At 32.7% G+C, this 68,792-nt stretch overlaps 9 protein-coding genes across 29 annotated transcripts in view; 3 read left to right on the plus strand and 6 right to left on the minus strand.

The window, feature by feature from the left end:
* Positions 1 to 6,059: 6,059 nt before the first annotated feature.
* On the plus strand, positions 6,060 to 8,693 carry LOC103492791 (probable pectinesterase/pectinesterase inhibitor 7). 2 transcript variants are annotated; one of them, XM_008453322.3, is made up of 3 exons: positions 6,060 to 6,663; positions 7,270 to 7,713; positions 7,804 to 8,693. In XM_008453322.3, the coding sequence occupies exons 1-3, from the start codon at positions 6,117 to 6,119 to the stop codon at positions 8,499 to 8,501; spliced, it is 1,689 nt and encodes a 562-aa protein (XP_008451544.2). In that variant the 5' UTR covers positions 6,060 to 6,116; the 3' UTR covers positions 8,502 to 8,693. The 2 variants fall into 2 exon arrangements, with proteins under 2 accessions (XP_008451544.2, XP_050943402.1); XM_051087445.1 differs by lacking the exon at positions 6,060 to 6,663 and adding an exon at positions 7,063 to 7,161.
* An 865-nt stretch (positions 8,694 to 9,558) lies between these two features.
* On the minus strand, positions 9,559 to 14,420 carry LOC103492790 (ethylene response sensor 1). 3 transcript variants are annotated; one of them, NM_001297527.1, is given in 6 exon segments: positions 9,559 to 10,118; positions 10,407 to 10,534; positions 10,705 to 10,971; positions 11,059 to 11,427; positions 12,586 to 13,521; positions 14,357 to 14,420. In NM_001297527.1, coding segments are annotated over 5 exon segments (1,914 nt in total). In that variant the 5' UTR covers positions 13,498 to 13,521; positions 14,357 to 14,420; the 3' UTR covers positions 9,559 to 9,880.
* A 4,289-nt stretch (positions 14,421 to 18,709) lies between these two features.
* LOC103492788 (ATP-dependent RNA helicase DEAH13) lies at positions 18,710 to 26,217 on the minus strand. Of its 12 annotated transcripts, none has more exons than XM_051087464.1 (13): positions 25,964 to 26,217; positions 24,268 to 24,325; positions 24,043 to 24,121; positions 23,898 to 23,972; positions 23,769 to 23,818; positions 23,609 to 23,669; positions 23,300 to 23,513; positions 23,127 to 23,224; positions 22,787 to 23,026; positions 22,432 to 22,662; positions 21,931 to 22,044; positions 20,609 to 21,817; positions 18,710 to 20,495 (listed from the first exon to the last, which is right to left on the minus strand). In XM_051087464.1, exons 2-13 carry the CDS (start codon positions 24,315 to 24,317, stop codon positions 19,014 to 19,016), a joined length of 3,903 nt encoding a protein of 1,300 aa, XP_050943421.1. In that variant the 5' UTR covers positions 24,318 to 24,325; positions 25,964 to 26,217; the 3' UTR covers positions 18,710 to 19,013. The 12 variants fall into 12 exon arrangements, with proteins under 12 accessions (XP_050943421.1, XP_050943406.1, XP_050943419.1 ...); XM_051087449.1 differs by having other exon boundaries at positions 23,276 to 23,513; XM_051087462.1 differs by having other exon boundaries at positions 23,276 to 23,513; positions 24,268 to 24,330.
* Positions 26,218 to 28,152: 1,935 nt separating this feature from the next.
* Positions 28,153 to 29,377, minus strand: LOC103492786 (uncharacterized). The gene is made up of 5 exons (XM_008453304.3): positions 28,986 to 29,377; positions 28,820 to 28,907; positions 28,624 to 28,697; positions 28,481 to 28,537; positions 28,153 to 28,391 (listed from the first exon to the last, which is right to left on the minus strand). Exons 1-5 carry the CDS (start codon positions 29,100 to 29,102, stop codon positions 28,287 to 28,289), a joined length of 441 nt encoding a protein of 146 aa, XP_008451526.2. The 5' UTR covers positions 29,103 to 29,377; the 3' UTR covers positions 28,153 to 28,286.
* A 140-nt stretch (positions 29,378 to 29,517) lies between these two features.
* LOC103492787 (nicotinamide adenine dinucleotide transporter 1, chloroplastic) lies at positions 29,518 to 34,250 on the minus strand. Of its 3 annotated transcripts, XM_051087481.1 has the most exons (10): positions 34,106 to 34,250; positions 33,164 to 33,661; positions 32,875 to 32,958; positions 32,577 to 32,683; positions 32,254 to 32,302; positions 32,051 to 32,160; positions 30,771 to 30,865; positions 30,574 to 30,662; positions 30,389 to 30,483; positions 29,518 to 30,080 (listed from the first exon to the last, which is right to left on the minus strand). In XM_051087481.1, the coding sequence occupies exons 2-10, from the start codon at positions 33,231 to 33,233 to the stop codon at positions 29,844 to 29,846; spliced, it is 936 nt and encodes a 311-aa protein (XP_050943438.1). In that variant the 5' UTR covers positions 33,234 to 33,661; positions 34,106 to 34,250; the 3' UTR covers positions 29,518 to 29,843. The 3 variants fall into 3 exon arrangements, with proteins under 3 accessions (XP_050943438.1, XP_008451527.2, XP_050943440.1); XM_008453305.3 differs by lacking the exon at positions 34,106 to 34,250 and having other exon boundaries at positions 33,164 to 33,774; XM_051087483.1 differs by lacking the exon at positions 34,106 to 34,250 and having other exon boundaries at positions 32,051 to 32,136; positions 33,164 to 33,645.
* Positions 34,251 to 34,852: 602 nt separating this feature from the next.
* Positions 34,853 to 37,942, minus strand: LOC103492784 (L10-interacting MYB domain-containing protein). Of its 4 annotated transcripts, none has more exons than XM_008453301.3 (5): positions 37,765 to 37,942; positions 36,774 to 37,110; positions 36,577 to 36,670; positions 35,953 to 36,455; positions 34,853 to 35,591 (listed from the first exon to the last, which is right to left on the minus strand). In XM_008453301.3, the coding sequence occupies exons 2-5, from the start codon at positions 37,107 to 37,109 to the stop codon at positions 35,037 to 35,039; spliced, it is 1,488 nt and encodes a 495-aa protein (XP_008451523.2). In that variant the 5' UTR covers position 37,110; positions 37,765 to 37,942; the 3' UTR covers positions 34,853 to 35,036. The 4 variants fall into 4 exon arrangements, with proteins under 4 accessions (XP_008451523.2, XP_008451525.2, XP_008451524.2 ...); XM_008453303.3 differs by lacking the exon at positions 37,765 to 37,942 and adding an exon at positions 37,680 to 37,757; XM_008453302.3 differs by lacking the exon at positions 37,765 to 37,942 and adding an exon at positions 37,397 to 37,627.
* Positions 37,943 to 39,802: 1,860 nt separating this feature from the next.
* On the minus strand, positions 39,803 to 43,029 carry LOC103492783 (protein DEHYDRATION-INDUCED 19 homolog 4-like). The gene is made up of 5 exons (XM_051087499.1): positions 42,698 to 43,029; positions 42,448 to 42,590; positions 41,503 to 41,581; positions 41,096 to 41,351; positions 39,803 to 40,137 (listed from the first exon to the last, which is right to left on the minus strand). The coding sequence occupies exons 1-5, from the start codon at positions 42,765 to 42,767 to the stop codon at positions 40,029 to 40,031; spliced, it is 657 nt and encodes a 218-aa protein (XP_050943456.1). The 5' UTR covers positions 42,768 to 43,029; the 3' UTR covers positions 39,803 to 40,028.
* A 4,231-nt stretch (positions 43,030 to 47,260) lies between these two features.
* On the plus strand, positions 47,261 to 51,389 carry LOC103492782 (syntaxin-42). Of its 2 annotated transcripts, none has more exons than XM_008453299.3 (8): positions 47,261 to 47,712; positions 48,745 to 49,018; positions 49,300 to 49,389; positions 49,674 to 49,751; positions 50,119 to 50,190; positions 50,270 to 50,335; positions 50,438 to 50,518; positions 51,108 to 51,389. In XM_008453299.3, the coding sequence occupies exons 1-8, from the start codon at positions 47,522 to 47,524 to the stop codon at positions 51,213 to 51,215; spliced, it is 960 nt and encodes a 319-aa protein (XP_008451521.1). In that variant the 5' UTR covers positions 47,261 to 47,521; the 3' UTR covers positions 51,216 to 51,389. The 2 variants fall into 2 exon arrangements, with proteins under 2 accessions (XP_008451521.1, XP_008451520.1); XM_008453298.3 differs by having other exon boundaries at positions 47,262 to 47,712; positions 48,742 to 49,018.
* A 16,697-nt stretch (positions 51,390 to 68,086) lies between these two features.
* LOC107991159 (uncharacterized) overlaps positions 68,087 to 68,792 on the plus strand; it is a 2,363-nt gene continuing 1,657 nt past the window's right edge. Inside the window, exons 1-3 of the mRNA XM_017045559.2 lie at positions 68,087 to 68,426; positions 68,510 to 68,592; positions 68,676 to 68,792. The exon at positions 68,676 to 68,792 is cut by the window's right edge and continues 612 nt beyond it. Coding sequence (XP_016901048.2) covers positions 68,087 to 68,426; positions 68,510 to 68,592; positions 68,676 to 68,792 — 540 coding nt within the window. The remainder of the gene's footprint in view (positions 68,427 to 68,509; positions 68,593 to 68,675) is intronic.

Genomic DNA, 68,792 nt, shown 5'->3' on the forward strand with positions numbered 1-68,792 from the left:
ATATATGATATAAAAAAAGATAAAAATTTATAGAACAACATTATAGTTTTTTTTTTTTTTTTTTTTCATTCGATATGAGACTTATGTATTATTTTCTCTTGCAATAATAAGAAGGTGAATAAGTAAAAAATTAAGGTGAAAAGACTATGATTTTTAAGTTTAGGGTTGAAATATGATGAAATGAAAAATTTTAGAATATAAATTGATGTATTTATTTTTCTCCTTGGTTATTCTATTTATATTGAAAAATTAGGTCGTCTCGGTTGACTACTAAAGTTCTGGTATCTTTATTTTACAACTAAGAATATGGATTATGGTGTTTACTGTGACTTTTTTCATTTTACAACTAAGAATATAGAATAGTATAAGAAAAAGTTATCATTGTTGACTTCAAACCAATTGAATCTAACTTTTCATAGGTTTGAGTTTATTAAAATTTGAAGATGGGTTTACTATATCTACGTTTTGTTTGGTAATCAATTTGTTTTTAATTTTTTTCAAAAAAGAATTAATTTTTGAAAAACAAAAAACAACTTGGCTCAATTTTTGAAAATAATGATAAAAATTATATACCAAAATAAGTGGATAATTATATGGGTAGCAAATATAGGAATAATAATTAACTATATAGCAATGTTCTAAAAAATTACAAATATAGTAAAGTTTATCAATAATAGACTTCTATCGCATTGCTGATACACTTTTATGGTCTATCGGTGATAGACTTATATATCGTTTGATAAATTTTGACAAATTTTGTTATATTTATAATTTTTAAAAATATTACCATATATTAATATTTTAAATCTAATTGTTATATTCATGACTATTCTAATAAGAAATTAATTTAAAAGTTTAAAGAGTCGTTTACAAGTGTTATTTTCAAAACTAAAACTAAATTAAAAAGTCAACGATAACCAATGAGGCCTACTTAAAATTTATAGAAGGAAACCATTTGATTAATATAAAGAATAATACTTGAGTAGAGTACAAATTAATTTATTAGCTTGATTTATTAATTTTACACTCTAACCATATATTTGGTCTCTAAATTATTGGATTAGAAGAAAATAATTCAAGCATAGTCAATCAAAAGGTGATACTTATTTAGTTATCTCATATATGATCATGATCAAATCATAAGTTTGTTTGATTGAGTTCGGAGATCGATCCTATAGGATCCGTCATAATGTCTAAGTATGGAGGTCGATCGGATCCTATGAAAGTAAAAATTATGTCTAATTAAAATGTTGTACTTGAACTACTAGAGAAATAAACCCGATAATTTACCATGATTAATAAGGATCTTATTTGTTGTATGAGAAGTTGAATAGTGAATAGCGTCGTGAAAATTATTTTTATATAATCGAGAAAGCTCGTGACATTTGAAATGGGTTGAAATACATCCCAACCACGAAATTAGTCACAATCTTAATAATAAATTTATAATTGATATATTTAGAATCAAATTGAAGCAAAAAAAAAAAAAAAAAATAGGTTAGGGAAATTTGTAATAAAATAAAAATCAAACTTCTCAACTTAAACCTTAGGGTGAATGAATTAGATTTTGACAATTCTCCTTTTGTTAGAAAACCAATAATTTGAAAGCTAATTAGAAATGAGTTAGAAAAGTGGTTTGCGTGGATGGACAATACACGTGGCCGGTCCCATCCCATGTTGACTAAGTTACCTATTTGACACGCTATACCCTCCAACTCCCTCTTTTTCCTTTTCTATCTCTAAACAAATATCATTTCTTTTTTTCTTCCTTAAGATTATTTCAAATGGTATGATATTATGAGTTGGAAGTTGTGATTTATGAAGGATGAAAAGTGAGATTAAAAGCACACCCACCATGTGTTTAGTTCAAGAAATTACCTTAGCTTAGCTTAGAGCTGAAATTAATAATAAATAGTTCAACAATATAGTGTGGGGCTTTAATTATTTATTGATTATCAGTAAAAATTAATGGATTTGTTGTCCATTAATCTGAGTTTGGACTATCAATTTTGTATGACAATCAATTAAATTAAAAGAGAACTAAAGAACCCAAATAGGAAAAAGAAAAGAAGAAATTAATAACCTTTTATTAATTATCAAATTGCAAAAATTTGATAATTAATATAGTTGGGAGAAAGTTAAAACCTAATTTCTGTATGTAGCATATATTAATTACAATTTAATCCACCTAATTTGATTTTTTTAAAAAAAAAATTCAAGACTAAAGTTCAAACATTATTTAAATATTTTTATCAAAACATACATCAAATTATAGAAATTAAATTTACACACGCTTCGAGTTTGTAGACCAAGTTTATAATTTTATTTAATTAGGTTAAAATACTTTTTTTTATCAAGCTTGTTAATTATTTTAGTACATATACTTTTAATAAATTAATATATATATATATATACACACACACACATAGGTCATAATAGTTGTTTAAGTTGAATATACTTTGAGGATTTATAATTTGTTTATAGTGTAAGTTTTAGAAACTAATGGTGGGTGTAAAAGGAAGAAGAATGTGACATTATAATTAATAAAAAAGAATAATGTAAAACATTGTTGTTAGTGGTTTTTGGTGTGGCTAACAAAATGAAAAGGTATGAGTTAGTGGTTTATGGTAGGATTTGTTTGAGAATTAGATTTGCTGCCAATGAGTTTGGTACTCTTTTCTTTTTTATTTATTTATTTATTTTGTTTACAATTAGTTACAAAAGAAATTAAACAAATATAATGAAGTATAATTCTTTTTAAATTAAACTTGTATATGATATTAAGATGTTTTTCTTAAATACTAAATAATGAAATAAACGTGATTAATTATTTATATATATTCACATGCAGTTAGTTAGTTAAGATAAATGAATTTAAGTTCGAATGAAATACTCAAAATTTAGAAAAGAGGAAGAAAAAAAAAATGTAAAGCATAAACGTGAGAATACTTAAATATTTCTTTTACTAAAATACAACTATAATATTTAAAAGAAAACCCTAAAAGATTGGGAAAATTTCTATTACACCAAAAATTATTATAATCAACCCATAGAACTACTTTCTCCCAATCCTACGTACTATAAAAATAATTCGAATAATCCGACAATTTGAACTACTCAATTCATATTATATGAGTTGAGTAGGGTTAATGTAAAATATATATGTATGTATGTATGTATATGTGTGTGTGTATATATATATCGTCCACTGATAGAGTTGCTTGAGCTCTTGGAGCTAGTATGAGCATCTTCATCTTGCTAGCAAGCCAGTCCAGGCTGAGGAATTTGGGTCCCCACTCCCGTCCCGGGGTGTTAAGGCTCATCGCTATAAGGAAGAACTTTCCAATCAAGGGCAAGCACCGCTCCGTCTTCCGCGTAGTGGGCTCGATAGAGATGGCCTGCTTTATTTGAACTTCCTACTATATAAATAAGGCATCCCCCAGACCTAAATGGCTATACCTATATCTGACCTTCTAACATGGAGCGGTAGCGGGTCTCGTCTCTTGTCTCACCTTCTTTGATCAAAGCAGACGCCCACTCTCCACTAGCGGACCACGGTCCCGGAGATGCCGGTCTCCGTCCTTAAGAGTATCCTCCGATAGAGAAGAAGAAGTGAGTAGGACCCCACGGGGCCTCTTTCTATCTAGAAAGTTATAGATGTTTTATTATTTATTTAATATTTATGGATAATGTTTGGATTTTTGAACTCCTACAATGCTTAAAACTTTGAATTTATGGATGTGAGTATTTATCAATATTGTACAACAATTTTAAATTGTACAAACCTTAGGAATGAAAAAAAAATACTAACCCTACAATCCAATCCGAATCAACCCAATCAAATCCATATTTTAAGAGTTGGATTGTGAATATAATTAACGTTATTATTCGCGCGGTTAACCCAACTAACCCAAAAATATGGGTTTAGTTAGAAACGTTTCTCCAATCCAACCCAGTCCAATTTGTTTACACTCGTACCAACTACAATAACATTATTTAAAAGCTTTTTGTATTATTTACGGTCTTTGAATCACAATTTCAAACTAGATAGTACAAAGTTGCTATTTTGTTGAAAAATCATAATATTTTCGATTAAGATGGATATTTTAAAATTTGGTAGGATATATAATAATGTAGGGAAGAGAGAGAGGGAGGGAGGGAGGAAGCAGGATCCCACACCGATTGCATTGGATAAGGGAATTTATAATATATAGAAAAATAAAAATTGAAAAAAAAAATGAAAATGTGTTATTGTTAAGAAAACAAAACATCTGCATGACAGCTTGCAAATGTTGTCCCCTTTTTCATCTTAAACCAAACTTTGTCCATTCTTTTCTACTTCTTTCAACTACAACGCGCTTTTCCCATTCCCTTCCTTCTTTTGACCTCTCTCTCTCTCTCTCTCTCTCTCTCTCTCTCTCTTTAATTATTATATTCCTTTATATTAATTACATTTAATTCTTTCTTAACCTTACCCATCTCTCTCATTCCCATTTCTAAAATCTTCTATAAAAATAGTTTAGTTCAGATTTTCACTCATCTGTTGTTAAATTAATCAAAACTATCTGCTTTCACTTTTAGTTATCAAACCTCAATTACATGATAGTTTTGTTTGTCTTTGAATTTCTGTTAAACTTTTAATATGTATTATGATTAATTACTTCAAAGATTCAATTGAGTACAGATGGGATTTTCTTCCCAAAATGGGATGTCATATTTTTTAGTGATGTGAAAATTCAAATCATATGTACATAATTAGTTAGTAGCTACTTACCAATTTATTCTAACCTATAATATGTCAATCAGATAAAATAAGAATATTTGGACAATCAACATATATATATATATATATATATATATATATATATATATATATATATAAAATATATTAATATTTTTCATACACTAAAGATACTCATTACGTCAATTCTGCTACGTTAATAAATATTCAATACTTTTCCAAATTATTAGATGGTATATAATTCAACGGGGTCTTTTCAAAAATATAAAATGGTGAAAATGGAAAAGTACATAGCCCTAACGTGTAAAATACAAAAAATGTCTCATCAACAATGTACCTACTATATTTAGTAACGGATTCGATATATGATCGTTTAGATTTGTTTTTTTTTTTCAATTTTATCGTTTAATTTGTTATACGATTGTTTAATTAATTGGGCTACACGATCATTTAGATTTGGGTATACTATCATTTAGATTTGTTTACCTAATTTAAACGTAAAAAAAGAAAAAGAAAAATAAAGAAAACATGCACACACCTAAAAAAAGAGAGAAACAAGAAAAACAATAAGAAAGAAATAGAGGACTTTGTTATACATGTTGCAAATATTTCACTAATTTGTTATATTTAGGAAAATTTCTATAAGTGTAGTCCTATATATTTCTTTCTATGTAACTTTTAAATATTTCTTTTATTGAAAGTAATCCGAGGAAGTAGATACCAATATGAGTTGAATTTATATCTTAGGAGCTTGGAGAACATGTCTAGGATAACAAATAATCAAATAACCTCACGATCTTAACGAGTGGAATTCACAAATTCTTTAAGCTTATAAAATTAAATTTGACTTGTTTTTTAATAAGTGAAATCCACAAACTTTTTGGATAAAGAATGAACTCAATTCACACACTCCAATTTCTTAGTCCAAAAACTTATTATAAGGTATACAAGCAAATTACTATTCTCAATATCAATTGATTTAGAGATTTTCATTTTATCTAATAAGGGTGTATCAAAAAATGTAGATTTTAAAATCTTAAAACTCTTCCTTAAAATTGAGATACAAATCGATCAAGACATGTTTGCTTCTTTTTTTTTTTTTTTTAATCTCATGTATCCAATGATATATAAAACTATCCGTTAAAGTGTGACGAAATAAGCCATAATTAACAATATGTCACAATCTAACCTTTAAATCTATAGGATTTTAGTGAATTGAAAGACTAAAGAAAAAAATAATAAACAAACTCATTTACAATGGGTCCCAAACAAAAAGAAATAAGAAAGAAAAACCCACCACCACCCTCCTCCTATAAATACCAACAAATCCCCATCCCTATCTTCTCAAAATCCTCAAACCTCCATTGTCTCTCCAATGGCTGCCGGAACCACCGCCACCGCCACCGCCGCCGCATTCTACGTTCTAATCCTCATTTCCCTTTACATCACCACTTCCGCCTCCCCCACCGGTTCCGTTTGCAGCTCAACTCCAGACCCGTCGTATTGCAAATCGGCCCTCCCGAACCAAACCGGAAATGTCTACTCGTACGGACGGTCGTCATTCAGAAAGTCACTGTCGTCGTCACAGAAGTTCCTCCGGCTAGTGGTGAAGCACCTCCGGTCCCGATCGTCGCTGACGGTGGCGGCGGTGAGGGCGTTGGAGGACTGCCAGCTGCTAGCGGGACTGAACATTGATTACTTGAGGACGTCGTTCCAGGCAGTGAACGCGACGAGCAGAGCATTGACGGAGATGAAGGCGGACGATGTGCAGAGTCTGCTGAGTGCGATATTGACGAATCAACAGACTTGTTTGGACGGAATTAAGGCGACGGCGGGTTCTTGGTCGCTTAAAAATGGCCTTTCTCAACCACTTGCTTCTGACACCAAGCTGTACTCTCTGTCTTTGGCCTTCTTCACAAAAGGTTTGTCATTTTTTTTTTAAATTAAATTAAAGGAGGAGGAAGATAAATTTTCAAATAAAAATAAGAACTATTTTTTAAAATTATTTTTATTAATTATTTTAAGGTTTAAAATAAAATGAGGGATTTTCTCAATTTATCAATTAATTAAGTTAGGTAACTACTTTGAGTTTAATCAAATGGAGGGTTAGATTTAGTTTTCTTTCTTTTTCCTATATTTGGTTTTTTTAATTAAATGTAATAGTAAATCAAATTATTCTATATAGAAAAAAAAATGTTAGACACAAGTTTATAAGAGATTTGGATTGAATTCTTTTGATGTGACGTTTCTTTTGTGCCTCTTTTAGAAAGTGATTTGGCAGTCTATTAGAATGCCATATGACAATAGAAAGCAATTGAATAAACAAATATACATATTTAGACCCTCTTTCCTATTTCTTTTTCTTTTTTTTTTTTCTTTGAGAAGATATTGTAAATGATATTTGATAGAGAATGATAAAGGTAGAATTAGAATCTACAATTTTGTTGTATCTTTGTAAATATTATTACCTTTACTAATTAAGCTTGAAAACATGTTTATTTGAAATTGTTGATTTCTTTTTCCGACAGGTTGGGTTCCGAAGAAGAAGAAAAAGCCGACATGGAAAGCCGCGGGAAGACGAGGCGGGTTTAGAAACGGACGAATGTCACTCAAAATGTCCAGCAGAACCCAGGCCATTTACGAGACGGCCACCCGCCGGAATCTGCTGCAGACTGACGACGACGGCGGCGATGACGACCAGATTGCGGTCAGGGACATCGTCGTTGTCAGTCAAGACGGCACCGGAAATTTCACGACCATCAACGAGGCCATTGCGGCAGCGCCCAACAACTCTGCTCCTACGGACGGGTATTTCTTGATCTTCGTGTCCGCGGGAGTTTATGAAGAGTATGTGTCAATTGCTAAGAACAAGAGATACTTGATGATGATCGGAGATGGCATTAATCAGACCATCGTCACCGGTAATCGGAGCGTCGTTGACGGCTGGACCACTTTCAATTCCGCCACTTTTGGTAACTTCCTCCACTTTTTAAACATATCAAAATAGAAGATAGATTAAAGAAGTGGCCAAATTAATCCTCTGTTTTCGTTTTCATCACCAGCGGTGGTCGGACCTGGATTCGTAGCAGTAAACATGACATTCCGAAACACCGCCGGAGCCATAAAGCACCAAGCAGTCGCCCTCCGTAACGGCGCCGACTTATCAACATTCTACCTCTGTAGCTTCGAAGCATATCAAGACACCTTATACACTCATTCCCTCCGCCAATTCTATCGCGACTGTGACATCTACGGCACCGTCGACTTCATCTTCGGCAATGCCGCCGTCGTCTTCCAGAACTGCAACATTTACCCACGCCTTCCAATGTCCAACCAGTTCAACGCCATCACCGCCCAAGGCCGGACCGACCCAAATCAGAACACCGGCACCTCGATCTACAATTGCCGAATCACGGCCGCCGACGATCTGGCGAACAACAGCGGCGCCGGCGTGAAGACTTTCCTGGGACGGCCGTGGAAGGAGTACTCGAGGACGGTTTATATGCAGAGCTTTATGGATGATTTGATTAATCCGGCGGGATGGAGAGCTTGGGATGGGGATTTTGCATTGAATACTTCGTATTATGCGGAATTTGGGAATTTTGGGCCGGGATCTAACACGTCGGAGAGGGTTAATTGGCCGGGATTTCATTTGATCAATGATACCGATGCTGGGAATTTCACGGCCGGGAATTTCGTGTTGGCGGATGATTGGCTGCCGCAGACCGGCGTTCCATATACTAGCGGCCTGACGGAGTAGAAAGAGGGCAACCAATCAACATTGTAATTTCGTATTTACTCTCTTTTTTTTTTAGTTTCTTTTATTGTAATTCCTAAGCCAAAGTGTATAGCTATGGGATGAATATGATTGATTCTTTTGTACGGTTAGATTTATTTTCAAATACCTACAAATATATATACGTATAATCCAGTAACAAAAGATTAATTGAAATGAATCTTACATTTTCATACTTCTCATTCACAAAGTAAGACCTTTTATCTTATTACAATTATGAAAAATTGGTAAACAACATCAAACATAATCAAATATGACTTCGCTTCTTATAATATGTTTTATGTAGAGTAAATGTAGCAAGTGTTTAGTTAAATGCTAGAATAAGTATGGTTGGATTTATCTAATGCATGTGTTATTAATAGGAAGGTAATTCCTCTACTCTATTTTTCTTCTTTTAATGTAAATTTTGTTATTCAATATTAATTTTAAATATGTTATTAAAAAGTTAAATAGTGTATATTTGAAAATCATGAGATTAAATGCATATATAGCTAAAAATTGAAATGAAAGACAAAAATTAGTTTTTGTAGGATTGAACATTCATGCTAAAGATGCAATTTTTTTTATTTTTTTTATTTTTTTTTATTTTTTTTAGTTTTGTAAGATTTTTCAAATGGCCATCTTGTCAATAGTCTAACCTAAGACTTGAATATTTTGTTAAAATCTATGAATTTCTAGTACTATATCACTAATTCATGTGTAGTAAGAAAATGAACCATGATAGGTTAATAAATTTTCATACTATTACATTCATTATTTGTCATAAAATAACTATTTCAACCACCTAATCAACATTTTCTAAATTTTCTTAGTCTTTCATTATTTTCTAAATTTTGAAATCACAAGACTATCTTGAAAGTGTTCTATAAAACATAAAAAAGTGCATTCATAATATATCAAATAGCTTCTATGCTCTAAATAAAATTTGGAAACAAATAAATGATATAGTAAAAAAATTAAGTACCTCCTCCCCATCTATCTTGTCTGTTGATAAAATTCAGCAATAACTAAACATGGATCATGATTGATAAATTTGACTAATTTGATTGATATCGACATTGACATCGATAAGGCGCTCTGTTAAGCAGTAAGGAAAATGATTTCGATGGAGTAAACTGACATTTGTATAGTACAATCCAAAATGCTACAAAATGTTTTATCTTGAACAATTGAAGGATAGATTTCTTATACTATATGGTGGCTGCACATTTGGCATCCTTGTGATTTTTCTAATTAATAACATGTAATATGCCGCGGTAATGGAAGTGTATTTCTTTCAACTTCATGGTTTCCCTGAGAAAAAAAAATCCCAAAAGGAACTTCTAACTCCGACCGCATCAAGTTTAAAGACTTCGTTGATACCGGGAATTGGAGAAGGCAACTTGACCAGTTTCTCTGAAGATTGGTCTTTGTCCATGGAGATCTGCACTTCTGTGATTTACAATGGGTGCAACTTGTTTGACTGATAAATCATTTGGATTAGCATTGCAGATCCCAAGTTTCACGATGAACATGGCTGTCGTTCCTTTATCGGGGCCTTCACTCTCGATCCAAATGTGACCTCCCATGAGATTTATAAACCTGGACCAACAACCCATGTGAGAAGTTTCAAGGAAAACTAGACAAGGGATTGAAGAGATGGAAGTCAACTCAGACCAATTATTTCATTCTTGGAACATGATCCAAGAAAATGAATAGCTTTTATCAACAAAATGGTATTTTCAAGTCACTGTAAGTTGGATTGTAGAAAAATTATTGAATAAGGCGGTTAACAGTTAGATATAAATTTGAAATACTTTTCTCGCGTATATCTAATGGTGAAGAATTGTCAGCCTCATCGAATAATTTCTCATTATAAAGAAACAATACCGTTTACAAAGGGCCAAGCCAAGTCCCACGCCACTATTTGTTTTGTTTGATCGTGTTTGTAACTGAGTGAATCTTGTAAACAAATGAGGAATGTCTTGGGGTGGAATACCACATCCTGAATCTTTAACCTGCAAAAGAAGAAGTTAGAAGGCATAGTATGAAAATAAATGAACACAGAACCGAATGAGTTAGAACATTGACAAAACATGTTTCATTCACTGCCACCTATTTTTATTATCTATGTTCTCATTGGTCTTAAAACAAACAATCTATTTCAACCATATGGGATGATACCAACCTGTACTCGCAGGTAAAACTGGCCTTCAGATTGCATTGGATAGAATTCAGTAGGGCGCCAATCTCTGAGAGAATCCAGTTTTGCAATGGATGCTATGATAGAAACGTGGCCTTCTTTAGTAAACTTCACCCCATTACCGACGATATTCAAGATGATTTGCATAAGCCGCTTCTCATCACCAACAGCACAGATCGGTAGATCTGATGCCAAAATCAATGCCATCGACAACTTCTTAACTGAAGCAATGGGCTTAATAAGATCTAATGCCTGCCATTAAAAGCTTGAGGATGTTAGGATGATGTCTGATGGTTGAGTGACATCCGAGGAAAAGTTAGCTTAGATTATATAATTCACCTCTTTGAAAATCGCATGGAGATTGAATGATCCCATGTCCAAAACCAAACTGCCATCTTCAAGTCTTGAAAGATCCAAGACATCATTAATCAGAGTGGCTAGAAGATTACTACTTTTGAGTATTGTCTCTATCATCACTCTTTGTTCTGGATTCAGTTCAGTCTCCAAAAGCAGGGATGAAAGGGCAATAATTGCATGCATCGGCGTCCTCATTTCATGGTTCATGACAGCCAGGAAATCATTACGAGCGTGAATCGCCGTCTCTGCTTCTCTTCGGGCTAAGTCCAAAGCCACATTTTGGTCCACGAGCTGATCACGCGCCCGCATAGACTCCTCAAGAATTGCAGCATGTGAAAGTGCAACAGCTACCTGTATGGATTTCAAAATTTTCGTGACTTAACAACAAAGTCCTGATGGGTGATTAATACAAGGAATAATGAAGACAGGTAAGAAAAGGCATAGATGTGAGTACATGCATCAAAATTTCCCAACAGTGAAGAAGTCTCCCGATTGCAATTACAAAAACTTGTGGTAAAAACTAAGTTTCCAGTTGATAACCATTTGGTTTTTGAACATCAAACATATAAACACTACTTGCACCCTATGTTTTGTGATCTACTTTCAAGAATATTTTAAAATTTTTCATCAAGAGCTTAGATCAACTGGCACTTGTATGTGCTTGAAAACCGAGGTCTTGGGTTCAAATCCCCACCCTCTTTATACTTAAAAAGAAAAATTCAATAATCAAAATTTGAAAAATAAAAAAAGTACTTATCAAAAAATTGTTTTGGCTCATACTGTTTGACTAGGAGTTCAAATGCTTCTTTAACAAAGATGAAAATTATAATTGAAAAGCTGAGAAGAAATTTAAAAGAGAATAAAAAAACGATCAATCGAGACCTATAAGATTTTATCCTTGTGGACACATAACAAATACCACTCTAAACAACATGACTAACAAAGTAAGAATTTTTACAAAGTGGAGCATGTTCAATTGGCAAAATCAAAATGTAAGAACCTGCCCCGATCAATTCTTGTTTGGATTGAAGAAAAACCAACAAAAGTGACAGTCTTCATACCCCATTTCAGAATGTACGAAACAGTTTAGAAATCCTCCATAACATCTCATATAACTAAGGGAAACTACAAATCTTCTCTGCGTTATAGATGGATAAGACCTTCCTTCTTTAATTTCAATTAAAAAACTAGAAAAACTAGACAACCTAATAACTCAAAGGAACTCTTCTAAATCTCCTACAATTGCCAACCTTTTTTGGTTCAAATCACTGAGCTAACTTTATAACAAACCCAACAGTGTCTTTCTCTGATGAGCATATAGATGAGAGGCATCACTTGTCCTAAGCACCACACAGGTATTAGGCGCTAACATCCTAACTTAAAATGTAACCTAAGTTATATTGTTTATTAGAACTTCAGATATCAATTACTAATGTACCTTAACTAACATTAGTTGTGCAAAATATGCGGCAGTGTACAGGTGCAGCAGAACAAGAAATTACACAAAACCTGGTCTGCGACTACATCGACAAGTTCCAATTCATGATCTCGCCATTTCCTAGCGCTATCTGTAGGAAGAATTAGAACCATAATTGCATAGCTTCTGGAAGAGCCATCAGGCCAATTGTTCATTTGGAAATTTGAAAGGTTTAAGAGAGGAACTCGCACTGCAACAACTTCTGGTGGCAAGTATCTTCCTCCAACAGGAGTTCTGACCCTAGCCAATTGACAAGTATAGGGAACGCATATTGCTCGATTACTATTGAAAACATCATTGACAACAGGAAGATTTATTGGAATATTAGTTCCCACTGGTATCTGGTAGTTCAAGGCATGCGAAAGCTGTAGACTTAGTCCATTCCGTGATGGCATCCACAGGGCACATTCCTCAAGTCCTAAGGTCTTCCCTAGCTCAACAAGTGTTGTTTTTAATATCGTATCCCGGTCGAGCGTGCTTCTTATTTCATGAGTTAGCATTCTAACATGCCTTCCAGTTTCTTCCTGAGTGAGAATAAGGCCCATCTCCCTGTCAAGTTGCTCAGCCTTATTTTTAAGAATCAATTCTCGAGTTTTGACACTCAAAAGATCAGGAATAATGTGAACAAGCATTAATGCAGTTGCGCACGAGACAATGGCACAAGCAACTTTTGCAACAGTCATAACCATGGCCACAGCCTTCGAGTGCATCGAGAAGGTCCAAAGGTTTATGAAGTGTGTTGCTCCACAGAGAACAATAAAAGCACCAAATTGCATAAGCACCCATCTATAAGGAAAGAATGCAGACTTCTGCACAAAATATATAAGCTCCAACGGGATGGAAAAATAAGCAAGAGCAATTAGCACATCTGATATATACTGATATTTCACTAGAAGTTCATCGGGGGGCCATTGGGCGTCAATGCAATCACAGGACTCCATCATAAGATAATCTTCTCCAGGATATATCTGAAAACAAAGAAAAGAATAGAAGACATTTCTAAGCAGTAAGAAACATCAAATCAGATTATATCAACTAGCACCTAAGCAAAAGGAATATAGCAAACAAAAATTAATGGCAACGTTCCACTGAAAGAAAAAACTCTAATGCAATTAATCCTCGAATGCAAATTTAGTAAAATACAGAACTAATAGAGTATAGGCAACAAAATTCGCATCTAAAAGCAGTTAAGCAGCAACTGATTTTTCATCTCCAACTTACAAACAACTCTAGTATTCCATAAATATGAGCAGCACCAATCTCTAGTGTTCTGAAAGCCATAGATCCTCAATCTCAAGTCTCAAAACCAAAACTGAGTGAAATAATTCCAATCACCCCCAAAAATTAACAAGAAAAACAAACGAAAAACAGTTCACAAGACTCCTAAACTAAAGTCCAACTAGATCTCAGGAAGTAGATTTTGTACATATATTACACTACAGATCCATCAGAAGCAATGGGATCAAAAAGCCTTTAAACCCTCAGCTAATGAACAGAGAAATCCTCACAGTAAAATGAATCAAGGGCTTCCTCTGCCACTACCCTCACTATATGAACTGAAGTAGTACAAGTTGTAACGCCCAAATCAAATGGCAATCACTAATCTCACACATATAAGAACCAAACAACAACTTCTTTAATGACCCATTTGCAAAAAGGAAACAAAAACAATGAAAGCAAGCATAAAACCAAAGAAAAAGGGGAATGGGTAGGGAAAGTCTCGTGGAATCCATTAAAAAGAAGATATATGAAAAGGGAGAGAAAAATGAAGAAGAAGAAGAAGGGGAAATGAAATGGGCGTACCAAGTTAAAGAAGGAAGAAGGTGAGAAGGGCTAAGCTTGCATGTGAAGAAGCAGAAGCAGGGAGATTTTAATGGAGAGAAATGGTTAAAAGCTTAGAGGGAAGTGAAAGGCAAAAGAAAGAAAGAAAGAAAGAAAGAAAGGAAGGAAGAAAGGCGAGTGGACATCACGGACGAAAAGGAGATACGGACAGCCGCACGTGCGGCACCTCACCGAGAACGTATGATATTGCCTTTCCCTTTTCTTCCATTGGTTTACAAATATGAATTTATACTTCTAATTTTTTCATCTTTTACCATTCAATTTCAATTTCTTTTTCCTTTTCTTTTTTGTAAAATAGGATCAAAATTGTTCATTGTGTTAGAGACCCAAAGATTTGTACGTAATTTATACTAAAACAATACTAGTTGGTGTATACAAATTCTGTAAATTGTTTTAATAGTATAGTTTGGGATGAAATAAATGGTAAAAACCACCTCATCTTCATAGTTGTAAATAATATCTTGCATATTCTAATCTTTAAACATGAGGTATTACGCCAATTGTTGTCCTCTATGTTAACATAGCAAATTATTTCTTTGAAGTTCAATGTTATCTTTTTGGAACATATCACAAAGTTGTTAAATAAACATTCCAAATGAATAAGATACAGATTTTAAAGGTTGGTTTCAATTTACAATCATTTGGAGATTATATTCTTAAATTTATTTTAGAATGTTATATCACAAGTGGAGTTGGTCTTCTATCCATCATTGTGCACAACAAAAGTTATATTAGAGAGTGGAGTGGGGGAATTTGAATCTATGCTCCTTTAAGAGCTAATAAATATTTGTATTGATAATGATAGGAATTTGATTGCCACAATTTCATGAGTTTATAGAGAAGTTGACACTTAAATAAATATAAGGGAAACTTGCAAAACTAGAACAAAAATTCATGAAAATTGCAACCGAGATACATTATTTATTATTTGAACTTTATCAATGTAGCTAAAATATTCTCACCCCTAAGTAAAAGTTGAAAATCACAGATAATACCAAAAAATATATTACTAAACTATAAGCATTTTCATGTTTAGGTCTTTTGTGGGCTTGAGTGTCCTCTACTTTTCCTAGTATGGTTTTACTTTCCGAGCTGACTTTCATGTAAGTTTCTTGCATTGGTGCTATCTACTATACTTTGATGCCTAAATTAGTACATAAAGTTTATAGATCAGCAAAGTACACAGGTAAAATCAAAACTTTTCTTGAGAGATTACTTACTCTTTCTCTTTAACATTCATATGTGGATTATGTATAATTTTGACAATGTTGGGATAATTAGTGATGCTTGATACTATAAAACGTCAAACCAAAGAGGACTCAATTGTTTCTTGATTGATATATATATATATATAGATTTGGTGGGTCAACCCCAAACTTGACGCTTCAAGTTTCTTTTCGAACATGATGTTTTTCCATTTCATCTCCAATTTCTATTATTGTGCTTACGACCATTCATGGACTTTGATCTTGCCTAGAACAACCCTAAACAATTCATATGATACAAGTTGATATAAATTTAACTTTTAACCATTTATAATAAGTAAGATGATTATAATTAAAAATTAAATCAAAACTGTAAAAGTTTATTAGTTACAAAATTGAGAATTTACCGACTTATTGCTATAAAACACATAAATGGCATACAAACACATTAGTTAAATTCTCTTATAACATGTATAGTTTTTTCTTGGATGTACTTTGAAAATGTTTAAGTTTCATGTATTCAAGTTTTTTTTATTCGATGTTTATAAGTACGAAAGGCGATCAATTTGTGAAAATACAAACTCAAATCCAATCCCAACAAAAACTCTTAAATACAAAACAATGGCAACACATTATTCTTCCAAGAAATTTATGTTCTAGAAACATAGTGTGGTGTTGAAATTGTGATAAAAGAAATGATTTGCTTTCTAAAAGTTTATGGATCATAAGTGAACAGAAGAGATTTGATTCCCTTTACATTGAACTCTTTAAATAAAGCAAAAACATAAATGTATATAATAATTTAGATGTGAATTATATTGTAATTTTGTTAATGGTAATAATTATATCACCAATATGGCCTATACACTTCACTATCATCATATATTCAAACACAAAGGAAATAAAATAACATTTTACATATGAAAATGACCAAATAAGATTTTATTTTATTGGTTTAATGATTAAAAAAAAGAAGAAGAATTTTATCTATCCATCCATTGATTCATTCATTAATTATTCTTCTTTCTTCTCCAAACACAAAAGTTGGTTTTCATACATTGAACTTCAAAAGATGAGCAAACATGGTGGACCAACTCATTTCCCTATCAAATCCACAAGATCTTCCATTCATCCTTTCTTTTTCAGGAATTACTAGTCAACGTATCTGACTCTTTACATTATCTCAAAACAAATAATACCAATAACAAAAATCTTTAGGTATTCTCTGATCAAACAAAATAAATCATTTTTAATTAAAAACTTTTCAAGATCGTATTTTGAAAGTTTATGGACCTTTTAAATACTTCAAAAAGAAATAAAAAGACACGTACCAGAAAATTTGCAAACACGAAATGAAATTTCAAGTAAAGAATTTTGGTTCCAACAAACTTGAAAAAATAGATATCAAGTTTGGATGACTTGACTTATAGATTGTTAGAAAGGGATGCCACTTGAGTAGTGATAGTACTAAATGAGTGAAACCCATCAAATCATAGAATATGATTGATCTTAAAAAGCAATGAACCTAAGACATATGGGTCAGGACCATTAAACAGTGTAGATTTGTTATTGAATGAATGAAGACATCTGTGGGGTTATATGGAAACATGTCTCAGTCTTCTCATTATGATTTGTAATGTGCTAATTGTCAACCAACCATTTTGATGATTGGACAAAGTTTTCCATGGCCATTATAGATAGTTTTAATAACTAATATCAATCACCTTTAGCAAATTGAAGTACTAGTAAGAAATTCCTAGGTTAATCAATTAGATTATCATTAAGATTGTTAATTATTATTCACTAACTAAATCATTAATTTATGTTCATTATTACAAAGTTCTCTATGTAGGCTTGTATGTTGTTATTGACCAATAAGTCGGTACCAGAACAAAACTACTTCTTCGCATGAACTAAAAAAGCAAATATAAAAAATGAAACCTAACTAATATAGTACTACTAAACCCAACTTGTTAAAATGACTTAGTTCAGTGATTGACATATAGTCAATTTTTTTAATTTAGAGGATTGATAACTCATCTTGAAATTATTGTGTTAAAAGTTCGACCTACTAATCCATATATATATATATATATATATATATATATATAAAAACTTTTGGTATAAAATTTTATATATAAACTTTTGGTATGAAATTTTGTTAAGAAAATATTTTGAAACAAAGGTATAGTAAGCACAATATTTGTCTAAATTTAAAATGGGGATTACAACACTTAAATGGAAAGATTTTTTTACACACTGAATAACATTTTTTAGGGTTAATGATTAGGTGTATATCAATATTTTTAAAAGAAATGCAAACATAGCAAGAATCTATCAGTATCCGACTTTATTATTGATAGGCTTTTATAACAACTATGAGCATAAGAATCAAATTTCTAACGTCAAAAGAGTATGTCAATGCTCACTAATTGTACTCACTTTGACATTGTAAATTAAAGTTTACAATAAAAGTTGATACGTCGAGGTAAAAGAAGAATATTAACGAGAACGAGAAAAAAGTCAAATAGGAAAAGGCTACATTACTATCGGCCATAGACGTTGGGGTTCATAGTAAAGCTCTATTTTAGGTAAACACAAAATTACGAGAATGGAGATTCAAAGCAAAGAAAAGAATGGAGTTAGATCATAGTCATCATCACTAATATATCAATCCTCTTGATAGTGACAACTGATCCCTCAAATACGTATAAGCAAAGCAAAGAATAATACAAAAATATTGTCTCAAGCCAAAACCCAAAAGCCATCTCTATCAACAAACCACGTGGCAACACTGGAATTAGAATAAATTAGTGCAATGGGCTGCTAAATAATTTTCCATTCACATGCGAAGCAGATCACAGTTAGATACGAAAAATCAAGTTATTTAACTCGAGACTACGTTTAATCTTTTACTGTAGCAAGTTCTACAAGTAAAAGTTAGGAAGATATAAGGGATGAAATAAATAAATATTAGGAGAATCTGGTACTGTGACCTAGTCTTGTATTGCAAATGATGTAATATTGAAGAACAATTCTCAAAGATCGAAATAAAGAGTCAGTTTAATGAAGTGAAGTATGGTATTAAAGTTAAAAACAGAAAGAAATCTAAAAATTAACTTCTCAACTTATATATAAGAGAGGCACAAGTGACCCCATAAAACATTTGTAAATCAAAACTTTAGAACCCCGTTAAATGAGGGTGAATAACTATGGTTAAATAAAAACAATAAGATACAAACAAGTGAAGAACTCACCTCAACTAAAAGGCATACCTGGATCCAAAATTTCGTATGAGCTGAATATCTAACTTATAAAAGATGTCTGCATCTATCTTCATCCGCATATCTTCTACACAAATATATACCAAGTTTCAAGTTCTCTCAACATTTTATCAAAAAGTCTTTCGGTCATCAATTTTTTATTTTCTTTTCCTTGGCCCTTCCCAACTTCTTGATGAGACGTTTTTGGGGCAATTGTACTTCACAAAGCATTTGTGACCAAAGGTCTTCAAAGTGACTGTGATAACTCTTTTGGAACCAATCCAAGATTTCCGAATGGAGTTCGTATGGATTGTCCTTCCAAACCGCTCTCAATGTGGCACGACTGTTTATCTTCTTGGATTTCAATCTTGATAGAAGATTCCCCACTCTTTTTTGGCCTAATGCCTCTGGCCTTAAGATACTACCGGGACGAGCTGCCATGAACTCACGTACAGATGTTAAGCATGGCAACACCTTCCCTTTAAGCAGAGCACATGCAAACACTGCAACTCCCTGAGCGTTATCTTTAATTGGGACATTATGTAAAGGAAGCTCCCAAAGATGCGGGCCAAACGTAGGAGCAACCCATGAATACACTGTGTCATTTTGAGAGTCGTAATATGGTTTAGGATCTGTTAAAGGTGCTGAGAAAGCACACAAGGAACTAGCATATTTCACTAGCCAATCTGGTTGTACACTAGTCAATCCATGCATGTATGGTCGTTTTGTACGTAATAATTCATTGTACACCAAAAATTTTGGGGCTGAACGAGAAACAGATGACCCTCGATTGACGAACACATTTTCTTTTACCATGCAAGCTTGATACTTTCCAGCACGTTCTTTTCTGTCAGCTTCAACTGACTTGGAAATCTCTCTAATACGTTTGGCAACCCTATCTGGCCAACCTGCACAGATTGCTTGGCCAATTATCTCCTTCTCCTTCAATGAAAGAGGATGTTTATTGGATGGGACCCTCCACATAGCTTCTACATCCTCCAAAGCCCCATTAGTCCACGAAAAATCGGACTCAGCAATAGAAGAACGACTATGATTGAAAACAAGTTTTAATAGTTGCTTTCTCAACTTGGACATTTCTTGCATAGTTTTTAGATGTAATGTGTAGTTGTTGCAGAATGCCACAGGAGTTTCAGAAAGTTCAAAACATTGCAAAGCATAAGCTACAGTCAAAGCATCGCTACTATGATCCGAAAATTTTTCACGAGAGAGTTTACCAGCTTCTTTTAACTTCTTTTTCAACGACTTCTCCACTTTTTCTTCAGTTTTTGTGTCACCAAGTTCAAAAGACCTGTCGTTTTGTTCTAACTCATCCTTCATTTGACTTCCTTCAAACATCATTACAAAAGGATTAGACGTGCTCAAAGCTGCAGCTGATGCAACAGAGTATGCAAGAACGAGATTTGCTCGGTCATAATTTTTCAAATTTTTCATAATCTGAATAACTGTAAGTAGCATTCTAGAGTGGCGCGGACTCAAAGGATACTGAGCCATTGCCTTCCCCAAGGCTGTCAATCTTCCACCACTATCAAGGGCTTCAAGAGCCTTCAAGCAACTCTCAGCCTCAAGTACCGCTGATGTCTCAGGAGGAGTAGGAAATGGAAAATTGACCACCTAAAAGAATCAAGCACCTTAAGAGGATTAACCAACTCATGTAGTTAATAAAATAAGATATTCAACTTCTAGTGAAGATAAAAATATAGTGATTCAGAACAGATTACACATACCTTACTGATGCCCATTGATTTCATAAGAAGGACGACGCCATCGACTGGTATTTTAGCTATTTCAGCGAGAGAAAAGTCAGGGAGTGTATTACTAAAAACTGCAGAAGAATAGAGACGATAACAATGCCCCGGCCCTGTCCTTCCAGCTCTTCCAGCCCTTTGAGCAGCTGAAGCCTTACTAATCCATTGCACTTCATAATTTTCAATCCCATTGGAGGAGTTATAAGTTTTAACCTTTTCTCTACCAGTATCCACCACATATTTTATGCCTGGGATAGTCAAGGAAGTTTCAGCAACATTAGTAGCAACAACAACAAGCCGCTCTCCTTCCTTGACTTCTTCAAACACACGCAGTTGAGCTGCTGCAGGTAGCATGGCATAGAGAGGAAGAACATGCAATGCACCAACCGGAAAACCAAATTCCACATTTTCTTTCAACCTTGCACTAACACATTGTTTGCTTGATAAGTCCTCATCTGTAGTGTGATCAACCTGTCTTTTATCCAAGTCCAAAGCATTTTTTCTATCTAAGGCATCAAATGCAGCCTTGAGAGAAGACATACTTGCATCATCCATTATTACATCAGTAAGGTGGCCATCAGTCTCATCTGACATTGCATCTTCATTAAATTCCAACTCACTATCTGATCCTGAATTGTATGAAGCATCAGACACATCATCATTTATATCAAACTCGTCCTTATCAAAAGAGCTAAATCGATCTGTTTGTTCAATTGAAAATTCACGATCTTCAAATGCTTCATTAATTTCATTCATATCCAAATTTTGAATGGAATTCGTCTCAACAATGCCATTGTTATTTTCACCATTTCTTTCGGATGTTTTCTTCATCAGCTTCTTCGAGGCTTCTCGTAGCTTCTTGCATAAATTTTCAACTTCTCTCTGTCCAGTAACAAAGACAAGTATACCTCCAGGTGGAAGCTTTTTGTGAATCGCCAGAACCTTTTTATACGCTTGACCGATATAATCAACTATATCTGTTCTCTTCGAGAAATGTACAGTTACAGGAAATTGTCTAGTGGGAACTTCGATAATGGGAGGTGAAACATGAAACAACCTTCCCCCAGAAATGAAATCTTCCACTCGCAATGTAGCACTCATAAGCACCAACTTCAATGGAAAAATCATATCCTCGAGACTAATTTTTCCTCCTGAAAGTATAATTTGACGTTGCTTCATATGCAAATCCTGAATCGAATAATAAGAAAAGTAGATGAAGTTGGGGAAACAACAACAGTAATAATGAAAGAAATGAAAACAAGATTGGCTTGTACTAACAAATAATAAAGGTTAGGTTTTACCTGACGAAGTTTAACAACACGTGACAACATTCCAATTAATATGTCAGTGTTCATACTCCTCTCATGCGCCTCATCGAGAATTAGAACAGAGTAACGCTTCAATAAAAAATCATGCTGCAGCATAAAATATAACTTGCCTTCAATAGCCATTGCATTGATAAATCATTGTAGAAATTAATTCTAGTTCTAAAACGTAATGTTGATTGCAAATCAACTCACATTTGGAACCAATGGACTTGTCTCATAAAATATTCAAATACAATGGTAAAAACTAGACAATCCACTATGCTATGCTATGCTACGAAAATGTGACAGAAGGAGAAGCTTGTTAGTGGACCAAAACTACCATGTCAATAAATCGACACAAGACCAAATTTAATTGTAAAAATGACAACTGGCTCTATAATATTTAACAATGAAATCAAAATGAAGAAACGTAAAAGATTACTGCATGAGATGTTATTTAACCTACATTAGAGAAAAAAATCTCAAAAGGAGTACCTGAACTTCACGAAGTAAAATTCCATCAGTCATGAACTTGATTGAGCTACTATCTCCAATTTTCTTGTCATATCTTACTTGAAAGCCCACCTCTTTGCCTAGACGAACACCAAGCTCATACGCAACACGTTTAGCAGTGGCTAGAACAGCCACACGCCGAGGTTGAGTCACCCCAATGGCGCCTCTCTGATGACTAGATTGTGACGAACCAAAGCCAGCTTCATATAGAAACTGTGAGATTGTCACAAAAGGAAAATTTGTGAAAATTTAAGCTTGCAAGTAAAAATGACGAATTAAAACTTCTCTAAGAGAAAAGTCGGTAAAAATCAACCCTGAATGAGAAGTATAAAAAAACCTGAGGAACTTGAGTGGTTTTCCCACAACCAGTCTCTCCACATATTATAACTATGGGGTTCTCATTGATAGCTTCCATTATCTCCTGCTCCATCATGACAATCGGGAGATCTTTTCGTTTGTCTTCAACTTCACATGGCCTCGATACTGGCACCACAATTGGCTTAGACAAAAGCCTCATTTCTGGAAGCGGATTGGATGTTGTACAAATTTCTACCTTTGGTATTCCGTCCTCTTTATCCTTCAAACCATTTAGACCCACAATCAGTTCCTACCCAATAACAATCGGATGCATATAATTCAAGTGAGGTTCTACACTAACAACAAATGGCACATTATACCGTTATCTCAGGTCCTTTAAAGCCACCAACTGCGCACATAGTACCGGATAAATCTCTTTCATCTTCTAGTAAAGCTGCACCAGTCTTTTCGACTTCATCTGGCAAGGAAGAAAGGGCTTTTCCATCATTTGGGACTATGGTATCATCACCGAGATCTTTGAAAGAGTCCAGACCACATGTCACTTCTTTTTCTGCTACGAAAGGGTCATCCTCATCAGCATTAGCAGAAAGTTGATGGCACGGAGAAATATCAAGAGAGCCACAATGACTTTCATATTGAGATATATCAGAGGAAGTTCTATCCAACTGCTGGTCATTCCCTGGAACCTCTATTCCTACTTTAGAAAATTGTATATCTCTGCTACGTTTTTCCAATCTCGTTTCATCCTATATCCATTAATCACAGCAACTAACTTAGCAAAATAAAATCTTAAGAGAATTGAATAAAATATCCAAGTAGTTAATGATTCGATGTTACCAACCTTACCAATATTAACAGAAGATCGCAAAAGAAGAAATGCATCATCCGAAATCTTATATTTCCTGTATTTGGAGTGATTGCAATAGTACAAAATTTTACTATATTTTAAACATTAAAAAATTATAAAAAAAACGTTATCAAAGAAATCAGTGATAGAATACTCTAATGTCTCCAAGCTTTTCGACAATAGAAGTGACTTTTCCTTCTCCTCCTGCCCATATAATACCAAAATAATTCAGTCAAGTAAAAAAAGAAAAAAAAAATAAAGCTCAACCAGCATATGCTCCTACCTCCAACTTCATGATCTTTCTTTTTTGGGACTTGCTCAACTTTGGTTTTTTATTTAGCTGAATTCCTTTACATCCCTGTTCACATGAAAGTATTGATCCTCAAAATATTAATAACAAATGAAAAATGGCAATATTGTCACATTACCTTATTTGTGTTTTTTCTCTTCTTATCACTCTTTTTACTCCCATACAACATAACTTGATTGCTGCCACCACCATCCAAACTAGCAAATACAATGAAAATAAAGGCCTTTAAGTAAACTATAGATAGGAACCCATATTCAAATAATGCTAAAGAAGATATCATTAGTTTTCCTTCCGATATAAAAATTAGTAACAACTTATTTAAAATTATTAATATTTCTTCTACCTCCATGAACCTTTTCCACAATCTAGCTGATCATTGACAAGGTCTTCCATTTACTGCACTGCACTAAATGGCCAAACTTCAAATGATGGAAATAAGGTTTTATAAAAGAAATGTCATGGCCAAAGTTATATTAGCATACCAGCCTCATAAAAGGTAGTAGACACTAAAATGAAAATATCAACCAAAATAACTGATAAATAAGGTGAAAGCGAACAGTATATAGAATATTCCCTAGTAGTTAGGACAAAAATATGATATCCTCCTTCCTTTATCTCTCCTGCTCCAAAACTTTCCCATTGCCCTTAACCAAGAAATGAACTAAGCACTCTACTTCCTTCCGCCTCTAGCAAAATTCTAAAAGAAAGACATTTTAGCATCCAGTTCTGCCAACTTGTACCGTTCCTTTGAATCACACTCTAGATCAACCTTAAGAGCAATCGTTTCTTCCCTCTGGACAGAAGATAAAGCCCCTTTCTCCTCCAAACAGGACTCTTTCCACAATTGCAGCTTTGTTCATCCTAATAAAGCAAAACCCCAAAAATTCCAAATTCTTATGGCTACTTTGAGAGCCCTAATCTTCCTCAAAAAGTAAAGACCTGCCCACTTTTCTTCAACCCTAACACTTCACCAAGAAGCAAAAGAGGATTTGAAGGAAGGATGAGACAACCACATGCTTTCAAATCTAAACGTGCATAGTACCTACGGGCTGCGTCACCATCCCAAAATTCAAGATGAAGGCCCATAATTCCGAAGTATTTCTAGCTCAACTGTCTTATCTCCAAAAAACAACATTTACAAGCCACCCCTTAGTGAAAAGGATTCTACCTCGTCTACAGTATACCACCCTCTCTCTGCTACTAGAACAAGTAACCTTATCATATACCAAAGATTAATGATTACGTACACGTGGAAAAATTGTTTGCTATCAAAATACTAACTCAATCTCGGTGCCAATCTCCAAAAAACCATTCAACGACTTTTCCGAAAGCATGCTAGTCTCGTGATGTGAAAACTAAAGAAAATTATATTGGACAATTTTCCACTCAATACAACTACTTAGTTCGAGGCAATTTGAGTGTAACAGACATTAAAATCTTCATTTCAAAGGAATGCCAAACCAAATTAATGTGTCTTTCCACAAAAAAGCTAATGCCAAATTTAGCTGCTACATAATAAGCATGCGATCCAAAAACACATAAAGCAGCAAATCCAGATAGCCTATAGTATAAATCAAATTCTTTTAAATCATTCAAAACAGTCCACATACTTTTCATTTAGCAAAAGCAATTAAAAACATACAAAACAAGTATAACCAATTTCATATAAATCATCCTTCAAACATAGTCAAATATCAATCACCAAAACATAATTTTACCAAAATATAACGTAGAAATTAGTTCTTCCCAATTCAAAATTTCAATTCCTAGAGCAAACTACGATTTCCTAGAGGCCTTAAAAATAAAGACAGCATTTAGAGGTTAGATCTCTTTTTAAAGAGTGTTTGAAGGGATATTCTTATCCAAAATAGATTATAAGCCTTAATCGATGACTCCGAAATAGTTCAAGACTACAAACTAAGGCTTCCACAGGTTAGACTGGTCTAAGATACTTTAATCGAGCACGTTATTACCTGCTGAACCTTACCAAAAATGGCTACAATATTCGGTAGTTGGTGTTCAAAAGTGTCCGAACTTACAGCTGCGGTGGTAAATTAAACCAATTTGAGGCCAGTTGAAGTGTAGGTCGGTGCCGTAGCTCGCAGGATGAAGACGACGCTTGCAGAGCGTGATTGAGTTGGGCACCGTGAAGCAGGTAGCGTCGTAAAGAGGACCGCGCTCGCGGCAGCGGTTGTGCTGAGGAGACGGAGGCGCGTCGCACAGGTGAGTAGTATAGGGTGAGGGAAGGGAAGACGATGAAGGCTGAGGTTATTTTTCTTTTTAATATTTTCCCCTTATTTTCTCTGTCCTTTATATATAATAATTAAAAATTTAGCATATTTAAAGTATTATTTTTAAATATACAAAATTAAACCTTACTTACTTATATATTTACGATGGACACACATCTTTACCATACTTTACTATAATTATAAAAAAAAAAAAAAAAAAAAAAAAAAAAAAAAAAAATCTGTTTTATTTTTAAGGTTGAGTTTCTTATCGAATTTGTATGGAAAATATCAATAATAAAATAATTAATATAATCCTAAATCAAAATTTAGTGTTGTTTATATCTTGTTTTTCTTTTTAATTGAGCTATAGACACTGTTTTCACAATCAAATTTTGAAAACTAAAAACAATTCTTTTCAAGGACTGTTTTCGAATTTTGGCTAATAATTTAATATTGTATTCTACAAATATGTAAACCATTTTAAAATATGAAAAAGGACACATGCTTCATTTTAAAAAAGTAAAACTAAAATATGAGGGGTCTTTTCAAAAATATAAAAAAACGGCAAAATATTTAAAAATAATATATTTGGTAACGTGATTTGGTATCCGATTTTTTAGATTTTACCAATTTGTTACAGGATCGTTTAATTAATTTGGTTACATGATCGTTTAACATTTTTTTTTTCAAAATTTGGTATACGATCGTCAGATTTGGCTACACGACGATCGTTTAGATTTAACTTTTTTTTCCAAAATTTGATATAAACGAATTTTTTGAATATTTTTTATACTAAGTTTTTGTTAGCCTAATTTATTTAAATGTCTAACCAATTTTTTCAAAATTCTTACATAACATCATATTTGGTTACTAAAAAAAGAAAAGAAGAAAGACGATATAATTGAATGAAAAAAAGAAGAAGAAAGAAGAAAGAGGAAAGAAGAAGAAAGACATGCTAGCATTTAAAAAAGAAAAAGAAAAAAAAAAGACAAATAGATTTGGTTATCCAAATCTAAAAAAAAATAGAAGAAATCGCAGCTAAAGAAAAAAGTAGAGGGAAGAAGACTATTAGTACAAACAAAGACGATTAAAAAATTGCAAGGAGAAAAAAAAATATAGAAGGACAAACCTGAAATATTTAAAAAAATGACTAATTTTATCGGTTTTGTTACATGTACCGTAAATATTTCATTTGTTATATTTAGAAAAGTCTCCCAACATAAAAGGGTACTTGAAATTTAATACCAAAATCTTGTACAAACTAACATGTTATATATCTGGTTGAAGATGGGGAATACCTGCTTTCTTTACCATTAATTTTTTTTTGTTTATCCTATATGTATTTCTTCCTAGATTAGTGATCATTTAGCAAAAACAGAGTTATATCAAAGAAGATACGAGCAAAATAAAATTATCGATTATGTAACAAAAGGTGCATAATTGCTAACATCGAACACAATTGCAAAGTTCTCACTTCGCAATCTTTTTTTTCTTCATATCGAGGATACAGTTCTCTTATAGATCATTCATTTTTTCATGATATATCCATCCATACCTGTAAGCTGAACAAAAAAATTAAATGAGATTTCTTCAATGCTCGAAAAGTCAAATTTATATGCGTTTAAGGGCTTTCACACCATTTAAATTTAGCAATGTTTTTCTTTTATGTTATAGAACAATTTAAATATTTGTTGTGAAATTGGTAACGATTTAATACCTACCATGGAAAATCTTGAAATAGTTCTAGTTTTTCTTATCTAATCCTAACGAAAATCCACAATGTGAAATAGAAAAAATACCTTAATCAACACGCCATTAATTGGTTACATGCACGTGAGTAATCTTCCTCCAAACGATCATATCAAAATGATAGGTAAACAATCTTGATATTTTCGAATATGAGAAAGATGAAATAGCTTCAAAGAATTTTGTCGGGATGGATAAAATAGAAAATTTAAATAGAAGAATAAATTATTTAAAAATATAACAAAGAAAAATTGAAAGATAAGGGAGAAATTCTCCGGTAGCTAAATGGTTAATCACTAAATTATAAGTTAATTGCTTCTAAACAATATTCAAAATAGATTTAGAGAGAATATTAAGTGCTAAACATTTGATGTGGTGAAGTGAATTAAGGACGAGACCCGGAGCCGAGCCCCAATTCCTCAGCTCCCATCGTCTTCATTAATGATCTTCTTAGATCCTCCAAGCTCTTCTTCCTCTTCTTCTTTCTCCCCTGTCGATTCAATCCCACTCATTGCAAAATCCAACTCGAAATCGCAGAATCCAAACAAATATGAACTCATCGATCTTTCTTTACTTTACCTGCCGTGTTGCGCTCTTCATCATCGATACCATTTCGATCATGAAATCGCAGAATCCCTGTTCCTCAAATCAAACAATCACAGATCAGTTTTGTAGATTAATTGCAAACCCAAAAAAAAGTGTTTTGAAACAGAGTGACTTACTTCGTCATCATCGTCTGTTAGAAATGAAATCAATCCGGCGTCGTATATGCTTCTTTTTCCTTTGTTTGATAGAACTGGAAGGAACAACAACAAACGATCCCAAGTGTAAACAAACATATATTAAATTTGATCATAAAATTATATTAATTAAGTTAAGTTATTAAGTTAGAAGTTGGGGGAATTATATATTTTAAACCTGAATAAGCTTGTCGAATTTGCTGAAACCGAGTTTTGGATTCAGCGGCCATTTCTGGGTCTTTGATCCATCTATCGGGATGCCATTTCTACAAAGAATAATCAAAGAAATGAAAATGTGTAGGTATTCCAAAAATGTAGGGTATGTAAAGAAGCAAACTACATACCATGGCTAGTTTACGGTAAGCTGATCGGATTTCATTGGCTGAAGCTTCCTTACAGAGTCCAAGAACAGAATAGTAACAACAACCACTACCGGACATTTTTTTGGCCGGCAAAAGCATTGAGGGTTTGCATGGATGGGACGTGGGTTTAAAACAGATCGAGGAAGAAGACGAAGAAGGTTCGAGAGAGGACTCCTTGTGAACGTGAACCAGGTGAAGGGATATGTGGTTGCAAATTGGTTTTCAACTTCAAAAACTACAAATAAAGATTCAGTATATGTGTTGTTTGTGATCGGTTTTCCCTTTGCTTGGGATTGTTAACTTATGGCCACATAATATGAGTAAAAAAATAAATGTTACATAAAAGCATTTGTAAAGGACTTAAAATGCAAGTTTTTTAGATAGTTTCAATTTTATTTGATAAATAGTTTAAAATCTGAATTGTCCTTTGTTGATTTTGTAATTTGATTTGAAGGTGTTAATCTTCCTGCACATTCAAGCTTTACAAGATACCATGCCTTTCCAGAGATAAGTAAAGCTCAAAAGAATACCAACACTATCATAAACTCAATTCATCAAGTCACAATTCAAACAATTTCCAAACAAAAAGATGGTATATCTAATAGAAATAACTAGAAAACAGTGTGTCTAATTATCGACATTTTCTTCGTCATCGTCATGGTGTAAAGAAGGAAAAACGCTCCTCACCAGAAAGGATACTTGATAACATTGAAACTTTACCGAGGCAAGAATGTGTTGAGTTGCTGCTACAAACTACTGGGGGTCAATTAGTGTACCCAAAGAATAGTGAATGAGTCGACTCGATTAGTTTGTTCAATGTTGAGCAAATGTTATTTGTCTTCATAATGTGTGTGGATGTGGATCGGGAGGAAATAAGTTGACAAGAAATCGGTGAATCATTTCAAAGCTCGTAAATGTGATGACAGCAGCAGGCGTTGTCCTGAGAAGGTTGGTTGCACACCCTCGATAGAAACCAGGGAGACCATCTTGCTGAAATACTTTCTTTACGCAATCAGCTACGCCTGAATAACGCTTTTCGGAGTGAAACCCCTGTTCCTGAAGCCTGGATCTTACAACCTGCAAGAGGGGAGTGCAATGACATGAATTTTTCTGCACAAGACAGTTGGATCTTGAATTTATGTACCGAGTTTATCTTTTAATGAGACGGAAATGTTATAAATAACCAAACCCTAAGTAGTGACCTACTTTTAGAATGTCAAGGTATTTTAACTCAACAATGATCATAAGACCAAACAGAAATTTGAAAAAACTCTACTTCCTGATGTTTTCTCTTTCAAGACAAAAGCTTAATTCAGATGATAGAATATCCCCCAATATAGGATGAGTCACAGTGCATTTAAAGGTTTGCGAATTAAAAATCCTACCTCATGTGGATAGGTCAACGTGGAAGCAAATATCTTGGAGACAGATGAGGCAACCGCAACATCACGTGCAGTGAGTTTGTCCGTTGTCGTATTGTCTGTAATAACATAATAAGTTAATGCTAATTCTTTTCCTGAATGGATTTATAGGGAAGACATCAACGAATGGGTTATTATCAAACAGTTACCTCTACTAGCCAAATAACTTTTAATTTTTTCATATGTTGGAAACTGAATTGCAACGTGACTTACACCGGCCAAAGCAGGCACAAGACCACTGCAGAACACGGTATCGAATGTTAGAGTTGAGTAAAATATCCTTATAATGCTCTTCTCCATATAAAATACATTGATGAGAATAGCAACATAATAATAAAGAGCAAACCTGTACAATCCACGAATGCCTTCTTCAGATGCTATTCTCTTTAAGGCAGACACTGTATTTCTATATGGTAGCACACCAGATTTCATTCCCTGTGTCTGAAGAATAAAAGAGAAAGTTTAGATTACTCCAAGTTTACAGTCTGTATTCTCGTATCTGAACAAGTTAGTTTCTATCAGATGAACCAGATTCGTCTAAAACAACCAATAAAAGCAAAAACATTAAATACAATTGTCTAAATGTCATGGTAAAATATAAAATTTGAGGATAACTCTTTGTCAAATCAAAGCTCAAAGTAGAGAGTTACAAGGACGCTCTCCAATCATAAAAGATCAGAGAACGGGACAAACTCAACTGTTAGGATTTCTCACACAACTACCAGCAACTTCATGCTGGATTCTTTCTTATAATTCCCCTCAAGATATGATAATACAGAAGCCACATCCTCTACGATGATAATTGATAATAAATAAAAAATAAAACAACTGAATAATACGTTTATTGTTGAAACATAATGGAAAAATTGTACAATCAGTGGGGCCTTTTTGTTGAGAGGTGGGGGACCAAGTTAAAAGTTAAAAACACATTTTCAGTGTCCCCTCTCATCCCACAAAAAAAAAATCATGTTGTGGTCCTTGTACTTGCAAAATCCATAAGCAATCTAACCATACTAGATTTGTAGAAGCATTAGTTAGTATGCATACTACATTTTAAAGCAAGCCAGCAGTGGGAGAGATGTTTAATAACTTTGCCTGGCTAGGTACAAACCGGAAAATCAACATCATTGATGAAAACAAGAAGAAAGTTACATGGATATCAATCCACAACGATGGATCCCATGCAACAATCCACAAAAGAGAAACAGCAGTTAGGCAATTACTAGATTTGTTTGTGAATACGCCTTTCAAGCCTTTGGATGTCTTTTGATTCTTCCAAGATACAACAAGCACTCCCTCAGGCCACATGTTCAATGGGCAAGGATTGGACTCTCCTGATCGGTTTCACTTTTTTTTAGAACAATACTATCCTTTGCTAGGAGAAAGGATTGAGGTAGGGAAATTTGCAAGATTTGAGTATGCTCTTTCAGGTTTTTCAATGGGCTACCGGCCTAAGGCTTATTAAATAGATTTTAACACATATAACAAGAAAGTAGGTGTAAAGGAGTTTGGATGAAGTTCCAGATACGCCCTCTCATAGATGAGATAAAATAAATTAATTAAAAAAACCGTGAGCTATTCCTCAAGAGAAGAGGAAAATTAAGAAAATAAGCTTGAAATCCTTACCTGAAGCCTGGTCTTGACTACCCATAGAGGATTGGTTGCAATAGTTGTAGCAGCCCCAGCACCAGAAGCAGCCATCATATTAGCACCTATTGAAAGCTGACAATGTTCGTCTGCATAAATGCCATGAGAATGTCCATAAAAAAAATGCATAAAGTCGTACATTGGGAAAAAAATAGAAAAAAGAAAAGAACAATCAAACTAACCATCAGAGCCAAGAAAGGTTTTAAGCTGCCCATATATTGTGAAATAAACCTGCCACAAGCAGATATTGTGTCATACGAAAGAAAAATAACTACTACTATTCTTTAACAAGTGAAAACAAACCAAATTATACACAAATCAAACACTGAGGTAAAGCTTGTTTCAAGGTTTACAACATCGTAAGGGAGTTACACAAGCCCAGTAAATAGCATTGAGGTAGCTAATATTGCTTCACAACCAAATTTATGAGATTCAAGTACACAAAGACAAACCGGAATTGGAACTAATAAAATATTCTGGTTTAAAAACATGACAAGGGACTTACAGCCCAGTTAGGCAGTAATGCAAGCACCGTAGGTGCAAGACCTCTATACATTCCACGTACCCCCTCCTTATGAAAAATTTGTTGCAGACTGCCAACTATAAGACTCCCTGAATGGATAAAACAGAAAAAGAAAACATCAGATATAATTAAAGCACTTCAATTGTAATACAAACCCTCCAACCAACCTACAATGGCTAAGACAATAATGCAATTCACTTTCTCAATGTGCATAGATAGGGGCAAATAGAAGCAAAACGCCCTATTGTTTCATATCAGTAAACAAAAAGAAAGGCCTTACCTTTACCGATGTTTGGCAGTCCATGAACCTGAAATCTAGTCTTGATAACATCCAAAGGGCACACAAACGTAGCAGCAAGAACACCTGCAACATAATTCCATAATACATTTAAAAAAGAAAAAACTTCTCGAGTCAATCGAGATACAGAAATGAAATCCCTAACCACCACCCCTTATTTTCTCAATCGTCCGAACAAGCGCAAGAAATGGTATTGAAATCCCATTTTATTTCATCTTTCAGTTTGAAATCCCAGAAAATTTACACAAAAGGGAGAAGGACATGGAATTACCAGCAGCAGCACCAGCTCCAGCATTACAGAGAAGACCCCTTGGAGTAGGGGCATGAGAATCGGAAGACATGGTATTGAATCAAATACCCAGATGAAAAAACAGTGAATTGAGCGCAAGAATGAGGAAAAGAAGAAGAACCCTCTTTCGAGAGGCAGATCTCGGAAAACCAGAGTCGCATGGCCAGAACAAAAAGAGAGGAAAGTGAAGCCGATTAATAGAGAGACTGTTTATAATCCCTTAAGAAGAAGGAAAGAAATCGGAAACCGAGAAATAGGAATGGATTGAGAGATGGGGTAAGTTGAATCCTATACGAAACTGAGGGATATTCATGTGTGGATCAGGAATTGCGAGAACAAAAATAAAATAAAATAAAAATAGAATAATAAAAGAGAAATTTATGGGCCCTTTGGTTTCTTCGTCCTCGCCGGTCGTCGTGGTGGAGCCGAAAACACCTCGCCCCGCAGCGGCCCGACGAGACGTTTCGCCGCAAATGGATCCTAAAAATCAAATCCGATCTTAATAATAATTAATAATAAAATTCAATTCCACTTTGATTTCAATTACTTTTTGCCTCCTAAAGCCGCCCCCTCCCCAACCACTTCTATTCAATTATAATTTATTTCATTGTAAAAAAACACAATACTATTTTCAAATATAACAAACTTTCCTAAATATTTATAAAAATTTGGTCATTATAATATGATTTTTATAACATTTAATTCATATAATTGTATGTGTATACTGTGTAAATTGAATCTCAATTTGTGAGAGGTACTACTTTGAATTATTAAGATGAAAATACAAGAAGTTAATTTGAATGAAAAACGTTTAGTTGTATCTCGACAACACATTAATCTTATTAGATTGTTTAATTCTAAAAATGGAGAAATATATAAGTACATAGAAAAAAATAGATAAATGTTAATTCTAAAAAACATTACGCCTTTTGGTTTGGTTGTAGCTAAGTATATGTCATGTGTGAAATCTTCCCTGCCCAAGTTTATGTATATCAACATCCACATGTAAAATTTGGTATGTATTGATGAATTTTGAAACTTTAGGATTTTTATGGTTGGAAGGACTATGTTTTTTTTGGTACAACAATAAAATATGTATTTTTGTCCATATCGTTTATTATCCATATAAAATGCAACATAAACCCTTGTGTGAGTTGAAAAAGGTACACAACGACCATTAGTTGGTGTTCTCTTTTTTTCGTGGTAGGGCCTCGTGGTTGTCCAAACCAATTACTTTATGTGGTTCCCATTCATTTTGCAAGCTTCTTTTATTGGACTCTTTCACTCACTGTGGACCATTAATTTTCTATTTATTAAAATATCATTTTAGTTCTCATACGTTCAAATGTTTAAATTAAGAGATTTCAGTATCAATGATTTTATTTCAACAAGTGTGATGTGAAATGATCCAATTCTAAAAACATTATTGAAAACTAATACATTCTACTTTTGTTATGAAGTAATTCATCGTCTTATATGTATTATTGTATTAAGAGTGATTTTACCTATCGTAAATCGGTTAAGCGCCCTAACACATGAAAATAATGCAACTAACAAAAAGAAAAACTTATATTATCTACTTCGAAGTCAGAAATTCTCACTTCCAAACATTAAAAAAAAAAAAAAAAAACGATTTTTGACCCCAGAAAAGAAACAAAAACAATTGGCCACTGCACAATTCTAACCACAAAAATTCTATTATTTTGTAAAAAGTCATTCGTTGTGTACACTTCCAGGTTTAAGCTCAAATCTAATAATATAACGCAAAATTGCTCTTATTTCATGACATCAAAAAAATTTCCTATAAAATCCTCGATCTACAAAAACAAAAGTAACTAAGTATATAAATAAGAAGCTACCCCTGGGGGCGAAGTTTTCGTATCAACCACTTTCGTCGTAATTTGACATCCAATGCGATAAATGTTTTTGCCTTCCTTTCATCCTCAAGGAGATCACAAGCATCCAAAACAAGATCTTCATCCATGTTTGGCAATGCTTGGATAGCTTCAATCACTGTCTCAATGGAGAAGGAACTCGAGTTATCATCATTCTTCTTTTTGTCCGACAAGGAAGAAACAACGCTCACCATCTCTCGTAGGGTGCTTGCCATGCTTTCATCTTCACCTCTTAGCTTCTTATTGTAATCGAAACTCGACATGCTTTCTAATTCCCTCTTATTCTTTGAACCCAAATGGGTTGATTCCTTCACGCTCGCCTGCTCTTCAACTGAAACCGGTGAAACAGGAGATTGGAAACCATTTGAAAGTTTTTCGTCCTCCGCGTCATGGTGCTGCTCTATGCCTTGTCCTGATAAGCAGTCTCTTCCGCCGTAACTAGGATCACAGATCACACACAGGTCCTTATAGTATGGCACTGGACGCGTCATGAATTGCCGAGCATCTGTATGTCCCTACCATTAAGCAACAAAAGTAATTAGAACTTTGTCACCATGAAATACTGAATTTAGGACAACTTTGTAGTCAAGACTTTACAAATATTTCTTCTATAACCATAGTTCAAGACAAAATATTGATGTTGATTGTTTTGTTAAAACTAATATAACTAATATGATTACCTCCATACCTTACAACGTTTCATTGTTTTTGTTCAAATTTAATCTGCAAAATGCTTAGTATGCTCAAGCGCAGCTAAAATGTTTACGTGCAAATCTAATGATAGCTTTTGAAAAATTTGATACTCACTAACAGGACAGGAATAGGCAAACAAGAAAGAGAATAATTGAGCTAAAGTGTGCTATGTAGTTTGCATACCTTGATATAGTCTTGCCAAACGTAATCATCAGCAGTAATCATTTGGCGTGTTTCATCCCAGAGAAACCCGTCCAAGTCTAATAGATTATTTATCACATTATACTGCCGTCTTAAAGTTTTGTACCTATTCTTCAATACATCCACATCATAATTGAAACCAAAATTAGTATTGAATGATGCAATCATATCAGCCCATGATTGTTTGCGAAAAACTCCATCTATTTGATTGCCTTTCTGCACTTGCTCCAGCATTAGGTCTATGAAGAACCTATCCATTGGAGGCTGCCAGTATGTTCGGGAACGACAAAGAGGAGTGGTTGCTGTTATATTTGAACCATGTTGTGGTATCTCATCAATAACATTCCCAGGTAAAGAGATTTTATAGTCTTCACCAATCATAATTTCCTGAAGTGACTCAACATCTCCTTCACTAGCAGTTCCCAGTGGCTTCGTATACATTGCATCATTCTCACCTGAATGAGATGACTCCTGTAAACAAACCCCTGATAACCCATGATCAACAAGTATAACGACAAGACTTCTACTTTTTCAAAAAAATAAATAAATAAATAAATAAATTCAGATAAGTAGGTGTTATATAAGTTTCAAGGAAAAGATCGTTACCTTTTTGTTCAACCATTGCATTTCCGTATATTATACACAGATCATTGTAATATGGGATGCTCTTAATTCTAAAAGATCCTGCTTCGGGGTGTGCCTGTGAACATGATATATAAATTCTTCGAACATTAAGTAACGAAGAAGAAAACAAAGTAAATAACGAGGGATGCTTTCTACAGATTTAATGAACGTATAAGAACCTTGACATATTCATCCCAGACATTATTATCAGCAGTCACCATTTGTCGAACTTCGTCCCAGATAAAACCCCTCTGATCAAGGAGATTCTTCACAGCTTTGTACAAATTTCGAAGTGTTTTATGCCGATTCTTTAAAACATCCTTTTCATACTCAAATCTGAACTTTGCATTGAACAGTGAGATCATGTTTTTCCACGCTCGTTTGCTGAACAAGTGATCATCAAATTTGTTCCCTTTGTTAACTTGTTCTAGCATAAGGTCAATGAAATATCGATCCATTTCAGGCGTCCAAACTGTTCTCAACCGATCATTACTATTTCGAGTCCGTACACCCATACTGCAATCATTTTAGCAAGGAATCAGTGTAATGTACATAACTCAAGCACACGATCTATTTGCAATTACAACTACTCACATTCAGTTATCCAGATATTATTTTTAAGCATATTTTACCACTACAATAGGAGTAGTTCTAAATAACTTAATAGTAACAATAACAAGTGGTTTCTGGCTAAAAGTACGTCTATGAATGCTTTGTTGGTCATTGGCAAAACTGTTTTTGATTATGCCCAAAACACTCCCAAACACAGCAAAAATAGTAACAGTAAAGAATACCAGCATACTTCACATAAATTCCTCAAAATAATTGAAATCTCCTTCCAACACAGAGGAAATCAGTAAAGCCAGATCCTTCATCCTCCTCTCGAAATAAAAAGAAACCCAAGAGAAAACAAAGTAATAGAACCAAAGAAAACTAATTTCAGGGGAAATAGAAAAGAAGTTATAAGCCAACAAGTTTAAGCAACCCCACAAGGACAAAGAGCTCCATGGAAGAACAAAGCAAGTGTTTAAAGAATGAAAGGCCACATCCCAATACCGAACAGAAAGGAGAAAAGAAAACTAAACTAAATCAACGAGCACTAAAGAACCCAATTGAGTTGAATCCATTCCAAGACAGGGAGATTTCTTTAGAGAACGAATTGAAACGCACCTTCAGAGTGAGAGCAGATGACGATGGAGCTCCCGGGAGTAGGGGAGAGGAATGGGGATTTTGGGATGGGATTTTCCTGGATAAGCCGAAGAGAAACCGTGTGGGATTTTGCAATAACCCTAACCGGAGTAAGATTTGAACCCGGATTAAGAATGTAAACCGGGATAGGGTAGTTCTCGTATCATCCCCACTAGATTTTCCATAGCTCCTATTTATTTTAGAAGATTTTTAGAATTTCAAACAAAAAATTGAATTAATATATCACTCAAAAGTTTTGATTTTTCTTTGTCCAAAATTAAAAAAAAAAAAATTCTAAAATTTTAGGATAATATTGCAACTATGGAAAGTGTATAAAAACTTTTGAAACAAGTTAAATTTTTTTAACTTAAAAATACGTTTATCAATAAATTAAATTAGGTTGTAAAAGATAATGGTGCATTTTATGCACGAGGTCTTTTTTTACTGTGTTGGGATTTTTCTCAAACACGCACCATTCCATCCTCTAACTAAAGATTCATTTAATCTACCAGGTCGGGCCTGGGGATCCGTCCAAACAAGTCGAATAATCTTGAAATACACGGAGGATGAGGGAAATAGTGGAGACTATTTTGTCCTTTTTGAAAAAACTGTGTAAATAGCAAATTTATGAATAGAAAAAAAATAGCAAATTACTAAATTATTCCTTTACAGATGACAATTTTTCATAAAAAAATCAAACAAAATATCACGTATCACGAATGGATTCATAAACACTCAATGATTCTTAACTAAATAAAAAAAAAAATAGTATATTGTTCCAACAATCTTTAAATATGGCATTAATTTCAAGATCTCCTAATAATTTAATACATATTACAAATTAATAATAATATAATCGTCAATTTGAATTCAAATTCCTTAAAATAATTTAAAAGATTACATTTTTTTATTTTTATTTTTTGAATTCTTGATGAAAAATATACATAAAAATGCATAATACATATTTGATATTCTTACATTATTTTATGCCAAATACAATGGATAATTCCTTAATTTTAATATCTTTATTTTTAAAATTATTTATGAAAAAACGTGCATATATATATTAATCGGACCTTCCAAAGGATATATATATATATATATAGTAAAATTAGTTTTAATTCAAAATTTTGACAATATTTTAAAATACATATTATACATTAACAATATTTATTTATTAAAAAAAAGTGAGGAATATTTGTCCATAGCAAATGGGATAGGGGTGAGGATGGAGAGAGGATAGATAGTGCTCTTCGGTCCGTGGACATCTCTACCTCTAACCTTGGTCTCGCTCTCTCGCATTGTTATCTATAATCTAAAAGACATAAACCAACTTCTAATTATTAAAATGCTCTACTATAATTAACCAGGTCCATAGCTAGAGTTTCACATATTATTTATTTAAAATTGACTAAACATAGTATGATAATTAAATTATACTCATACACGATCTTTCTTTATTGGTACTAGGTGGTACACAACTTTTACTTTTCTAAAATAAAATATTGTATTTAGTTATAATATTATATTAAGTTGAAATTGGGTTCATTCAGTTACAAACTTCCAAATTAGGCATGTCATGCTACATTTAGATCATGATGGGAACAAAAGATAAATTCATCCTCTTTTGTTTAATGTTTCTTTCTTCTTATCTAGATCTCAAAATGAACAAATAAAACATATAATTGACTTATGTAACGCAATCTTTTCATTTTGGTTTCTACACTTTTTAAAAATATTTGTGTCTAAATAAATTTGGAGGAAAATGGTGAGAACATAACATCAGTAAAACACCGTAGCAAAATTTGACCAAACCATAAAAATCAAATAAAAATTCAAAAACGTTAGTCCCATATTGGAACAAAATCTTGGCTATAGACGCAACTGCTAATTCAAGTGTAAGATTCTAGTACTTAATTTTAATTAAAAAACATTAGATCCCTGTTAGGTTGAAACTTGATAATAATCCTGAGTATTAGTAAGGATAGCTTCTTAAACAAAATCTACAAGTTCATTCATCTTGACTACCAATTTACTAATCTTTGATTGAAGAATTTCCATAACCAGGAAAATAACTTGGACAATGCTTACACCTTCTAGCCAATATTTACTAACCCACGTTGATACACCTTCAATTCCTACATGTCCTTACAAGAGTAATATAAACATTGAAATAAAAACACTAATCATAATAGCATTTCCTAAAATTTTGAAATAACTTTCCTCTTCTGCCTCTGTGCCCTCTATTATAAATCATCCCCTAACATGACAGAGAAAACTAAATCCCGTATGAAGTCACATCTCCGAGTTTTCTCTTCTTGGTTCGTGTCAGGTATGGAAGATAACTGAACATCCCTGCATATGTGCAAATCAAATATCATTAGGTTGGAGATGCCGATTATAGGATACGAGGTATCTCCATCATAGAAGTTATAGACTTGCTGCGATTGCTAAGACAGTGGGGAAGAGCAAATATAACTCGATCAACATGAGAACTGAATAGCAATTTAATGCCATTAGTTAAATGGATCCAAATGCAAAAGCATGAAATTCATACAGGTTCATTTCCGGCTCATATGGCAGTATAATTCCAAAATCGCAACAACTACTGTAACACTTGAGGGAAATGAAAACTGAAAGACTGCACAGGATCCACTAACATGCATTTAGATAGGGAATAGAACTAAATATTCACTACTTTATGCAATTGTTATTTGATCCCATCTAACATTCACCTCCCAGAATAAGCCAATACATTTTAGTCCAAAAGCATTGTAATATGAAAAGTACAGAGGCCTTGATATTATTATATTACAAATATCAAACTTCTACATTCTATTGTAGCTCAACCAAATATAATTCTGGGCATTATCATTATAATTGTCCAAAAGCACGTTTTTATTAGAAGGAATTTTGATGGACTTCAACTCCTACGTTATAAATGCATTTTGGTTATACTATATTCTAGTGATGCAAATGCTAATTTCAAGGCCTCGTCAATTTTCCCCCATTATAGAAAAGATATGAGCTATGTACCACCAATGAACTGTGACACTGTGAACAAATTGTGACGCTCACAAGTCACAACAGTAAGGTAACTCAAGGTTATCGAAGCTCATAGGAAGGATCAAATGATATGTCTGCGAGAAATAAAATTTAAATAACAAACCTAAACCAGAATGCATGCCTAGAAACCAGTAAAAACTATAACTGTGGTGAAACGGATGCATGCAGAAAGTGCTTAATTTTGAGTCAGATAAAAAGCATCATATATTAATATGCCTAGACATCTAGAGGTATATTTCAGTCTTACCTTTCAGACAATGTATCATCTACAACTTTTTCCTCCATTTTTTCTTTACTTGAAGGCTCGGGCTGAACAGTTTTAGACTCGTTGATGACAGGTGCATTGCATAAAAACGACAACAATGGATCGGGTGCCATCTTGGAGGTTGAGTGCAGAGAAGAAAACCCCGAAAGAATCCTTACATGGTCATCTTGTAACTCTTTTCTCTCAAAAGAAAGACTTTGAGGAAAATCGTCTTTGTGGAATTTCAATCTTTGTTGACTGTAACCTCAAGTTAAGGAATTGAAATCATAGATTCAAGTATGCCATGGATATAAACAAGAAACAGAACAAAATACTCCAGAAAAAACAGCTGAGAGCTTTAAAAAAATTGCAGAAGCTTAACAATATCTATTCAATAAAAGAAAAGGATATATTAAATACATCTCCATGCTGCATCGTTATATGTCCAACCATATTCTCTCCCACGCTTGTAGAACAAATAGGGCATATCTGAAAAGAAATGAAAGCCAACCTCTTGAAAAAGCACAAAAAGGACAAACTAATTTCAAACAGAACCCAATAGAGAGTCTTTACGATCAAAAGAAGATACTCCCCAAAAAGAATTCTAAACTTCCGTCACTGGTACAACATATTAACCAATAACCATAGGGAAACATTCTTGACCAGAGGCAAGACGAGTGCTCAAGTACAATATCAAACCGAGTATATCTAGGAATTGAAAAATATAAGCAAAATACGACCAAGGCACCCAGGCTAAAGGCAGCCATAGTAATATAACGTTACAAGTCAAACCCCAAAAAATAATACTTAAGCAACTGTGCAGTACATCATCTCCTATTAGTAAGTGGGTTACGACATATTTGAAAGATGATGATAAATTCCATAAACGGCCAGTAAGAGGATACATCAGAAAGGACCTTCTCGTTCATGAAACAGGTTCACGACAAAAGCATTTTTTTAAAAAAAAAAACTTGCATAAAAAAGATCAAAACTAGAACTGTTAACAATCAACAAGATTATGACTTGAGCTTGAAGTTCATTGTTACTCAAGGAAGACAATCAAGCATTCTGAGAACTGACTGCCATCTAAATCCATCAATGATATGTTAGAAATGAAATTTCTGCCAAATATTGAGAGTCATCCCAATTTCCTACTGCTTTAGGTGCTATTACCAGGTAAGGTTACTTCACTTGAAGTACGCTAAACAGATAGACCCTCTAAACTTTGGCTCAACCATTAAGAAAAGTCTATCGAATCTCCTACTGAAACTGAGGGAACCGAATTAACAAAGCCACTTAAAACTTAAAAACGCAAACGCTAGACTCTAAAGTTATAAATTAGCAATTTTTCTTACCCCAAAGTTGGCTTCTACGGGATGCTCGTCATCAATATGGCAGCAAAGCTCAACCAAATCAAATTCCTCCGGACAAAACGGACAAGGATATTCCGAATTCAAATCATCATCCCCATCCACCTCCTCGTAGTCAAAATAAAAATCTAAAAACCAAACAGTAATCATCTCAAACAAAAACCCACAAAGCAAAACCCCAAATAAAAACCTAATAAACAGATCATCAGTAAATTAAGATCGAGACATGACTCACGCGACTGGGATTTAGAGCTTCTTGCAGCAGCAGCATCAGAGAGACCATAAGTATAAGCTTCACTATCCATAATCAGATTAAACAACAAACAAAAAACCCCAACACGAATTCGATTCAGGGGGGGTTGAATTCGTTCGAAACTTGGATGAATTCTTCAACACAACTTCACCAGAGCTCTTAAACGGCACAGTATTGGTGGGTTTTTTTGGAGAAATTAAGAAAAATTAAGTGGGGATTGAGAAATTTTATAAGGTCAATGAGAGATTGGGCTCGTGATCCTTAGCGAACACGATTTCTGACTCTTAGATGACCAAAGAAAAGAAGAAGAACTCCCGCGTTTTATCATTAGAACTCTTCTCTCAACAACCAAGGACCGACGATTTTGGATTAGGACTTTTATTACCCTTTTGCCCTCACAGTTTCTGAATATTACTGGAAATTTCCTCCAAAGGTATTTTGTTGGGAAAAAGGTAGTAGGGGTATTGTTGTCTTTTGCATTCCTTTGGCGTCTTAAAACCTTTTCTAAGGACATTTTTCTCAATAAATGATGTCTCGTTTTTAAAATCTTTATTTGTTGGCAACAAAGTAACCTAAAAAGTTTATCACTCTTTTATTTGTAGCTTAAATATATTTCATTCATTGTTAAACTAAAAAAACCCTAGCTAAGGGGTCGTTTAAGGGAAAGGTTGTGTTGTGGGGTTAATGTTATGATAACTTAGGATTATGAAGGAAGCTTTATGATAAGATGTATTTGGAGGAAAAGTCATGGAAGAGGTGTTATGATAATAGAATTATAATAGTCTTATGATAAGATGTGTTAGGGGGAAATGTTAGGTAGGTAGTATTATAGAATTTGTTATATATTAATTTATATTATAAATCCAATACATAAATTTCGTACATTTAATTCACCAAATTGTCATAGTTTTCGTAAAACAATTTGACTCAATTTATTTAACTACATTGTTCATTTTCAACATTTTTTAAGTATATGTTAAGTTTCAATAAATTGACTTTTATGAATATAACATGCAACCCATAAACATAGAAATAAATGCAAAAACAATTAAAAATACGAAGTAGCGGAAATAGAAAATACAATCAACGCTTTTACCAACTATAGTTTTATTTTCTAGTGAAAAATTACAATGAACACTACAAGAAAATATGTATTTTTCAATGCACCATACGGATGTCGGGGATAAGTAAAGTCAGGAAAAAAAAAAATTTCTGATGCCGTAAAATCTCGAAAAAGGTTGGCAATCCCGATCCGACATAAGGCAGTGTCAGTATAAGGTAATTTAATAAAAAAATTATAAACTTCTTCCGACACCATGCATAACGGTGTCGGGAGAAGTTCATAATTTTTTTAGTATATGCATGGCGTTAGGAGAAGTTTATAATTTTTTTAGTATATATAACTTTCCCTAATGTCATACATAATGGCGTTAGGAGAAGTTTATAATTTTTTTAGTATATTTAACTTCCTCTAACGCCATGCATAATGGCGTTGGGAGAAGTTTATAATTTTTTTAATATATTTAACTTCTCCCGACACCATGCATAACGCGTCGGGAGAAGTTTAATTTTTTTAAATATATTTAACTTCTCCCGATGTCATGCATAACGGCGTTGGGAGTTCCCCTTTAAAACCCATTTTTCAGACATGTGTTTACAAATTTGAAAGGCAATCGAAAAACGAGAGAGAGAGAGAGAGAGAGAAATTTTGGACTTCCAAAAGAGGAAGAAGATTTCCGTCGCTGTCCATTGTCCTGTCTTCGCCATCAAACTTAGTCATCTTGTCTTCACATTCGCCCACCACCCCTTGCCGACGGTTAGCTAATATCTTCCTTTTTTTTTTTCTTTATTTTGGTTTAGGGATTAAAAATATTATTAAATTTGTGATTGTGTTTATGGAATTGTATCAACAATATGTAGACTATGTTCATTTTGTTGTGGATTTGTTATTGATTGTGTAAATTTTGTTTTTATTGTTATTGATTTATTTTTATTGTTCTTGATGTTCTCGGTCCTCCGTTCCAGTACCACCGCCGCCCCTATCTCTTCCAATTAATTATTTATTTAAGTTAGATTTTTGCTCTAAAATCTTAAATCCTATTTCTAGTTTTGTCTTAGCTTTGCTAATATTTTCATTCCTTTTCTTAGATCTCGTTTTCGGTTTTACAAAAAAATACCAGTTTTACCAATATTTTCGTACCTTCCATTTAATAATGGAATGTTTTTTTTTTTTTAAATAAAGGATCTCCCAAAGCATAAATATAGCATTCGGAGATCCGAATCTCCCTACACTATATTTTGTGCGTCGAGAGATCCTCTACCGATGAATTTTTCTCGACTTTGATCTCGACGCAGATTTATGCGTCGGAAAATGATTTTTTGACACTATTTCATATATCTCCCGACGCCTTTGGGCGTTGGGAAACCCCCATTTTCTTGTAGTGGAATCTAGTTTTAGGTTTCTCTTCAATTTATTTTAATCTACTTTTAAAATATTAACTTTAGTCATTCTGCAACAATTAATGGATAAAGAATTCATGAAACTATGTCTCTGTAACAAAAGATTTGTTATGTTAATTTAACCAAACTTAATTTAATAACTAAAATAACATTATGAAAGTGAAAAAATATAGACAAACCGCCTCTAAATAATTTGTTGAAATTACAGCCAGCACTAAATAATAGGTTCGTCGAAATGAGTGCACTGATTTTTAATTTATTCAAATAGTCCTTATATTTTTTTAATTATCGTAATCAATTTATGGTAGTTTGTTGAAATTTTTCAATTTTTTTATTGAATTGCCATTGGTTAGATATTTAAGGTAATTAATAAAATGTTGAGATTTGTATCAAAATTTTAATTTTACAAATATATTGATATGAATTCGAACATAGAGTTGATTGAAGATAATTAAATCAAAATTTAATTGTGCAATCACAATAAATTACCTAATTGAATAAATTAATATTGTACATGATTAATAACTTAAAAAAAAGCTCTATTTTCAAAATGAGAAAAAAAAAAAAAAAGATTAGGAAAAAGTTGAGGAAGGGTTAGAAGGAGTTAAAGAAGGGTCTAGTGGAGATTAAAGTGTAAAACTAGGGTTATGATAACCCTATGCAATATCCATCATTTACGGTTAGGACTACTATGTATCTAATCCCATTCCTCCCCTAGCTTTTATGATCTCTACCTTAATAACCCATTTATGATCCATAACAGTCCTAGGGCTCGAGGATAGCGAAAAAAGAGCTTGTTTTTAAGTTATCATAGGTAAAAAATTAAAATAAATGAAATAAGGAAAGTGGACCAAGATTTGCAATTATCATAGTTAAATATGGTATGTAATTAATTTTATTGTAATATTATAATCAAAATTGCCCCATAATTAATTTTATTTTGATAATTTTGTTCAAAAATTCTTCACTTTGTTCGATCTCTCTGTCCATTATTTCTTATTATGTTAATCTCCTTCACATTTTTCCGGTAAGTAAGGACTTATGGTTATATACAAAATTTGTTAGAGTATATGAAAATTATTTAGTATATTACTTAGTTCATTCTTTGGAAAAATTTTAGGGTATATGAAAAATATATAGTATATTATGTGATTCATGCTTCGAATTTTTTTTTATGGTATATGAAAAATACATAATATATTATGTAGTTTTCAGTCAACAAATTAGACTATATGAAAAATATATAGTATATTATGTAGGTATATGAAAAATATAAAACGTGAGAACGGAAATGTGAAAAAATTAGATGAAATTTTGAGATATTTGTTTAAAATTATGTGTAAAGTAGGTGATTTTTTTAAAAATATTTCTTATTCTTATTATTATTCCATCATAATTAATTTTAAAACACATAATAATTCTCCTTCTTATTATTCCAACACAACCTCTTTTCTCATCGTTTGATCTTCATTTCCAACCACGATCACAAACAACCTCCCTTCTCACCGTTTGATCTTCATTACCTACCATGATCGCGAACGTCTCATCTCCCAGAGCGATGGTGGAATCTCACTCGTTGATTTTGGCTTACGTGATGGCTCCCACATTTACATCTTTTTTTGTCCTCTTGATGCCAATGATGGTGATGACATTGAAGCTCACCAATTATTCTTTACTTCTTCTTCCGACATCTGATGAAAATTTATGATGTTTTACATAGTGATGAAAATAATATTGATGATTTATATATGTTAAATTTAATAAATAAAATATTTTCATATTATATGAGATTTTATTTGATAATAATTGCAAATCTACCATAAATGATAAGTTAATATTGAATATGATTAAAATTGTAGTTTAATTATTAACACAAGCGAGAGAGTAACAAATTACATAATAAATTTAATATAATATTTTTTATTTAATTTTAAAAATTATTTATAACCAATAATTATGATAAGATTATAATTAAAAAAAAAAAAATACTAAATCCTCTTGAAGATAATAAATTTTATTTTAGGACATCTAGACACCTAGGAAAGTATATGAAATAAGAGGAAAGTTTAGGACAAAAAAAGATCGAGAGCCATCATAAGCCCAATTATGAGAGGCCCATTCATGAACATCCAAAGAAGGCCCGCCTGAATCCTGATCTGATTACTTCCGGCGAAGGTTAACGTGTAAAACCGCCACGAAATTTCTCCATTCCGGGGGAGTTGTTCGATTCCAACATTCAATTAATTTCCTTTTTACACCTGAAACTGACTCGAATTCTTCGATTCTGATCATTCCTGAACTATCTATTCTCTCTGATTTTCTCGTTTCTCTCTTCTGGTGTTTCTCATGGCGACGAGGAATCGAACTGCACAGTTTAGAAGGCACAGGGATGCCGTGAAGAGTGTCCGTGCGCCTCTATCCTCTTCGGCAGCTGGCTCCAGTGGACCGGTTATTGAGATGGTCAGTTCGTCTCTTCTTCGTTCGAAGCGCTCTTCTTCATATGCTCCCCTCAGCACTGAAGATCCAGGACCTTCGAGGTACAGATTCCTTTTTTCTCCTAACATTTCTCCCGAAGTTGAAATTTCTTGTGTTAAATTATTTTTTCGGCCATGTGGATTGTCGAGATGGAAAATTGAACTTCTGCTGTGACGTTCAATTAGAAGTTCTTACTTATTTGCGTTATGAAAATTTTCTTGAATCAAGTGCTTGTTTCAGATAGTATTTTTCTAGAATAGTTCTGGTGAAATCTTGAAGAGCAGATAACTGGATATTATCACCGTATTCTTGCCTCCCATACCTAAAATGTTCTGACTTTGTGCCTTTAGGATTTCTCATCGATGCATGCAGAAGAATAGGTTCTCCTTTTGTATTATTCATCTATTGGATCAAATGTATAGTCCGTTTTATATATTCGGAAGTTATTTTTCTGAATCCATAATCAGTTTGTTTTGTGTTCCACATCTCAGTTCATTGTTTATTTCTGGTGTCTCCACAACTAGTTTTAGTTCTAGGAAAGTATCATGTACTCCGATTATTACTATTACTATTATTATTTTTCTTGAGCTCAGGGAATTAAACCTGAAGATTTGTAATTTTTCAGGCTGTTTGAGAAATCTCTTAATGCTTTGTTCTCTGCTTAGGATGAGCTGCAAATGGGAAATGTAGGTCTCTTATCGATGTTTCATTAATGGACATTAATGGACTGGAAATTTGGGAAGGAAACACCTCAGCAGGAAATTTCTTGTGTTTTTTTCCTCCTCTTTATAGGATAAGTTGCAAATGGCAGTATAGGTTTCTTATTGATACTTATTAGTTATTACTGGACTGGGAATTTGGGAAGGAAATGCTCGTTGAGGGAATGGTGTCAGAGAGTTGAGGTTAATGAATTTACCAAAATTGCAGGCATACATTCCAAATGGTTGAGAACTACTGCCTGGGAATTTTTGTTTGTAACTTAAAATGGATCTGCTTTGAATCCGAAAGTTTCTGTCTGAGTATGTGACATTTCTTTAGCAAAAATATTAACTCATACTCCCCTCACTGTTAGTATTGTATCTACGGTGCAGCAGCGATGCATTTATGGTTGGTCTACCTCCAGCTTGGGTGGATGATTCTGAAGAAATAACTGTTAATATACAGAAAATTCGTAGGAAGATGGCAGAGCTAGTCAAGGCTCATTCCAAAGCTTTAATGCCTTCTTTTGCTGATGGCAAAGAAGACGAGCATACGATTGAAGCACTTACGCTAGAGATTACCAATCTTTTGAAAACCTCCGAGAAGAGGTTAAAGAAAATTTCTAGTACTGGGTCTTCCGAGGATATTAACATCAGAAAAAACGTCCAGGTACCCATGAATCTCATTAAGTTTTGTGCTTAATACTTTGAATATTTTGACTTTGGTGCTGAGTCATTGCTCATCTTTTTGTATAATGTCTTTACGTTATTACATTTTTCGAGTTGTTGTTCATTGTCTTTGTTGTTGGACCTTTATTGTGCTCCCTGGAAACTAATGTATAAAGTTCCAACAAACTTTTCACCTCCCTAAAAGTGTTTCTGGATTCTGGTGTTTGAGCACTTTTAACAGTTCGTTCCTTTTTGTGATGGTTTGACTCCTTTTCTTAACAGCGTTCTCTTGCTACAGAGCTTCAGAATCTTTCGATGGATCTTCGTAGAAGACAATCAATGTATTTGAAACATCTGCAACAGCAAAAGGAGGTTAGTGTCCTGTGTTCACAATGGACCTTTTGTTCCCACTTTACTATTTTCTTGTACTTTTCACTCTTCTATTAAAAATGGGTTTCATACGGGGAATAAGAAACTACTTTACTATTTTGATAATTCTCTCCCCATTACATTTGTCTGGTTCGTCTATCGTTTTAGGGGTCTATTTTTCTTGATAAATCTGTAATTTGGTCAATAGTATGTAATATTTTTGCATCCATATCAATTGAAACACCGATCTACTCAGTAACCGATGCTTATTTACTTTTGTATTGCAGGGACATGATGGAATTGATTTGGAGATAAATTTGAATGGAAACCGAACTTTCCAGGAGGATGACGGATATGATGAATTTGTATGTTCTCACTGCTCATATCTTTTGTCACCTGGGCATATTAAGACTAAACTTTTCTCCTGCAAGAGATCATTATTCAAGAACTCAAAGCACAAAATAACATGAGTTATTTTTCTTTAACTCCAATTGTTTTTATGACTGTCAAATCTTTTTGGGTGTTCCATGTGGATAAGTGGGTGGTGCCTCAGTCTTCCCCTAAACCCTAATTGTTGATTTTGTTAGTCATATGCTTGGGTTAAATATCTTATTGTTTTGTATGCTTGAATAGCAAACTCTCCATTGATAATTGTTTTGGATGTCGTTTTATAATGCAAATATATCATTATCCATCACTTCTCTTTGATTGGTACTTTTGTGTGGGAATCAGGGAACAAATGAAAACCAAACGATGACATTAGATGGGCAGCACATTCAGGGAAGGGAGAAAGAGATTAAACAGGTTCTTGAAGGTTCTTGAAAATCCTAGTTGAGACAGAACTTTACACAATGTGATAGATGTATTAATTTTTCATGTGTAGGTTGTAAAATCCGTAAATGAGCTTGCCCAAATTATGAAGGATCTCTCAACTCTTGTCATAGACCAGGTTAAAGCCTATACTCTTTTAACGTGTATTCAGCGCTTTGTTTTTTTTATTTTTAAAATCAATCTGGGTTAATTAGCTAATGAACGTTGTTTATTCTATCAGGGTACCATTGTCGATAGAATTGACCACAATATTCAGAATGTTGCTGTTTCAGTTGAAGAGGGCTTGAAACAACTTCAAAAGGTGCTCTCTCTTTCAAAGAAAACTTTCATTTTTGATCCAGAAACCTGAGATATCAAATAGTTAGCTTGATTGATTACCATTTCAATTTTGAAAATTGGGCCGGTCTTCTCACAATTTTTTAACATAGCTTTCATCTTTCCCAAAGAAACATTAGAATTCATAACCAAATCCCAAATTTCGAAAACACCTTGAAGAAACGGGGGCACTCGCGTCCTTGAACCAGTAACCATCTTTGGCTAATCTGGCCTCCTCTATCCCTTGAGACCAACCATGAGCATGAATATTCACATATTGTACATTGACTAGGCCTTTCAGATCGATCTTAGGCCCCACACCATCCCTGTACGAACCTTGCGAAGGAACCTTTAGGTTTTTTGGGCATTGGATTCTCATCGATGTTTGCATTACTAAGAAGTAGATAACAAAACAAACATACTCTTAGTTAGGAGGTAATGTATGTAAGCTTAATTTTAAAAAACCAAATGGTTATCAAACAGTGCTCGTCCCTGAATTTCATATTTGTTGGTGCTTTAATGATGATTTTGGTGAAAATACGAGACCTGATGTTGGAAAGTTTTGGGGTGTGCAGGCAGAGAAGACACAGAAAAATGGAGGAATGGTGAAATGTGCAACAGTGCTTGTTATTATGTGTTTCATAATGCTGGTTCTTTTGATACTAAAGGAGATAATTATGTAACTAATTAATATAATGTTTGCTTTTGCCTTATTGGCTCATAAACATTTTGAGAACTGCAGGCAGTTGATCAGCTCAGCAGATGCCGTTCCTTTTTGTGTATTATTCTCAAAGTCTTGGAATTGGGCATTTTGTAGAAATGATTTTCTTTGAAATATATCTCATTTACTTTGTTCAGTTTTGACTAATCATAATATGCATTTATATGGAGAGGAAAATGTTTTCCTAATTTAGTTTATAAACTTGAATTGTAATAATTGAGTCATTACACTTAAAATTAATAACAATTTAGCTCTTAGACTTTATAAGTGACAATTTAGTCTGTTAGTTTATAATCTTTACAATGACAATATCCTGATTGGAGCAATTAATTGCTATACTTGTAGTGAAATTTCTCGTAAATGTAAATTTTTTAGCACAATTGACGTAAAAAGATGATGGTATGATTTATGGACTATGTTATTAGTAATTTGATATCCTTTTGTATTAATTGTCCAATCCCATTACCAGTAGTATGATTTATGGACTATCTCAATTTTTGATATATATTTTTAATTTTTTTTTTTTTTTGCTTTCTTGATGTAGTGTTTGTTATTTTTTTTAAAAAAATTATAAACCATGTTTTTCTTTTTTCTTTCTTAAATATTTTTTCATAGCCTATTTTTTCAGTTTATTTTAGATAAAGATAGTTTATAATTTTTTTTGAAATAAAGTATAAATTATAGTTTTTCTTTCTAAAATACTTTACATAAAGGTATAGATTTTTCAACTTATGTTTTTTTCAAACTATAAATCGAATTATATTAGTATGATGTACTTTTTACTTTAAAAAAATCTACAATTATTTATGTAATGTACTGAGTTTTTTATGTTTATATAGAAATAAAATTTTCCACCCATACCAACAAGTTTTCGATAGCTCAATTATAAGAATTATAAGAACTTAGTTTAAAAAGTAAGCATCAAATAGGAAGCCCAGGCCAAGGGTAAAAGCAAACCCACTAGAGGTAGTGGTAGCTGTCAGCGGATCCATTGTCTCCTTTTGTCTCTGTGGCTATGGATTGTTTCAGCCGTTTGATGCTTCACCTTCAAAATCAAGACAAAATTAAAGGAATTCATCTTGGGGATAGTTGCAATCTCACTCACTTAGTCTTAGTAGACGACATTCTGCTTTTTGTAAAGACAAAGATGAATATTTAACAAACTTGAAATATGGCATCTTTCTTTTCGAAAAAACCACGGGTCTTAATATTAATCTCAATAAATCATCCATTTCACCCAGAAATGTGGATTTTGCTAGAATTGATGAGGTTACCAACAATTGGGGGATTCAAAAACAATATCTTCCCATTCAATACTTCTGGGCTCCCTTGGGTGGCAAACCTACTTCGCTTCTGGGACAAATATCACCGATAAAATAAAAAAGAAGCTGTGCAACTAGAAATACTCCAACCTATCAAAAGGAGGAAAATTGACTCTTATACACTCCACTTTATCCAACTTACCCACATACCAACTATCCATCTTTAAAGCTCCAATTGGCACTTGTAAAGCGTTGTGGAGAGATTTTTTCAAGTGGAATAAAGTTACAATTCCAAAGGAGTGTGGTGGTCTGGGCATATACAAAATGGGTGATACTAACTTTGCATTCCTCTGTAAATGGCCTTGAAGATATCAAAATGAAGATGACCCTCTATGGAAAAGAGTTATTAATGCTAAATATGCTCAACAAGTTTCTTTAGGAGAAATTCCAACTGTATCTAAATATAGCTCTTGAAAGCTCCTTGAGAAATGTTATCAAAACCCTGGATTGGTCCAAAGATAAAATCAAATGGCAGATGAATAATGGGGAAAACATCTCATTCTGTAAAGGAAATTGGAATTCATTAGGCCCTTTATATCTTTTTTGTATCCCAGAAGGCTCCATTTGTTTAGCTTGGAACTTTCAGCCTAGAAGGCCCTTCGCAGCTCTGAAAATCAACAATGGGATATCATCAAAGCAAACCTCACGGCTCCAAACGCAAACAGAGATAAGGACTTTCCAAAATGGGTGCTTGAGTCAAATGGCCGTTAAACAATTGCTTTTGTCAAAAAAAGCTTTAGTTGATTTTAGCCAAAGATCGACTGTAAAGTTCAAACAACTTTGGAAGCAAAAAATGTAGTTCTTTTTATGGTCGATCATACACAAATGCATAAACACCAACGACACCATACAAAGAGACATCATACAAATAAATATGCCCGCTCTCTGAATCCAAACTGGTGCCCTCTTTGCTACAAAAGGTCAGAAGCACTGCAAAAACAACACTGAACTCTTCAGTATAAATCAAAAACACAGAATAGACATCATTAAATTCAGTATCATTTTGCCTATGTGGAACATTAGGCTGGAAAGAAATATCCATATCTCTCGTAAATCCAATGTTAACCTGTGGAAAAATTTGTGTGTTTTGACGGGTTTTTGGGCGTATATGGGCGTCTGATTTCCTTTACTTTCAAACTATTGTGTTAGCTCTATTGCTATCAAACTTAGTGCCACTCTTTCTTTCCTTGGTGCTTTCCTTTATCCCCTAGCTTTGTAATTTTTCCTTTGATTAATGAAGTGGGACGATGAGGATATTAAGGAGGTGTCCGTCCATCTAATGAAGATGTGAACACATAGTATTTTTTAAAAAAAAAAATTTAAAAATTAAAAGTTATTAACTATACTAATAAATTTTCGATCAGCCAAGTTACTATCGATACCAACAAATTTTCAGTAGCTCAAAAACTCCGTGCTTAGCTTGGAGTTTGGAACATAGTTCAATTCTCAAATCCTCATCAATCATGAGTTTAAAGAGTTATAATTTAATATCCAAAAAATAGAAGAATCTTTTATCTTTTAATTAAAGATTAAGAAAATATTAATAACAATTTTATTTAATAATTTAGATATGAAATCACATCAAACAATCTTACAACAAATTATTAAAAAAGATAAACCAGGGAAACAAATGTTTTTCCCCCTTAGCCCATTTTATAGAGTTTCTATATATATAGATTTAAAACATTCCTTTTAAAATTAAGGTATATATAGTCTCGATACTCAAATTATGTGTCTATAAAAATGAATATCGATGAGAAAACTAATATGAAATAATATTTTTTTAAAAGAAAAAAACCAGTAAAATTAAAATTAAAGTTGGTATTAGTGTCGAAATAAAAAAACAGTATATATTTAATTCCTTAAATCAATAGATTATTGAAATTGGAGGGTACCTTTTTTTAGTTTAATTTTAGTGTTATGAACTTATAATCTTGAATCTGACAATGAATCGATTTCATAATTACTATAAAATTTAAAATAATAAAACTGCTCAATATTATCCATGCAATCTCCCATAGGACCAAATAGTCACACCAAATAGTCACGATAACTAAATTAAAACAAAAATAAATTAGTCACAATAACTGAAATAAAAATAAATTTGTCACAATAACTGAAATTAAAAACAAAACTTTGATCCATACACAATAATCTAACTCAAAAGAGAAACTTTGGGTACAAAAAAAAAAAAAACTCCAAATTATCAATAGAAATCTTTCCTAACAACCACTAACATAATTCAATGATAAATTGTCTATAGAAAAGCATTCTTAAACAAAATAAACAACAAATTGGTCTTAGAGATTACTTCCCTATAACTATTAAATTAAAAATATGCCTAACAAGAAGCAATGCATTGTTCAATACTAACCTCTAGGCTATCTTCAAAAATAAGAAAAATAAAAAAACTTCATTTACTTTCTTGATCATCGTCTAGTTGTGGAGGTTGATCAGAATTTTCCATTGGGATTGTATTGTTATCTATAAATTCATCAATAATATCTGGCCAAATGCTGGTTGATTTATTCTCCAAACCTGTTGGTATGTCTTCAAGTGTATCCCACCAGTCATCAGTTTCCTTAGATGGTTGTGTATCAGTACTGACCACATCAGTATTTGCAAAATCTCCACCTCCATGTGAATATTTTTTATTATGCATCCTATACTTCTGCAAAAACAAAACAAATTATCCATTATGTTAAATAAATAAAAAAGAAAGAAATATACAATAGTGTTTTTTTCTAAAAAAAATTAAGTACCTGAAGATGACTTGCAACATTTTCTCTACTTACATGTGAAACACCTTTACTGTGCATATACTTCAAGAGAGTAGCAGGAACAACTTCTACATTAATCAAAACAATTCTAAATTAATTAAGTAAACACACATTAACCTGACTTAAATTAAAACATATTTGTAATTAATACAAAGTACTTACTTTTTCCTTGCAAAGTGATGTGAACGATGCCTTCTGAAAAGATTTGATGATATTCCTTAGTCCAAATAAAACGTCTCTTTTTGAAAACGAACTTATGGCGATCATCCAGATCATGATCCAAACCCTCACTATTTTCTTCTCTTATCTTTGAATGATCAATATTAGGGTTAGAACAATTATTCAATCGTCCTCCGTATGAAGTGGTTGGAACATGATAATGACTTTTATCTAAAGAACTGTTAGGGTTATAACAATTATTCAATCCTCTTCCTAAAGAAGTGTTAGGGTTAGAACAATTACTCAATCCTCCTCCATATGCAGCGGTTGGAACATGATAATGACTTTTATCTAAAGAACCGTTAGGGTTATAACAATTATTCAACCCTCTTCCGTATGCAGTGATTGGAATAACATGATGATGACTTTTATATAAAGAAGTGTTAGGGTTAGAAAAATTACTCAATCCTCTTCCATATGCAGTGGTTGGAACATGATAATGACTTTTATCTAAAGAAGGGTTATAACAATTATTCAATCCTCCTCCGTATGCCGTGGTTGGAATAACATGATGATGACTTTTAACTGAAGAAGTGTTACGGTTAGACAAAAAACTCGGTCCTCTTCTGTATTTGGTCTGAGTTTCTCGAATGGCTTTGAACGGTGGCACTTTCCTTGTAGTTGATTCAGTTTGAGGTGAGTAAACAGATGAATAGTAGTCATTCCTACGAGTTCTAGGCAAACGTTGCCAAAAATCTTTTATAACTCCAAAAGGAAGCTCGGGTATTACACAATGAGCTGCACCGCTCATAGTCTCTCTCATGGTAGCTATATCACTACGATCCGAAACCATCACTGTTAAGATAAAAAAATGAAAAAAAAAAAAAAAAAATCACCAACAACATTAATGTTAACCCAAACAAGTTGATTCAATTAGGATTTAATTTTCAAGAAAGAAAAAGAATGAGAACTGAGAGTGAATTGATTTTGAGATCTAAAACGAGTTGTGGATGGCCACGAAGGAAAATTCGAATTCAAGTTCAATACCATTTTAAAAAAAAAATCAAACGTTTTAATAATCTCTCCTCAAATAAATTTACAAACATATAAAGAATCAGACTTTGTTGTGGATCGATACCCACCAAACGCAAGTTTGAATTATTTTCGTAGTTTCTCTTTCATATACTATATTCAACTGTCTTTCGATATTCGAAAAAATTAAAAGAAAAAAAAGAAAAAAAATGTACTTACAAATAACAGGAACCTCGAGTTTACATTTGGCAGCTCTTATTAGATTAAGAACTCCAATATTTGAAATAGGAATTCCACAAACAATAATTCCAATTATGGTTTCGGGATCGAGGATCATAGCTAAAGCTTGCTCAAGATTTTGTGATCTTAACACTGTTCAAAGACGAAAAAGAAGACGCGAGTCAAGAAAAGTTTCATAAATAATATATTAATGGCTATGAAAAAAAATGAAAAAAAATGAAAAATAAAAACCTTGATAGCCATTTGAGGTGAGAGTGTTTTCCCATCCTAAGAGATGAGTACTATAATCATCACCAACCACCAAGGCTACGTAGGGAGATGGATCAAAATTGTTTGGTATATTCAATGAAACCATTATTAAATATGGGAAGAGAACCGAAATAAAAACAGAGAGTGATCAAGAAAGTGAATATGAAGAATTTGAAGAAGGAAGGGGTCTTTTTATATATCCGTAAAAGAAGAGAAAAATAAGTAAAAAGACATTATCCAAATTTAAAGGGAATTTAAAATAATAACGAAAGAAGATTTTTAGGGAATTTTCAATTGATTAATCTGATTTAAACTTTAGTTTCCTCAACTATGATTGGTTGAACTTCGCAATTTTTAGGGAAACAAAAAAGGATTTCTGTTTTCTTTTATTGACCCATTTTCTTCTGCCTATGTCCACGGGGATCAACGATTCTCTTAAACCCTAAACCCCATCTTCTCTCTCATATCTCGAAATTGGGTTCCATTTTCAGCAAAGGAAGGTAGGCGGTGGTGGTAGCGGCGCCGGCGACTTCAAGTTTTAGAAGAGAAAGTTTGTGGGTTCCATTTTCAGATGACAGCGAGATGAGTTGGGACTTCGATTTTCAATTTTTTATTGAAGACTGATTAAAATTACGTGATTATTTAAATTAATGTTTTTAATTTATTTTCTGTTAACAAGTTAAAGTTAAACTCGATGGGTAAGTGGTGTAAGAACGTGTTTTTTATTTTTTATTTTTAGTAAGTGTCAGTTTTTTGTAAGCCTTTAATAAGACATTTTAATTGATTATTAGGCCCGTGTTTTTTCTGTCTGGTCTGCTGAAGTTTTGTTTCTGTATCCATAATTTCTAAAATTTCTAAAACAGTTTTGATTTCTAGATAACTAAGAAAATGAGTTTTTGGTTTTGGTTGTGGGAATGGGGTTTGGGCATAAAATGTGTTCATGACTTTTTAGTTTAATTTCTTTTGATTGAATTCTATTTCTATTTTTCTTTATTGCAGTCATCTATGTAAAAAGCATCAAATTTAAGTTCCCTCTCACCATTGGATTTTTTGTCATGTTTTCATGTTTTCTTTCAGCTTTGTAGATTATGACCACAAATAGTGTTTGTTTAGACTAACAATAGAAAAAAAAAATGTTATTTTAGAAAAATCATTTTGTTTAAACACTTCTATATATATATATATATATAACAATTAGGGGTATACTAACTACTAAGATAGATTTAAATGATATCAAACGGGATTCAAAATGTGATTCTAAAGTTCCATGTTCAAAGCTTACCTTTAAAGGAAGTTCAGGTGGAGATGTCGATGACCGCAAAATTATGTAATTTCTAATTTTCTTAGGTGATAAATTAGGACACTCGTGTTTCTTAGTGGTCTGAGTAATCTTTGAATGTGTTTAGACATGAGTTTGGATTATATTGCCTTTTGCACTCATCTTTTATTTTTCCACACTGAGTATACTAATAGTGATTTGTTTGGTAAGATAATGTTTTCCTCTGTGGCATCTTGAGTAAGATGGTTGGTAGTTGGTGTCTTTTAATTTTACTATCAATCCAATATTAAAAGGCAACTTTAATCAAGGGATATAAATGGATATAACATAATGGATTATATTATATTTATTCTTTAATCATCTTCTGTTTTCTTTTGTGTGGCTACTAATTGCATAGAGATTTGTTGCATAAAATGGTTGTGTAGTGTATATTTTCCTTTGTGGTTTAATAATATGTAAGGAAATTAAGATTAATTCTCTTCTGTAGGTTATAGCTTGCAATCAAAAGATTTGGAGCAAGTTGAAGGGTGATGGTGGGATCCATTGTAGCAGCTGAACAAGTTTTCTTTTTGGATCTATAGTTAAACGGAGCCTCCATTAACGTTACTTCAAAGAATATGAGTTTCCTATTTGTTGTGAATGATAACAAGAGCCGATCAAAATACACTATTATCGATATCGCTTTATATGAGCTAACTTTTAGTTTGATCTGACAAATACCGATTCAAATTAGATAGAGAGAAAAAGTTAAAGTACCTTTCAATCGTAAAGATTATACTGTTTAAATCTCATGCAATTAATTAATAACTAAATCATGCATGCATGAGATAGTTATTTTGTTTTAATATTTTGTTTTCTTTGTGAAGTTGTGTGATCCTAAAAATAGTACTTGCAGGTTGAACTCCAAGTATCCAACTAAAAATCGAATCATATAATTGAGTTAAAGCTCAAATAAGTCTAATGCTAACTACATTGATGCAATCAGAAGTACTAATCCTAATTTAGAATAAGGAAAGATATATAATCCTAAGATGAAAATGTACACTTCAATCATTCTACCTACAAATATATATTATTATCACTTAACATGAGGTAATTAAGAGTGATAGTGATTTGAGATATGATACTTAAACTAGAACACTTCTTTTTTCCATCCTAGAGTTTTCAATATCTAAATTTGGTATAAAAACTATTATATTCGTATTTATTTGATCTACATATTTCGTGTCACTTGAAAATCATCGGCGTTCTTTTTTCAAATTTTGGTACCAACATTACACACCCACTCGAAAAAACAATTCAAAAGCCTTTTCTAACAATAATAATAAATAAAAGAACAAACCTTACGAGAAAATATCTAGTTAACTTTTGATTCACAATGAATATCTAAGTTAATAGTAACGAAATTAAAATTAATTGATTATACTCATATATCAATCACAATAATTAGAGAGTTATTGTAACAAAACCAATTCTTTTAACTACTTCAAATAAAATGCATGGCCACCCAGCTGATGCCATCCATATCCAAACATCACTCATAAAATAAATATTCTAATTGTTAAATTACAAATCAAACTAAATTAATAACTCAATTGGGATATTGGAGAATCCTTTTCAAAAAAAAAAAAAGAAAACTCAATGATAGGATGCAATATGAACTAAAACAAAATAAATATTCAAAAGAAGCTTTGGTAGTTTCCTAGGGTTTAGACTTCAGGTTTGATATTCATAATATCATCATCATCGTCATTGTATTCTTGGTAAGCTATTAGTTCTCTTAAAACCTTGTGATAGTGACTACGATCATTATCTGGAACATGATTACTCAATCCATCATTGATAAGAGAGGCAAGAACATTGTTATTATTATTCCCATCAGCATATCTAGCGAATTGATTAGGAGAGGCAATGACATTGTTGTTATTATTGGCATCAACATATCCAGGGAATTGATTGGGTAAATTTTGAAGATGAGTAGGCTCGTTTTTATACAAATAAGGAGGAGAAAACATATGGGGTTGCGTTAAACCTGGTCTTGGTAGAGATTCTTCAAATAGAGGCCATCGCTGATTTGTCATTTCATAATTAAGGAGATTTTCTTGCAACCCTTGATGATTTGTCATGTTTACTTCTTGATATCTCATGTTTCCTTCTTGATATCTCATGTTTCCTTGATCTTGATATCTCATGTTTTCATCTTGATTTCTCATGTTTTCTTCTTGATTTCTTCCACTGGTCGCGTTGAAAGAGATTGTTCGGAAGGGCACCTTTGATGCTTTATCAACCTCGACATGACCTTTTTTAAGACCCAACCTATATTTCTGAAGAAATTAAAATACATATAAGTTCAAAACTGTTAAAGAAAAAAGAAAAATAATTAGACAGGATAATCCATATGATATTGTGTGTAGGATATCACAGTAACGTGGACGATTATCCCTACCCTCCTTAGCATAAGAGTTTATGTCTCCCTGGTTGGGTACAGTTTCCTTAATTTCTCTTTTTCCCTTGTAGCCATTACTCGAATTCACGCAGTGTGTCCACTTCCCCCAAACTAATTAAGTACTTGACAAGAGGAATCCATTCTGTGAGAACAAACACAACCCCTACACACCTAGGAGCACCTCTTTTTGCATATTTTTCATACAAGACCCTACTGGGTTGAGGTCTTACGAGGTACCCACTACTTGGAGTACCCTCCCAAAAGGGAAAAAAATGTGCCTGTCAGGTTTGGTTTTCTAGTTGGTTTGGGCGGGTTCGACCAGAAATGATATGCTTATACACAAAACTGCATCTCTTCCCGAAAGCTTCTCAAAGACTACTTTAAGACGATAGATGATCGATCTGTGAGGGCTTTACTGCACAAGGCCCATGCAGAGAAAAAACTTAGATCCCGTCAAATCGAGATGCTCACACAACATAGGTATTGACATGCTTTAGGGAAGAATAAAGAGATATCGTCTATACCCAAATAAAAATTGATGTTTTCACAAGAAAGCTGCCTATGAAAGACGTTCAACTAATTGAGATTTGGCGTAGAATGATCAAAAGTATAAGGAACAGGAAATACAAAAAAAGTATAAGAGAGGCACATGGACCAATCAAGAGTATCGGTGGGTATTTTTTAATTTGGAATGAAAAGAGGAGTAATGCTTCCTAATACGGGAAACATAATAGGACCACTAAAATCAGAATAGTAACCACACATAAATGTTCTAATACTGAGTGAATTAAACATTGAAGAGGTTAGTTGACTGCGATAAACAAATGAACGCCTAATTCCAATACGACAAAGTCCATAGATGCGAGTCTGCTGATTGATAAGTGAGTAGGTGCACTCTCTGGTTTAGTGCTAAGTAACGAGTCTGGTAATGAGTTCTGCCCCCTAAATGAACAAGCTAGTAGTAGGGAGAGTATACACCCGACAAAGAATCTTTTAAAAAAAATCTTTGGCAAAAAAGGAAACGAAAGGAAGTATATATTTGAACACAACAATTTCATTGTCCCAAAAAAATACATAAATAACATGATGATGTGTATCTACCTGTAGATGACTAGCAACTATTGCTCTGGTGATGTTTTGAACACCACAATTTCTCATATATTCCAAAATTTTCCTCGGAACAGCTCCTACATTAATCAAACAATAACAAATAAACCCTATATCGAAAAAATAAACAAACCCACTTATGAAAATAGGACTTTTGAAATAAACAAATATTAACACTTACTCTGAAGTGTTAAAGTATTAACAGCTTCAACAAATATCTGATGGCATTCAGGAGTCCAAATGAAACGTGTCCTTCTAGGGCCGATTCCTGTTCTTTCCTGTAAAGCCTCATCAACATCAAAATAATTGATTTCTCCTCCATCTGCCGTGGACGGACCACCCAATTCTCTGGTGATCGATCCACCCAATTCTCCGGTACTGATAGAGGCAGTCGGGACGGGGGCTGAGTTTTCTTCACTTACTAAGTTTCTATCTGAATCAAAATCAACTGATCAATAGTTATCTTCGTTAGCTTAACCACATATATCATCAAACATTCCATAGACACACGGATCATAATAATATAATAATGAGTTATTGTAATCAAATTTCATAAGTAGAATGTGAGAAGTAATTTGAAGGCTAATTCAAATTTGAGAAGCATGAATAAGCTTACAGTCAACAGGCATATCCGACAGCCAAAAATCATGTGAATTGTAGTGTTGATAATCAGGGTAACTCATCCTTGTTTAGGTTGAGACACACACGTACATATATAGATATATATGTCTATGTTTAAATAATAGATTATTATTATATTAGTTAAGATTATAGATAGAAAGATTTGATTCTTTTTGTTTTTGCAAAAAAAATATATTAAATCAAAAAGAGATCTTTGATTTTCGAAGTTAATAATATAATTTATATTATGTTTTTTAAGGACACTTTATGGTTAGTGTTCACTATTTATTAGCCTTCATGGTTTAATTTGTTATGAATTTGTATAAAAGGAAATTTTGTTGGTATTAGATTATATATATTTTGTATTAAGTTTGTTTTTGTGGGGTAAAGTTAATTATTAAATAAGATAAAAGAATTACTTTTTTCAGAAGAAAATATAATCTATAACCCAAAGATATATTATGATTCCCAATTTATCTCTGAGATCTCATCCGTTTGAATTTTAAATTTAATTTATCGCTTCTATTTTATGTATCATATATTTTTTAAATTTAAATTAACAAATATTTTGTTTTATTTTAATTATTTTAAAATTTAAAATTTTAATTTTTACTATAAATTTGTTGTATGAATTATATATTTATTTATTTTTGAACAATTAATATAGAAGGAAGGAGGAATCTTTCTTTTTAATAATGTCTATTTCAAAAATATAGTAAAAAATAGGGTTGAAGGCAAACTATTAAAAAAAATAGAGCAATTTGGGCAAAATCATGTACCTGTACTAGGGGTGTACATAAGCTGGGTTAGAGGAAAATTATGGACCAACCCAAAGTATCCGGGTTGACAAAAAAATGAACCCTATCGGTTCAATTCGTAAGGGTCAACCCAACCCAACCCAACCCAACCCAAAAAATTCGGGTTGGGCCGGGTTGGGTTGGGTTGGTGGGTTGTTTTTTTTTTTTTCATCTCTCCATAATTTATTTAGACAAATTTTCATATTATTTTTCAATATGCAAGGTGAACAAATTATTATTCAAGGTACAAGGTGACAAATATATACGTGTTATACATTCAAATTTCAAATATAGAATGTTAATTCAAAATAAGGTTTACTTTTAGGTTTTAGGTGTATATATATATATATGTATCTATATATGTATATATAATCGGGTTGGGCCGGGTCAACCCTACCCCTAACTTGCACAACCCCAACAACCCGGCTTAACCTTTTTTCCTCCAATTTTCTAACCCAACCCAACCCAACATAAAATTTAACCCAACTCAACCCTTACGGTTTGGGTTGGGTAATCCGGGTTGGTCGAATTACCGGTTTTTTTGAACACCCCTAATACACGATTTTGCTTGGAAGGTCTACAACTTCAATGCAGGACCCACAATTTTCTTTTCTCCCATTATTTAAAATATACATTAATATTTAATATAACGTAGACCCCACACCTTTTTAACATATTTAATATATATATATATATATATATATATATATATATATATATATATATATATATATATTAAATATTCAAATTTCAATTTTAAAAAATATCTTTCTTACTAAATATTTTTTCAAATTCCAGTTTTCAACTTTTAAAAATACATTTTCTTATTTAATATCTTTCCAAATTTCAAATACCAATCTTCAATTTTTTTTAAAAAAGATATATATTAACAAAATATGTTATTAAATATTTAAATCTCCAAATTTCAATTTTCAAAAATATATTTAGGGATCGAAAATATATAAGAATTTATAGAGATTGGAATTTGAATATTGGAAAGACCATTTTTTAAATTAAAAATTAGAATTTTGAAATATTTAATAAGGAAAGATATTTTTTAAAATTGAAATTTGAAGATTTAAATATTTAACAACATATTTTGTTAATATATATTTTTTTTAAAAAAAATTGAAGGTTGCTATTTGAAATTTGTAAAGATAATTAATAAGAAAATTTATTTTTAAAAATTGAAATTTGAAATTCTAAAAAATATTTAATAAGAAAGATATTATTTAAAATTAAAATGTGAATATTTTAGTATTTAATATATATTAATTATCTTAGTGTGAGAACCACGATATATTAAATATTAAAATTATATATATTAAATAAGTTAAAAAGGTGTGGAGTCTACACTATATTAAATATTAATATATATATATATGAGAAAAGAAAATTGTGGGGTCCACGCATTGAAGTCGTGGACTCGTCTACTACCTCCAAGCAAAATCCTGTACCGTACACACGATCCCGATTTTGCCCAAATTGCTCCTTTTTTTTAATAGTTTGTCCGATTTTGACAATATTTTTTAAAAATACATTATTAAAAATAAATGTCCAGAAAGGAGGGATTAATCAGTAGACTTAAAAGATTATTATTATTAATTTTTAAACCATGGATATGTTAGGTTGTCGAGACATGATGAAGGAAGTATCAACTGTTTCGTTGAAATGTCTTGGTTGCCAAGAACGTATCAATTATATAGTTGAGATATCTTGCGCATTTATCGATCTCATTGCTTATTTATTTAATTTTTTTTTTTATTGTTTCAACAATTTTAAAAAAAGTTTAATTGAGGTATCCTTGATGCATCTACCTGATTCTCCATTGTTTTGTTTAGAAAGTTCACTTATTTATAGTAAGTTTTGAGGAACATGTCTAAAAGATCTTTAACATTAATTTGTCCTCTGTCCTTTATACTATATATCAGCAACATAAATATTTTTTATGGAGAAAAAAACCAAATTACTCTGGAATTGACAAACAAATTAAAGGAAAAAAAAAAAAAAAAGACAACAATAATTAAGATAGTCAATTTATTATCAAGGAGAAATACTAAATAATAAAAAATCCTTTATTTTAGCTTTAGATTAAAGGGTCAAATGAATTAATTTTTGAATGATTAATTTTCAAGGGGTCTAGTCAAATCAATATAATGCTCCATATTATCAACTAATCTGATTGAGAATTGGATTCAATTTTCAACTTTTCTAACCACTGGGTTTTAGTTTTTTTTAGATATTGTATGAAGATGTAGAACGAGAATCAAATCTTTGATCTTGAGGTTGATAGTGTATGAAACTATATATATATGTTGATGATTCCTTATTTGCCCTTCTACAATTCCATAGATTATTAAGAATTTGAAAACTTGAGGGCAAAAATACTTTCTTTATTTTTGTTTGAGAGAAATCGACGGTCTTCTTCAAAAAAATTGTGAGATGATATAGTCTCTCTCTAGTGCAGTTCTATAGACTACAAAATCAACCCTCTTTTACTATTGATTATGATTTTGAAGTTTCTAGCAACTCTAACCGTAAATTGGTAGGCTTTCCAACCTCCACCTTCTTGTCAACTGAGATACTAAGAGATTTATGGATGCATATATATGTTCGAGATATTTTAACTAAGTTATGGCATATTTGTATCACTCTTATCCTATCCTACATCCAACAGTGATGCATTATATTCATAACCATTATAAGTGATGATGGTGCTAAGGAATTGTTTATCTAATGGAGATGTCCAGATGCATCTACTGACAAATGTATTTTTTTTTAAAAAAATCATAAATATAAAAGAGTGAGGAGCTCAAAATTATAAATTTGTAACTTTAAAATATAAAATAGCCAAAAAGAGTGAGGAGCTCAAAATTCTTCCAAAAGTGCGAAGTTTTCCTAATCAATGATGGGCCGCTAACCAACGATAACATACAGAAAACGATGAAATCAGTTTGCTTAAACCCAAACTGGTGTGTTCTTTGTAAAAAAGATAGAGAGATGGGCATGTTCTTTGTAAAAAAAATAGAGAGACGAGCAGCCACATTTTCTGTCAAACAACAGCTTTTCATTGGAAGAAAAAAATGATATTCTAAGAAGAAATGAAAATGATGATAGCCTCAACTCCCTCGTCTCCTCAATTATCAACTAACAACATCATGGTGGAATCGCCCTCATTTGGACTATCGGGCTAAAAAGAAACTGGAGAATTTTTAAGAGAGAGACCACAAAGACGTAATTTTCTATGGGATTCTATCTGTAACCAAGCAACTATTTGGATTACAAAAGAAAAGAAGTTTAGGAGCTATTCCTCTAGCTCAATAGTTTGCATGCTCTCTATAGTTCTTAACAGACTTATATGAATAAATTTTGGGCTTGATGTTGATTCTTAGTGCTTCCTTTACCTTGTCGCTAAGGAAACTCTAAAAATCAACATCTTGTTCTTTCTAAAAAATATAGAATAGTCGAGTTAAACCATTTGATAAAAGTCAACCAATTTCAAATAATAGATAATGCATTATAATTAAAAAAACAAAAGCCTTACATTTTTTATACTCCAATAATTTAAATTTTACATCCCCAATCAATCATTTAAATAAAAGAAAATTCCTCATTTTCAATTAATTACTAACAGAGTTAGAAAATTGGGGAGGACATTAGGTCTTCTATAACAAATATTTAACAAAATTATGGATAATGAAAACTAAAATTAGCTTAATCATAATTGACAATTGGTATAACATTAATACATTATATATACATATACATAGATATTTATATATATTAGAAAAAATATAAATTCAGGGCAGGAACTCGGCCCGTCCCGATGGCCAATCCCGACAATGGTACTTAATTTTTCCAGCCGGATAAGGGAAGTATCCTGGTCTAACTAGAGTTTATGAACCCTAAGTTGCATGTATATTAGTAGAGAGATATTAAAATTATCTAAACATCAGTGTTTTCTCTTTTTCTTTTTAAAGCTCTCCCAAATTATTAAATAAAAACAACTGATTTGGATAACCTTTTTTTCTATCGAATTATTCCTTCCCAATTTCATGGGGTGTAACCGAAACATAGAAAATTAAGGGTCAACTTCAACGCCAACCCTTTCTAAGTTTAGGTTACAAATTAACAAAAAACCTCCACCTAGGCATCTCTACCCTAATTTTAGAACTAACTTCCTCCACCTCATTGTTTTTTTTTTTTTTTTTTTTAATTCTATTTTTTATTAAAAAAAAACCTCAAAGTCATTTTTTAACCAATAATAATAATTTGTAAAAACACCCTAAAATTATTGACAAATAAAATAAAAATGTAATTGAGGCTTCTTAATCTTATTTGTAATTTTCCTAATTTAATTTTATTTGTAACCTATTTATTTAATTATTTTATCTAGTTGGACTCCTAGTTATATTCAAAGCAGGCAGTGAGATGTTTAAGGATAAAACGTTGAAAAGAAAAAGGCTCTCAGTGTAACAAACAAAAGTTGTTTCAGTAACCAAAACTCCACAACAGAAGTAAGTTTTTAAAAATATTCTCTCTCTTCTCTTTATAATTTTAACCCTACTGAGAGGGGTTAGGGTTATTCTAATTTTAACTTTCATGCCATTCTCAGGTCATTTATTAACACTCTCCAACTTCACTTCTTTCTAATTATTCCATCGCTTTCTATTTAATTACTTCCTCGTTTGAAGCTTCATTCAATTTATACTTCGAACAGTCAACAACAAGTTGACTTCAATCTAAGATTTTGTTAATTGAAAATTAAGTTGATTGGGTTTTTCTTTTTCTTATTGAAGGGATGACGACTCCTAAATCCAACCGTGGAAAAGAAAAAATGGAAGACACTGGATTTAGTGGTGTGAATGGTTCTTGTGATTATCTTGTTCAATCTCCTGATCATCAACCTTTGCAATTAGTTCCATACCATGTTGGCTGCTCTTCACACTCTGTTGGCTGCTCTTCGTCCGGAATCAACCTCGATCGTCGTCGGGTTGGAAGAAAAAGTTCTTCAAAGCCTAAAGCTTCAAAGAAGAAAAATGGTTACCATCAACCTCAAGGAGAGAAGAAACAACGACTCATTTGGACTCCAGAACTTCATCAGTGTTTTGTTGACATTTTTAATCGTACACCTTCCACAAGTAAGCTCTGTTCATCTTCCTATACATATCCATTATTAGAAAGAAAAAAAAAAAAAAGCTAACTTTTGGTAATTGTATCGTAGAACTTTTTCCTAGGACAATCTTGGAGCAGATGTCAGGAAAATACCCCTTTGTCACTAGGGAAAATATTGCTAGTCACCTCCAGGTAGGACTTTTAAGTATTGTGATGTAAGTTGATTTTTTGCAATGTTTGATCTAAAATAAATTTTGGTGTTGATGGAAATGTAGAAGCACAAAAAGAATCTCAACAAGAAGGACGAGGAGGAGAATTCAGCAAAGGCCTCTTCCAAATCAGTGCCTCTCAAGATTCCCAAAGAATCTAATTCCCAATCAATTAACCCTAAA

The sequence above is a fragment of the Cucumis melo genome, chromosome 1, assembly GCF_025177605.1.
Source record: "Cucumis melo cultivar AY chromosome 1, USDA_Cmelo_AY_1.0, whole genome shotgun sequence".
In the NCBI taxonomy this organism is placed as follows: Eukaryota; Viridiplantae; Streptophyta; class Magnoliopsida; order Cucurbitales; family Cucurbitaceae; genus Cucumis; species Cucumis melo.

What these genes read in the sequence shown, in the direction of transcription:
- LOC103492790 (XM_008453319.3), bottom strand. Translation starts at nt 13,834, where the DNA reads ATGGCTTTCAGAACACTAGAGATTGGTGCTGCTCATATTTATGGAATA. An exon ending in AGTTTTACCTGCGAGTACAG is followed by an intron (nt 10,535 to 10,704) that starts GTTGGTATCATC and finishes CTTCTTTTGCAG; the next exon opens with GTTAAAGATTCAGGATGTGG. An exon ending in GGCTTGGCCCTTTGTAAACG is followed by an intron (nt 10,119 to 10,406) that starts GTATTGTTTCTT and finishes TTGTTGGTCCAG; the next exon opens with GTTTATAAATCTCATGGGAG.
- LOC103492782 (XM_008453298.3), top strand. Translation starts at nt 47,522, where the DNA reads ATGGCGACGAGGAATCGAACTGCACAGTTTAGAAGGCACAGGGATGCC. An exon ending in GAAGATCCAGGACCTTCGAG is followed by an intron (nt 47,713 to 48,741) that starts GTACAGATTCCT and finishes TCTACGGTGCAG; the next exon opens with CAGCGATGCATTTATGGTTG. An exon ending in ACATCAGAAAAAACGTCCAG is followed by an intron (nt 49,019 to 49,299) that starts GTACCCATGAAT and finishes TTTTCTTAACAG; the next exon opens with CGTTCTCTTGCTACAGAGCT.
- LOC103492784 (XM_008453301.3), bottom strand. Translation starts at nt 37,109, where the DNA reads ATGGGTGTACGGACTCGAAATAGTAATGATCGGTTGAGAACAGTTTGG. An exon ending in TGCAATGGTTGAACAAAAAG is followed by an intron (nt 36,456 to 36,576) that starts GTAACGATCTTT and finishes ATGGGTTATCAG; the next exon opens with GGGTTTGTTTACAGGAGTCA. An exon ending in TTTGGCAAGACTATATCAAG is followed by an intron (nt 35,592 to 35,952) that starts GTATGCAAACTA and finishes GCTTAATGGTAG; the next exon opens with GGACATACAGATGCTCGGCA.
- LOC103492786 (XM_008453304.3), bottom strand. Translation starts at nt 29,102, where the DNA reads ATGCTTTTGCCGGCCAAAAAAATGTCCGGTAGTGGTTGTTGTTACTAT. An exon ending in TAACAGACGATGATGACGAA is followed by an intron (nt 28,538 to 28,623) that starts GTAAGTCACTCT and finishes TTTGAGGAACAG; the next exon opens with GGATTCTGCGATTTCATGAT. An exon ending in TGAAGAGCGCAACACGGCAG is followed by an intron (nt 28,392 to 28,480) that starts GTAAAGTAAAGA and finishes TTGAATCGACAG; the next exon opens with GGGAGAAAGAAGAAGAGGAA.
- LOC103492783 (XM_051087499.1), bottom strand. Translation starts at nt 42,767, where the DNA reads ATGGATAGTGAAGCTTATACTTATGGTCTCTCTGATGCTGCTGCTGCA. An exon ending in AAGCTCTAAATCCCAGTCGC is followed by an intron (nt 42,591 to 42,697) that starts GTGAGTCATGTC and finishes TTTGGTTTTTAG; the next exon opens with ATTTTTATTTTGACTACGAG. An exon ending in CCGTAGAAGCCAACTTTGGG is followed by an intron (nt 41,582 to 42,447) that starts GTAAGAAAAATT and finishes ATTTCTTTTCAG; the next exon opens with ATATGCCCTATTTGTTCTAC.
- LOC103492788 (XM_051087449.1), bottom strand. Translation starts at nt 24,317, where the DNA reads ATGGAAGACCTTGTCAATGATCAGCTAGATTGTGGAAAAGGTTCATGG. An exon ending in TGTGGAAAAGGTTCATGGAG is followed by an intron (nt 24,122 to 24,267) that starts GTAGAAGAAATA and finishes TGTATTTGCTAG; the next exon opens with TTTGGATGGTGGTGGCAGCA. An exon ending in AATCAATGGGCATCAGTAAG is followed by an intron (nt 20,496 to 20,608) that starts GTATGTGTAATC and finishes TGATTCTTTTAG; the next exon opens with GTGGTCAATTTTCCATTTCC.
- LOC103492791 (XM_008453322.3), top strand. Translation starts at nt 6,117, where the DNA reads ATGGCTGCCGGAACCACCGCCACCGCCACCGCCGCCGCATTCTACGTT. An exon ending in TTTGGCCTTCTTCACAAAAG is followed by an intron (nt 6,664 to 7,269) that starts GTTTGTCATTTT and finishes TTTTTCCGACAG; the next exon opens with GTTGGGTTCCGAAGAAGAAG. An exon ending in TTTCAATTCCGCCACTTTTG is followed by an intron (nt 7,714 to 7,803) that starts GTAACTTCCTCC and finishes TTTCATCACCAG; the next exon opens with CGGTGGTCGGACCTGGATTC.
- LOC103492787 (XM_051087481.1), bottom strand. Translation starts at nt 33,233, where the DNA reads ATGTCTTCCGATTCTCATGCCCCTACTCCAAGGGGTCTTCTCTGTAAT. An exon ending in ACTGCCAAACATCGGTAAAG is followed by an intron (nt 32,684 to 32,874) that starts GTAAGGCCTTTC and finishes TTATCCATTCAG; the next exon opens with GGAGTCTTATAGTTGGCAGT. An exon ending in TAGTCAAGACCAGGCTTCAG is followed by an intron (nt 30,866 to 32,050) that starts GTAAGGATTTCA and finishes TTTATTCTTCAG; the next exon opens with ACACAGGGAATGAAATCTGG.